Source organism: Setaria viridis, chromosome 2 (assembly GCF_005286985.2).
Source record: "Setaria viridis chromosome 2, Setaria_viridis_v4.0, whole genome shotgun sequence".
Lineage (NCBI taxonomy): Eukaryota > Viridiplantae > Streptophyta > Magnoliopsida > Poales > Poaceae > Setaria > Setaria viridis.
The window spans coordinates 34,237,743-34,291,270 of NC_048264.2; the positions used below are offsets into that span (position 1 = coordinate 34,237,743).

Below are 53,528 nucleotides of genomic sequence, written 5' to 3' on the forward strand. Positions count from 1 at the left end.
CTAAGCTGGTTATACCGGCTACGATGACGGCGACGCCCTCAGGCGTCGTTCCCCTCCTTGGAGGTGTTGTCTTTGTGTTTTGCTATAAACCATTCTCTGGCCAACGTCTGATAGGTTTTGCCAAGGTGGTGGACCATTGTCTCTCGAAGCTTTGGGTCCGCCTATGTGGTGCAACTGAGATTCCGGCGGTGGCAAGGTGGAGGTGAAGTTATTGGAGCAACTCGGTGGCACCATGTCACCCCCGGCAGCAAAGTAAATCCGGATCCTTGGCGTGGAGTCCAGCAGTGGAAGTGGCGAGGCTCCCGTTCGCTTTAAGGTGATGTGTTCCGAGGAGTAGTGTGCGGTGGTGGATGTGGCGAGGCCCCCATGCATTCGAGTTGCCTTGGAGAGGTAGGATCTGGTGCGGTGTTTTGGTCGTTTGGTGTGTAGAGTGCTGCAGCGGTGCTTTGACGTTGGGTCCTGCATAGTGGTGGCCTTTCAGTGTGGTGCAGTGTGCTCCTCTTTTAACTTCTCCCGATGCAAAGGCCGTGTTGGGAGATCGATCCTGTGTGCGTGACCTGAGGATGACGGCGGCATGGTGGAGGTGTCGTGGTAGTGATACGGCTTGCAACGGACTGCGGCAGCCAGTCCTGCGTGGCAGCGGCTGGTTCGGCATGGCGCTTGCGATGAGGGCTACTTGTCGGCTTTTCTTCTGGGTTGTGGTGGTGTGGCATGGTGGTTCAGTGCTCAGGCGTTAGCGTGTGGGTTGTATCGATATCTCAATCCGATCGACCACAGAGTTTGTTTTGTTTTGAGTTGAGTCGAGTTCAGCGTGATCTGTGGAAGGTTACTTTGTACGTTGTTGTACCCAATCTAGGTTTATTTTTTTAATATAATCAGAAGCTCTCTGCTGCCCTAGTTCGTTTTTTTAAGACAAAATAACGGTGTGCATAGAAAATTCTTCAACACACATACATGTACAGAAAATCAAGCCACCAAAATCCCTCAGTAGAACCGACCCTCACTACCACCAGCCCAATTCACTCTTTCAAATAGCGAAGAAATTTAAGTTTCCTTTGTTAGTAGTCATCATTTGCACCATGACATGTCATATGGCTTGTATTTTGCTTTTGAATCACATTGTAGCAAATCATGTGGATGTGAACCTTGTCCAATTGAAGAAGCTCGAGGGTGCTATATGGAGTTTAACAGTTTAATTTGCGCATGAAACTGTCTAAAGCTTCAAGCCTGGTAAAGATTCAGCAATCAGCGGTATAAATTTCTTCTTACAGGGACTTATTTAATTACTTGAACACTCTTTCTTTTTGGTGGCTCTACTATTTATTTTCTTCAAACAAGTTGTAACTTGTAAGCCCCCCTATGGATCTTGTTAGAAGAAAATGCTCTGATAAAAAGTCAGGTTGCCTTAAGAAATACTGTGACGGCAAGTGTCTATTTTATATTTATATGCTACATCCTGCCAATGTGCATTTTCATCATATGTTTGTACTGCTCATGATTATGGAAGCGTTTTTTAAGGGAGGGCCAATGTGCACCATCAGCACTTGCAACATGCAACACGATCAGAACTCAGAAGTGTGTGTCACTTGCTATCTGAATTTCTTCCTAATTTTTAGTTTTCCTTTACTTGTAACTTGTAAGCCCCCCTATGGATCTTGTTAGAAGAAAATGCGCTGATAAAAAGTCAGTTGGCCTCAAGAAATACTGTGACGGCAAGTGTCTATTATATGCTCTATCCTGTCAATTTGCATTTTCATCATGTGTTTGTACTGCTCATGATTATGGAAGCGTTTTTTAAGGGAGGGCCAGTGTGCACCATCAGCACTTGCAACATGCAACACGAACAGAAGTGTCTCTGTGTGTGTGTGTGGATTTTTTTCCTAATTTAGTTTTCTTTTATTTTGTCCGTAATCATCATTTCATTATGCCATTATGTTGCAACAGCTATATTATGTGTGTTTCCCTTATGGATTCGTACTAAATAATAGATGCCCATCAACACTGTAATTAGGTGGCACTAAGCATGGTGTCAACTTCAGCTATGATTTTGGTCACATGTGCGGCTCTCGCCCTCACTGCATGCTCAAGTCTCATCTGAAAAAGATGCACATTCAGAAAAAGCAAACCAACCACGCAGAGTAAGTCGACGACTTTTCTTTCTCGCTGTCAGAGTAAGGTGTTATGCAACAATCACCATCTACACCATAGATCTTTTTAGGTGGAAGAAGCTCTCATGGTGGAGCCGCACCTGCAAGATCGTGAAATGCCTCATAAATTTTGACTTGCATGAAAATCTTTTGCGCGAAAAGATTTTGACTTGAGTCATCCTATTCTCAACTAGGGCCTCATTCCATTGAAGAGCCTAGGTTTTTGTTGCAAACCGTAGTCGTCGTACACTTGTACACATATGTGAAGGGATCTGATTCTATGAATTATGTTTCTACATTTTGTGCTTTTAAGACTTAAAACCTCCACCTCATCAATAGAACCTCGACTTTGATAACCATAATTATTAGTCTGGTTTGTACGTACGTTCCCTTGAACTGATGTTGTTTGTATAGTTTCGTGCTTGTTGGCTCATTCGTTACATTTTATCAGAAATTCAGAAACTCACGGAAGGCATGGGGCATGTACTCCCTCTGTTCTGATTTACATGATGCTCAAATAAAAAAAGAACGGAGGGAGTACAATACAAGAGAACAAAAGGCACGAGAGAGCCGCATCCCGAGTGAAATTCTCGGCACGACACGTCCTATCGAGTCCGCCATCTTTTGTCATGTGCCAATTTACGCCGATTTTACGAGTGATCAAGCCCCTCGATCAGCCCGCACCATCGATATCCAAATCGGAATATGCCCGTCCCCGTTGCGTCCGCATGATCGGTGACTAATCATTTTTTCTTTTGCATTTGAATACTCGTTTGAATTGGACCGTCCCTGCTACTGTCCACACGTGTAGAGCCCCGCTTGTGCTTTCTCGCCTTGAGCTCCACGCCCAATGATCCCATCCTCCCTCTTCTTGTATTAAAAAATTGTTTGAGTATAGTACTACTAGTAAAGCAAACCGAATAACCGGTGCAAGAATCATTGTTATTAGCTCGTCCAACCACCAGCTGAAATGATCGTTTCAGCGATTTTTCATACGATTTTGTCAGTACCTGCATTGTTTTGTAACCCGCAGGTGATGAATTTGTCCTGCTCAAGTGAAAACTAAGTTGCTAGTCCAAGCCTTTGAGATTCGACGGCTTTGAACAAATCTACACCACTCTTGTCATGAGGTTTATCATCCAAGGGTTAGTCATATTTTCATCAAAACAGCGGATTTGACAAGTTTTTTTTTAGTAATTCTACAGGTATATTTCCAACACCCGATCATATCATTCAACTGATAATTAGCTGGTGGGAGGACGACTTGACTATAATAATCTTGGAATCTAGATTGTTATAATTCAGTTATAATCTGAGACCTTTTTGTTTCATATTACAGATTATAACCTAGATTAATTTAAGGTGAGGAAATAACATGGACTTTGTTTTGGATAAAACTGATGAGCTGATGGAAAGAAAGAAAGAAACGCCAAATCCATGCCGGAGGCAACAATAGAATTCTCGTCAGAGTGGCATTGTGGCAACGCCACTTGATTTGTTTTCTTTTGCAGGGGGGAGACGAGACAAGACAAGCGAACCAGTTAATCTGCCACCTTATGATGAGCCGGCCCCTACCCGCCTCCGTCCTCCCTCCCTTATATCGCCACGCCCTCGCCCTTGGCAACAAGCGCGACACGCCACGACACGACACGGCGCGAGAGAGCCCCCCCGTGCTCATGCCACTGACGACGACGCCACCCATGGAGATCGACCTGGACGCCGTGCGCGCGGCGCGCGTGCTGGGCCGCGGCGCCTTGGGCACGGTGTTCCTCGTCGGGGACGGGGACGGCGGCGGAGGGGAGGCCTACGCGCTCAAGGTCTTCGACAAGCGCTCCCCCGCGGCGCCGTCGAGGCCGGCCGCGGGCGCCGACGCCGCCCGGCGCGCGCGGTGGGAGGTGTCCGTTCTGTCGCGCCTGGCGCACCCGCACCTGCCGTCCCTGCTGGGCTGCGCCGAGACGCCCGGCCTACTGGCGTGGGCGCTGCCCTACTGCCCCGGCGGGGACCTCAACGAGCTCCGCCACGCGCAGCCCGACCGCGTGTTCTCGCCCGCCGCCATCCGGTTCTACGTCGCGGAGGTGGTCTCCGCGCTCGCCGAGCTCCACGCCGCCGGGATCGCGTACCGCGACCTCAAGCCCGAGAACGTTCTCCTCCGCGCCGACGGCCACGTCACGCTCACCGACTTCGACCTCTCGCGGCAGCTCCCGCCCAGGTCGCCCTCCGCGTCCACGTCCTCCTCGTCTTCGTGCTCCGCCTCCGCGACGTCCTCGCCGCCGCCTCAGATGCCGGGCCACGGACGGGGCCAGTACCGCCACCTGAAGCGCATCTTCAAGAGGAGCGAGTCTGCGGTGACCGCGTCGACGTCCGGACAGGAGGAAGAGCCGCGCAACCTCGCCTGGTACCTCAGCAGAAGCGTCGACGGCGCTGGCGGCGGCGATCAGGTCAAGAAGGCGAAGTCAGCGAGGGTGTCGCCGGCGGACCGCCGCAAGAAGCTCTCGGGCCTCTGCTCGGCCGCCGCCGCGGCGGGCGAGCGGTCCTTCTCGTTCGTGGGCACGGAGGAGTACGTGGCGCCGGAGGTGGTGCGCGGCGACGGGCACGAGTTCGCCGTCGACTGGTGGGCGCTCGGGGTGCTCGTCTACGAGATGTCACACGGGCGGACGCCGTTCAGGGGCCGGAACAGGAAGGAGACGTTCCGGAACGTGCTGCACCGGGAGCCGGAGTTCTCAGCGGAGGCGCGGCGGCGGTGGCCGGAGCTCACGGACCTCATATCGAGGCTTCTGGAGAAGGATCCAGCGCGGAGGCTGGGCTTCGCCGGCGGCGCCGACGAGGTCCGGGCGCACCCGTTCTTCGCCGGGGTGGCGTGGGAACTGCTCGGGGAGGTGTCCCGGCCGCCCTACATCCCCCCGCCGGCCGATGACATTGTCTCCTGCGAGGGATTCAGCGTGGCCGAATACTTCGATAAGCTTCACCAGCCTCCGCCGTCGCCGGCGGAGCACACGCCAGAGGAGGAGCTCTTGCCGGAGTTCTGACATCGGTTGTTTCCGCTCGAGCTTTGAGCTCCCTATTTTTTTCGTTTTGCACCCTAGAAGATCACTATATCATGTAACAGGGGATGTTAGTGATATGTGTACATAGAGAGCGGGTGACCTTGTAAGATCATGATAGTAGGAGCAATCCTTGGTGAAATTGAGGATGATGATGCAGTCGTCAAAGACTTGAGCTTTCGAGTTTTTCGTCAGTTTATACTACTGTAACTCAACTACGATTCTTATTACGAAAATTCGACAAGACTGGATTAATTACGCTGCAGCTCAATTACAGTTGGGGATAGAGAGAGAGAGAGAGAGCATCTTTGACGGGGTTGGTTGGTAACTTCTGTTGGACCATGAATTCACTCCCATCTCTGAAGGTTGGACCATGTACGTACGTATGTCAATTTCATCCTTGGTTTTGTACCACTACTCTACATTTGTGTACGTGCACGATTGATCAGCTGCCGGCTGGTTCCATGTGCAGGTTGATGCGCTTGTGCTCTTGAACGTAGACGAACATAATTGATGGCTGTTCCATCAGACATTCAGGCCTTCAGTAAGCCTCGCCAGCTCTTCATTTTCTCACAAATTCAACACAGCATTCGGTTAGTGGCTTAGTGCTATCGTAAAGAAGTTTTACTGTACTTCAACACATGTGTATGGCTCATCTGTTGAGCTGAGGAGGCGTTTATAGTCGTGAAAAAACAGAGGTATGACGAGAGCAAACTTGTAGCTGAATGACATGCATGGTTTCTGACAATTGATTCAGTCCACTGAGCGCGCGTGCAGAGCTTATCTGAACTGAAAAGAAATGCTTCTTTGCTAATAGTATACAGATTGCTCGCTTCAGACAATAGCAGGATAGATTAGGTGATCTACTTGCAGCCATTGACGAAGGTCTACTGATAAATTGCTTTGACTCTGGCGCCTAGCGACCGACCGGCACTTGAGAGAAGGGTTCTATTGTAATGGGTAGGCACTCGCAAAGTGACAGCAAAGCCGGCTTGTTATATCAGCCGGTTCGCCATCAGAGGCGACAAGACAAGTTAAACCTATGAAAACGTCATTGTTAGCCACGTAATCTGTACAAATCACGCGATGGGGAGGGTTTGATGGAGAGTGTTCGAGGATCAAGGAGACACTTCTGGCGCAGAGCTTACTTTCATGTCTGCCGAACTTGATGCGCAGTTTTATTTGCATACATATATTGTATTTTGTAAGAAACTTGGCTGGCTAGATAACTTTGTTTCACAGCATGCAGCGCAAGCAGACTGCTAACAACTAAAGCTTTAATTAGGATCAATCACGGTTCATGCGTTGCTTAGATGCTTTTCTATGATCATTATAGCTCCGAACCCTTGCTATTAAATAGTATAATCCTTTTCCATTTTCTTTAAGGTTGCGGATGTGGATGTACACCCAGACTACACCCAACTTCAAATCCTAGTCAAGATAAATTTGGGTGCCTAATTTCATTTTTCATGTTAAAACCACTTCTTTTTTCCAAACACATTGCAGACATAGATACCTCAACCAACGATCTCAGCGTGTTGGGACCGCTAGCCCCCACGTGGCCACGTTCACCCCTCTTCATTCCTTTTTTTCTCTTTATAAAAAAAATATATGTATGCAAAACAAAATGTAGCACATAATTTGTATAAATAATTTGTAGAAAAAACTTGAGAAACAAAGATTTCAAAAAAAATGGAAGAAAAATTTGGAACCAAATTTGAATGAAATAGAAATTATGAACAAAAGTTAGGAAAAAAGTCGTGTTCCTAACTTTAGGAAAGAAAGATCAGAGAGTAAAATCTGCAAAAAGCAAAAAATGTAAGCAAAAATTAGGAATAAAAGTTGTGTTTCCTTCCCCTGGATCCACCGCCGAACCCAGCCTCAATGCGCCACCATCCCTAGGTTCGCCGCCAGAGAGCTTCTTCCCCTGAGCCTGCCACCGCCTAGCGCCAGCCTTAGCACCCCCTCCTCGCGCACATCCATCCCCACCTGACCCACCCCAGCGGCGCACATCCTCGCGCACATTCTCGTGCTTCCAGTGAGGTCCGAGGCGGTGCGCGGCAGCGAACGGGAAGGGGAAGGGGGTCCTCGCTCTCGCGGGTGACCGTGCACTACTGCCAGCCCCGCGCGCCGCTATTTGTTGGTTGTCTGCGGTGGGCTCTCAGTTGTCGCTGTGTTGGGGAGAAAAAAAGAGGTGGAGAAGAAGAACATCGTGCGTTGTGGATGAGGTAGCCAAGAAAAAATGTGTGGGGCTCAGCACATGGGAAGGCAGAGCTGGTCGGATCGAGCGTTCCGTGTGTGTGATTGCCAAATTGGCTTTACCCGTATGCACATCCTACCCTTACGAGCACCGTTGAAAGACTCCGACGGATCTTGAGATTGATGAAGTTATTTCATGTGCTTGGTTACAGAAGAGCATGTCATATATCACTAGAAGAGTAGATCCGATAATTCCGAAATAAATCTGCTGAGTCGAAAGACCTGAAACCGGATTTCAGTTCGCTTATTAATTTCTTTTCTGTATGCATACATATACGGGCCTGAGACTACAATAGCCGCATGCGTCAGCCGACGCTTACTGACTAGTAGGCTTCTCTTTATTATGCACAAGCACAATCTGAATTGACTACGGGCCAGTTCAGATTTGCTCGCCGGAAATGACAAATAAAGTGAACCGTCGTGTGATATCTTTATATTGCAAGATATTTCTTACTCGGCTATCGACCTGAGGCCTTGAGGGAGGCCGCAGGGTAGAGTACGTCGTCGTAGATTTATAGATACCGCCACTACGGCACTACCACTACCATCCATGCATGCCCAGGCCAGGACGGACCGGCAGACAACGGTACTGGCAACCTTCACGTACGGAATACCTCGCGCACACGCCGGGCACGAGAGGTGCCGGGGCGCGGCGGACACGATAGCACCACCGGATGCGGTGCAAAACGCGCGCGGCCGGCCGCGCCTGGATGCATGCGAGATGCGCCCGCCGCATCGGCTACCTTGGCATGCACTAATGGGCCGATCGATCTATCGATCACCTCATCATCACGAGTTGTCACAACTCGCTCACATCTCTCTGATCTTACCCCAGATCGAAGAACACGACGGCGCGCGAGCACGTGCTTGTTGGGAGTTACTCCTAAAAGGGAGCACGTGTGCACGCGTGCGTGGAAAGCAACTCAGACTTTTGGATCGCTGCAACCAGGGCAACTGCTGATGAGTTCGATCAGTTACTGTTCATCGTGTGATTAATTACACGAGCTTATATATAGCCGTGTGATGATTTTTCTTAATTTTATTTCCTCACGAAAAGCCGCTGACGATCAACGACAGCAGGCAGGCAACAAAAGCACGTACTTAGAAAAGAAGGGTCGGACAATGACAGTGCGGCGAGAGATGCAGCCAGTTAGGTTGGCGTTGCATGGCATGCACGTTAACCAGTGAATTTTTGAGGGCAGACAGAGACAACAGTGCATTAACCGGCGGCCGGACAGAGACAGGTCACAGACGAGATCGATCACCTGTTCGTGCGCCCAGCATCATGGAGATGGAATTGAGAAACGGAAACCAAGAGGCCAGTATCATCGATCTGATAATGGGAGCACTGTGCGGTTTGACCGGCCGGGCGGCGTGTGCTTTAACTTGCGTAACAGCTGGAGGGAGTAGCTAGTTAGTGCATGCATGCAAGCATGCTAGCTGGAGAAAATCGTTTATGAATGAATTGGAAAGGTCAAATGTCTAATATATTCCTGATATATGACTTGTTTGTTACCATGAATTATATGTTTCCTTTCAGTTTATAATTTTATTTCATGTAAAATTAAAAAAAATAAATGAACATGATCACTCTCTCCGTTTTTATTTGTAAGGCGCACAACCCATATCAAGATTTAAACTTTACAATTTTTAACCAATAATTTAACTATTAATTTTTTATTTCTATAATGTAAATTTTATAAATATACTCTACAATGATCATAAGTTTATAACATAAACACATAAATGAATGGTCACCATGTCAAGTAATATCATGCCTTATAAACATAGATGGAGGAAATATTGATTAATGAATATAACTGCGGATTAACCGATCATTTTGCTTTTTTATTTTTTTCTCCTATCTTTCAGTTCCTTATATCCGTTCGTCCGTTCCTCTGGCTTCCTTATCCTTTTCTTCCTGCCGCCCCCAATCAGACAGGACCACACGACGCAAGCTGAGCTCCGCCGCGCTGTTGCTTGGGCGCTGCTGCTTCTCCCATAGTGCTGTTGCTGCCTCTGCTACTCGTCTGGCGTCCGCTGCCCGCGCCCGGCCAGATGCGCCACGCGCCGCCGGGCACTGCTTCGGCCCCAACGCAGCAACGGACCTCTAGCTCCGACGCGCGCGCCTCGCTGCCGACGTTGTGCCGCTCTCCTTTCTAGCCGCCGCTGCTCTCCCACCACCCCGCTGCACCCGACGATGCCGTTGCCTGGGGCATTTTGGTAAGCATAAGCGCGAGGACGGAGAGAAGCCGGAGGAGCCACTATTTTGGCTCCTCCCGGCTAGTACAAAACCGGCTCCGGTTTCGGCTCCGGCTCCGGCTCCGTGGGTGCTTCATGTAGAGCTGTTTCTTCCGTGCCGTTTGGCAGGGCTGCCAAACTCACCCTAAGTAACCATTAGGCACGTAATCAGTGCGCATGGCGCTATGGACAAACATGTCAGGTGGAGGAAGTAAAGTAGTACTAGTACAACAATGGTTTGCAATGCTGAGGGGGAAAGCCTGCAGGGAAGATCGGGCCGGGCCGGCGGAGGGGGTGCTGGCTAGGGCCAACCAAACAAATTGGCGTTTCGGGGAGGCTTTGATCCGTCTCACTGCGGAAAAAGGATACGCGGGCAAGCCCGCAGTTTCCACCATTGGGCTGTGCGACTTCTCCGCGTCAGCCCATTCGGCCGTCGGGGTCCCGCTCCGGGCCACAAGTTCGTTCTCTCCAAGCCCAAGGAACCGGTGAGTCGAGTGGAAGGAAACGACGGCCGGCTGGAATCGATCGTGGTCAGCTGAGGCTGATGTTGATCCATGGCCGGTGAAACGTCAGTAGCGTTCGGTCTCACCGTCAGTGACCTCGTCGGCTGGATCGGATGGGTTTGGTTCTCGCTGGCATCCCACCATGGCCAATCATAGACCACGACAAGGAAAGTGTGGGAGCAGCTCACGCACAAGTGGCACGCTGACCAAACGGTTTTGTCGGTGAAGAGAAAGAAATCCAATCGATATCGATCCATCACGCTCAAGGCACAAGGGCTGACACCTGACAGAATATTCCTTTTTCAAAAAAGGGGAATGGGAGGACGGCCAGAATAATGAAGGCTCAACGGCAACGCGTGCCAGTATGATGTTACTACTACTGCTTTCATCTCATTATCAAAATGAAGAAGAAGAAAAAGATACTGCTACTCTTATCATACTGCTACTATCAAACTTTCATGATCCCATCACATTCATAGACGCTGTAGCCTGTAGGATACAGATGTACTATATCATATAATGGAAAATAACTAAACATCTATCTATACTCGAATTTCAGGTATGCTACCCCAAAAAAGTAAAAAGAAAACAATGCACGGGCTCGCAGAGGAACGAATATACAAGAACAAATGAATAGTATCATGTCGTTGCTTTCCAGTTTCAGTCCTTTCTTCACGGCCGTCCCACTCCCACGGCCTGTTCCTGATCACCGCCGCTCCGACCACACTTCTCGCAGGAGCTCGTACCTGGCATTCGCCATGGAGGCTGCTCCTGCTCCTGCTCCTTGCCTGGCGCTGAAATGCGCGGCGCCGTTGCTGTAAGGTGAAGGTGGAGCGCTCCTGTCGTACAGGGATGCCAGGGGGCTGTCGAGGTCGTCCAGATCGTCGTCGCTGGTGTAACCTCTCCTCTGCGCCATTGAGCTCCTCCGGTCCAGCTCTGGGTTCCCGCAACCGGTGTCGGCCACTTTCTCCGCAACGTCCTCCAGAGAAGGGGGGCAGTACACCACCGGAGCGGCGGTGACCGGGAATGTGCTGATCACTTCTTTCTCCATGAACCGCTCCATCATGCCCTGAAGTACATTGGTTGCAGCATCAGTTGATTGACATTAGTATACAAGAATCTTCATTTTCGTATATTTTGTTGTGTTAAATATAAATGGAAGGCAATCCATTTTAGCAGACAGGAACTATACCTCAGAACTCAGCTCCTCCAGAACCATGCCAGGAACAGGATCAGGGCAGAACTCGTCAGGAGTGAAGTTGCACAGTATTCTTGTTACCAGTGGAAGGCCAATGGAAGGGCAGACCTAAAACAAAACAGGAAGATCAAAACTTCAGCTATTGTCTAAAAAAGACCAAATTGAAATAGGCACATATTAGGACTTGGGAATGAGAAAGGAACTATAAATGAAAACTTACCTCTTTCCTGATGGATTTCTCAAGCAGCATGTCCTTCGGGAGCATCAGAAGATCACTCAGCTCATTGAGTAGCTTAAAACAATTTGATTCGGCTGCATCTCTTCGCTCATCACCATTATGTTCTGCATCTTGACCATCCTTTTCAGATTCAGCATCATCCATGCCAAATGTGTCTGTCAACCATCTGGACCAATTCCCAACCTACAAGAGCATTTCATGACTTAGCAATCAGTGTTGTTTGCATAAGGACCTTTTTGTTTGTTTGGCATGCAATTGCAGGCATAATTCCAAAGTGATTTTAGTCTAGGGACATACAGAATTCTTAAGCTGAGCGCCTGATCCAAAGCTTAAGTCCCCAGCTGGAATCGGCAGAACTCTTGAGTCCACGATTGGGTCAGATATAGGATCAGATGGTATTTCATTCGCTGATTCACGAAGGATGGCGTTAAACATAGCAACATCTAAACGGGCTACACAATGCTCCATCACCTGATAATAACAGAACAATAAAGGAACAGAAATCACATAAAATTTCAATATTGTCAAACAAAAAAAAAGAACTGAAAGCATACCAATTTTGCCAATACTGGTAAACATCCACACTCATGTCCACTAGCACGAAGAGGACAGATTCTGCTGAAGGCATCACGAAATGCAGTTTTCCAGAGATCAATAGAAAAATTCCCATGTTGCTGATCACCCAAAGAAGGCCCTAACAACCTGCTGATCTTCGGAGTTGACAAATCTTCCACTGGGGTTTGCATGTGGGGTGTCATTGCCTGGGGAAACAAAAAACCTTCAGAAAATTGACAACACGAACAAATTGGCAATGGGTTTTCAGTTTTTCACTATCGCTGTCATACAGAAGCAAAACCATACTGAGCTATCTGGAAATGATAAGATGGGTAAATTTTTACCTGCCACCACACAGACTCAACAATCCGAGAAAAGATCCAAGATTCTATCTTCTCCAATGCTGACAAGAGAGTGCCACTTTCCCGCCAATCATCTGGCATCTGCATAATATTGGGTCTAGCATGCTTAGCATTGGAGCTACTTTTCCATCGCATTGGATTGAAATTCCCATCAAGCTTCTTTGCATTACCATTTGTGCTGAAAGACTTCATAACTGGACCTGATTGTCGTGAAGTACCAAAGGTTTGTGCAATAATTTCTCTTAGCACAACTATGTTTGATAGCCAGAATGTCAACCTACATCAAAATTTAATTCTTTCTACTTAAATCTTAACCTGAAGGAAACGATGCTGATCATAACGAGAAATAAAAGGTGGAATGAGATTCTAATTTACCTTGAAACATCATTGCCACAAGACTTTGCAACAAGCACAAGCCCAGAAACAGAATTTCTTGCAACTGAAGCTTTCTTATCTGAGGACCAAAATTTTGATGCATGAATATACAACCTAGACAGACGGCGAGCTGGTGTATGCAACTTATGTGATGAACAACCATGCTCTGGCACCACAGAATAGAGAGAAACCTCAAGGGCAGCAACTTCACGTAGCTCCTGCTCTAACTTCTCAATTTTTGAATCCAATTCCTCATTCCTTTCATAAGAAACTGAATGGCCATTATGAACTATGTTTTCTTCAGTTTCAGCGATTTCATCATCAGTACTAGTACTCTGATCACATTTTGGAGCTTCATCCAATATATCGATCTCTTTTGCCTCTCCAACAGCTTTACCATCAGTCTCTCTGCCCTCAATGGCATTATCATCAGTTACCTTGTCCTCAATGACCTTAGCATCCTTTCCATCCTCAATATCCATATCATTCTTCGTTCCATCCTCAACGGCCTTATCATCCTGCGTTCCATCCTCAATGCCTTTATCATCCTTCGTTCTGTCCTCAATGGCCTTATTATCCTCCGTCCCGTCGATGGCTTTATCATCCTTGTTTCTGCCCTCAACGACTTCATCTGTGGCTCTGCCTTCAACAGCTTTATCATCCTTGGCGCTGCCATCAACTGCTTTATCATCTGTGGGTCTATCCTCAATAACTTTTTCCTCTGTTTCCTCAGAGACATCAGATGAAGAACAAGAAGGAACTTTCACAGCCTCTGTCTTCTTCACCTCTACTGTTCTAGCACCATTAGCCACTTTGTTTGTTTTTGGAGATTTGTTCTGAGGATTGTTTGACGATATATATTGCAGCTTAGTGTGGATCTGACGACTGGAAATACTCCTTGCTGAGCGGGGACTGTTTTCTTTTGACTCTTTCTTTGCTAGCTTCTTTGGAACCCTTGAAACTCTCTTTGCTTTAGTATCTTCATTACTGGCAGCTTCACCTTGAGATGAAAGGGAATCTCTACTTGGCTCATAGTCTGATTCAGCTCCTTTCCCTTGTTTACCATCTCTTTCCACATCGGTTGAATGACCATCTCTCTCTTCCCCCTTCTCTTTGGCACCCATTTCAGTATCCCTTACAAAGTTCTGGAAATTCAATATCTGCACAGATCATCAACAAAAATTAGCAACACACCAAAGCTATATCAAATAGAGTACATGTTATGTCATCGCAAAACGCAAATTAAAAAACAAAAACTAGCACCGCAGGTTAAGAGCTGAAAGGTTAAACAGCCCTCTGTGCCCCAAGTTCAAAAAGAAAATGCAAAGTCTGGTAAGAAATCTACTGTAGAGCATAATGGTCAGTTGTCAGTTCCAGAATCCTGACGATCATACTAAGAAGCAGGTCCCCACATGGTAAGTAAAGAAATGTGGATTCCAATAAGACGTCCATTACAAAACATTGTAGCTCACAGATCAATCTTCTGCATTCAAAGTAAAAGAAAAGGTGCAGTTTACACTAAAACATTCCCTGTAGAGCATGATGGTAAGTTCCTAAATGTAGTCCTTTAGTCCTGACTAGCATACTTTGAAGCAGATGTTCACATCATAAAACAAGCGACAGGACAGCAACTCAAATAATGAACCAGACAGCTGAGCAAGATTTCCATCTTGCAAGCAAAATTGAAAATGCTGTAACAACCTAATAAGAGAACCTGGTACAAATAATATGTCCCCAGGACAAGCAAGTAATTCGCTTGGGCAGAGGTTTGTTGGGAGGCACATGCAGTGGGGCTCTAGTTGTTCTTGGACCACCGTGCCCCTGGATTGCATTCGAGAACGAGGTCCCAGGGGGACGAAAGAGCCCCAGACATAAAGCTGTACCATAACTGGAGTACAGGGAGATCTGACAAGCCCACTGATACGGCAAAGGTAATAACTATCCATGATGGATGAAAAACGCGGTGATACTGGGCAGTAACTTTTTTTTCGAACGACAGTACTTGGTTCCACACGAATCACTATGTCCTAGACCATTGCTCCAAATTACCAATCACGAGAGAAAGCTACTGAAGATGCAGGTGCATTACTTCGATTTCTATTTGTTCTAACAAATGGCCGCATCAGTTTTCAGCAGGGAAATGTTCAGGTTCAAGGAACAATAATTATTAGGCAGCAGACATAAAAGAAACAAAAGTTGGGAATCACAGGCTACCACCAATGGACCAAAAATTCAGTCTCAAGATGTCCGGTCCGCATGGAAATTAACAGACAACAGATATCGCAAGAAGATGCTCACATATCACAGGAGCAAGAGCAAGAACTGGAAAGGAACAGACTAGGCACCCCGCATCCCAAGAGGCCACCAGCACGGCTCATTCAGTCCGCGAATGCTGATCAGACGCTGCAACCATCAACCAATCTACAGACTAACCCAACAAACGCAGAGCTCGTCGGAAACCAGGATCCCCGGCTAGTTTCGGCAACCAAACGAAGGCTAGAGCCCAAGACGGCAACAGGAAACCAAACCGCCAAATCTCGAATCGAACGCCACGGCGCATGAATCTTCCCCCAATGTACAAGAACAGGACTGATTGGGAGGAACAGAAACGGCGAGGACGGAATCAGCGCAGGAGCCAGCGGTGCTCACCGGAGTTCCCGCGGTCGGTTGCCGCGCCGGTTCGGTTCCTCGCGATGCGGGCGGGCGGGCGCGGGAAGCGAAACCAGGAAGCGGTTGCTCTTCCTTTCCCTCCTCTTCTTTTCCTACTGGGCGGCGCGGGGTTTAACGCGGCGCGGGATCGGGCGCGCCGCGGTTCCCGAGGGGAATGTTGGTGCGGAGCGGCGCCGGGCGCGCGGTCGGTCGGTCGGCCGCGGGACGGGGACGAGGCGGCCACCGGCCGCTTGGCTGATCCGGCGGCCGCTTCTACTGGGGCTACGGCGAGGCAGGCGGGCGGGCGTCACTGGCAGTGCCTCCACCGCGTCCGCGTGGGGGCGTGGGCGTGGGCGTGGGCGTGGTGGCCGTTGCTGCTTGCTTATATCAACGTGTGTTTCGAGGCCGCCGATGCCGCTCACCGCGCGGTGAGCCTAGCAACGGCATCGAGGGGGAGGGCTCGTCCGGAACGTGGCCTAACAAATGTGCGAAGCCAAAGCGTTGACAATAAAATTCGTTGCCAAAATTGCGTTTGAATGTTTCGAAAAAATATGCGTTTGGAGAGTGTGTGTGTTATACTTGTACACGAGTGAGGGATTTGTGGTGGTTAAAATTTTTGCCACCATCAAACAAGTGTTTGAATTTTGGAAATTCTGGTTGTCTGTAATGCTAATCACATTTCGAGTATATACAAAGATTATTTCGAAGTTCTAACCTTCGCCACGTAACCGCCTTTTCGCCCTCCTTGCTCGGCCACGTTTCCTACGAATGAAACTGTCTTCCGCCCTCCTACTCAAGTGTCCTTGTATAGGTGGCAGACGCAGCATAGTTCGTGACACAGTTCATGATTTATCCTCAACGTGGCTCACGATTTTTTATCAGGTTCGATTGGACAAGTACCAGACATCATAAATCGACATTATGGCTCTGCCCTCTGCTTGGGAAGCTTATAACAGTTTCTGCATGCTCTAAAAAAAATCATCCAAAGTCCAAACAGTCCGAGTTTTCCTATAGTCTGCTCCTACCAAAAGCTGATTTTGGATGAATTAGGTGGCTGGAATTTCTATATATCTATGGACACTGCAGAGCAAGGCAGTAACACACAAATTTGAAGTCACCATTCCGAATAGAATCCATATCATCATGGAGAAGCAGCTTTTTCCAACAAAAGCTTCATTCCGATCGAAAGAGAGAGAGAATCTGTACACATCCTCCTTGTTTTCCCAAAAGAAGGAATTAACAGGCCGGAAAGCGCCTGCCCAGACTCCAGAAAAGGAGTGGTGAGCGCACTCGGGATCCGCAGCCCTCCCGCATCCTTGCGTGGCCGGGGGTGACCGGCAGAGGCTGTCGGTGGTGGCAGCGCCACCGCCGGCTCCGGGTAGCCGTCGCCGTCACAGAATCAGATTAGGCGGCTTAATCAGGGCCACGAAATCACCATACTGCCCTCACCAGCCGGTTTACTTCTCCAATCCCTCGCCGGAGCTGCCTCTCTGTCTCTGCCGTGGCCGTGTAAACGCAGAGCCCGCCAGGCCGGCAGGCAGCTGGGCCTGGGCCGGGCGGTGACGTGACCCTTTCACCTCGCCGTCACGTCCACGTCTCCGACGCCTACTGCTCCGCGGGCACGCACCGTACAGGTACGCGGCCGCCTAGGCGTACGGGCCCTGTACAGGACCACGCGGGATACAGCATCTGTATTTGCATCCGGCTACAGGCTACTTGCTGCAATGCTGCTAGAGGTACCATGCCATGTGTTGGTTCTGGACATTCCAGGGGATTTGGCAGGAAACTCTGGATCAATAAAAGAATCGTCACGATTCTCTTGTGAAGGCTAGAAAATTGCTCTGCACTTCTGCAGGAGGGTTTGGGTTTTATGATGGTCTCCTCTTGTTTATGCGGTGCCTATGATTCTCGGTGGATTAGAGTATACGGAGTTTGTTTGGATACCGCTAAAGTTTAGCACATGTCACATCGGATGTTTGGATGCTAATTAGGAGTATTAAATATATGCTAATTACAAAACTAATTGCGCACAATTGGAGTCTAATTCGCGAGACAAATCTATTAAGCCTAATTAGTCCATGATTTGATAATGTAGTGCTGCAGTAACCATTTGCTAATGATGAATTAATTAAGCTTAATAGATTCGTCTCGCGAATTAGCACAGGATTCTGCAATTAGTTTTATAATTAATTCATATTTAGTCCTCCTAATTAGCAGCCGAACATCCGATGTGACACTGTTAAAGTTTAGCACCGGTATCAAACACCCCCGCAATATGTGGCCACCTTTATTTCTGTATATATGTTTGTCATCTTGACTAACTTTTGTTTTGTATGGTTTCCTTGTGGTCTATATATCCACCAACCACCAAAATGTAGATCTGTATAATAGTCGTTGAATGAGGCTTGTGTCCAAATCATTGTAGGCTGTAGAGCATATGCGATTTGTGTCTTGTCTTCCCTTGGAATCCGAGAAGACTCTAACAATAAGTTAGACGAGTCGTATAACAAATATCTATACGCCTTGTGAAATCATGTGCCACCAGCCTTTCGGCCCCTGTGTTCATGTTATTTTTGGAAATTAGCACGGAATAATTGAGATCAGCACATCCCGGGCAGCAGCGTGAGCACCGAGCAGGAGCAGCAACTGTTTGTACGCGTACGGAACGCCACCGCCTGGCTCCTAGTACACTGTACATGGAGCCGTCGCACGTACGGTTAGCTACCTGCCGGTACAATACAAAGCGTCAAGGCATAATCTAGCTGTAACAAAGGGACAGCCACTAGAATCCATATCCATCCAGCAGCCTGGCCTCTAAGCACCGGACCCCACGTGTCAGCGAAGAGAAGGGAAGAGATCAGATGCGGAAGTGAGCTACAGGCTACTGGTGGAATGGAGGTGTTCTTGTTATCTTGTACCCCGAGAGATTAGCGCGGGTGGTCGTGAGCCGTGCATTGCGCAGCACAACTGAGCAAGCTTACGGACAAGAGGAGGATCTCGGCGGAAGGGCCTGAAGCGGTGAAGCCTTGGTGACGTGCACAGATGGCGACTCCTCTCAACGGGGACGTGCTACCGACACTGCCCGCGGTGGCGCGCGTCAATGATACGATGCCCCCTTCGTCCCAACAAATCACACCAAACCGTCCAGGAAACTTCACAAGCCCCCGTGGCATAATTTCGGGGCTTTTCTTCGAATGAAAAAGATAAAAACACTTCTCACATACGTTTCGGAGGAATTTCATGGCAAATATCGTACCCCAGCTCATGCCAGGCCCTGAAGGATTCGAAGCAAAATGTTTCCGAACATAGCCGGAAAAGGAATGATTGTGCATGCAGTTATTCTCGTCCAGAAAGAGATGGGAGATCGACACCAACATTTGCTGGCCATACACTACCTCCAGGGACCAGGGGTGGATCCGGTAGTAGGGCATGGCCAAGCAAAAGGAGAGGGACTGATCCTTCATCCTTGTCAGAGAATGGCAGGTGGTTAGCTAGCATTAGCATGCATTAACAGCCTTGCCAGCCGTCCCAGACCAGCACCGGACCACCACCACGTACGCAAGGTTACGGCGTCGTGTGACAAGAGTAGAGCCACAGGGAAGAGAGCAAGCAAGGCGCCGAGGCATGCCCCATGGCTACGACCCCATGCCTTTGCTATTGTGAAACTACGGCATCTCAGTCGCAGCAATCATAGCATAGTAGTATAATAGACCTACGGCAAGTGAAGCATCTCTAGCTTAGGTCTCCAGCCATGAGCCATCATCAGATGAGAATGAGAATGAGATGCTGGTGCTGAAAAAGAGAGAGCGTAGTAGTAGGAACAGCACTTGCTCAGACATGCCGTGCTGCTGAGTGATAGATTACTGACATGCCGAGCTTTAGAAGGCGATCGATGCGCATCGGTAAAGGCGGACATGGCGAGAGCGGAGGGAGGCCAGTGTAATGAATGGAAGCTCTGGTCAAAAGTGCAGGGAAAGCCATGCTGTAGCTTTGGATCTACGCAAAAGTGAACATCTGTACTCGTATGCAGGTTTACACTATGTGTTCATCCTTACCTGAAAAGAAAGGTCGTACATGGATGTGTGATGAACAAGCTCTATGAGTAGTGGTATCTTGGATTGTGTGTAGTCTACACACAGGGTAGGCTTAGAATCACCAGCAACAAGAAATACATGGCGGGATAGCAATATGCAGTTCAGAACTCAAATTTCAGAGAGTGCGGTTTGGTTGCAGGGCATGGCAGTTGAGCATGAAGTGAACACCACACTGCAGAGAATTTTGCTGCCAAGTTGATTTAATAGCCTATTTCACAGGCGATGCTTCAATGAGCGAAATTGGCGATAACGGACCAAACATGACAGGCAAGCGTCATTACTCTCGTCATACGGCCTGTCTGCATAAGTAGGTGGTTTTTCCTTTCTAGCCAGTTGGGCATCCAGCGATTGGACAAGGCAGCATGTGCATGTGACTGCAGAAAACTCGTGAAGGAGCACGCATGATCTAAGCAGTGCTCACGAGGACAACAATACGACAACGAATGATTCCTGGGATAAATGACAGTTTAGGCTACATCGCATACGTGTAACTCTCATCTCTTGTGCGCAGGCCGCAGACATCAAGGCCTCAACTGACCACCATGTGATACACTTTTCTGAAGCTATCTTGGATGAAACTCTGTTTGTCAAGAAAAATCTGAACCAGGCTATCATAGGACTGCAAGTACAAGCATATGTGTATAGAAGATGAGCTTTCGTTGCTTTATGCTCAACAATCATAAGATTAGCTGAAGCTTCAAGCCTAGTTTGTGCATCAGGGAACTACTATCTCCGTTCCAAATTGTAGGTCGTTTTGGCTTTTCTAGGTTCATAGATATTATTGACATAGATGCATAATAATATCTATGAACCTAGAAAAGCCAAAACAATCTACAATTTGGAATGGAGGGAGTAATAAAATTCATAGAACCATGTCCTATATACAAGAGTTGCTGTAAAACAATACAGGCTAGGAAACTAGGTATCCCTGCTAGATAACTTCCAACTGCAAGATCTTACCTCCAACAGCACGTTACTTATTAGTAGTAACAAACAGTCTGGATTCGGTCATCACTATCTGCTTGAGAATATTGGAAGCTTGAATCAAGCCAACGAGTCACCTTTGCATTGGCAGGGAAATCAGTTCATTTTCCCTACCAATCAAATCCCTACCCATCCAAACAAACCCTCACAGAAGTACAGAACCGCACCTATCATCTATGCAGAGAGTGAGCAGCCACAATTCGACGAAAGAACACAAAAAAGGTGAATATGCAGAAATTCTAAAATTCAAACAGAAAGCTCAAATACTATGCAATATTGACAAACGATTTTGACAATTTTGATCAGCAGCCATATTGTTGTGCAGACAACAGGAAACATGATCATAACTCATTAGAATTATTGTAGAAAAAAAAGCACAAAACTGAGCTAAAAGAAAGAGCAACACAGACATTATCCTCATTAGGACCGCAGACTTGCTCATCACACTAATAAGGCTGATCGGTCTAAAAAACCAGGTTGAGAGACGCTATAAGCTACAAGTCACTTTACCCTGAGAAGTTTCAGATCTCTTTGAATTTCTCCAGGAATGAGTTACTTAACCCAGAGCCTGTAGCTCAAGCTAGTGTCAATCATATATATATTATACAAACACCCTTAATGACAATGAAAATCAATCAGTTGCTGGTTTCAAACAAAGACAATCTGATTTTTCCTGTATTCCTTGTAGAATCATTCACTGGTTTTAAGGAAAAACAGAAACTATTTTTTCTGGCATTTTACAATACTGTTCAAGGTACATCAACCCCAGGGTTTTCAAGGTAGCTTCCCTGCCTATCAAGGCACGAAACTGTAAAGCACTCACCACATGGCCAGTGGCGGAGCTAGAACACAAATCAAGAGAGGGCCATTAGTACTAATCTGTCGCTTAATGTGCTCATTTTTTTAATTCCTAAGCATCAGTTTGTAGCTGGTTAATGGTTTTTGCAATTGGCAAGGAGGGGCCATGGTCCTCTTTGGCCTACATGTAGCTCCGCCAGTGCACATGCCGCTAAGGCGCTAACCATCAGGTACAAAATTGATTATTTTGCTATCATCCGCGAGCCACATCAATCACACGACCCAAGTTCTAGCATCAAGAACAGAAATTTGACTCATTAGAAACACTGATCTCTCTGTCTTCATGTATAGAATTGCTTGTAGATGAAGATGAAAAGATGACTAGGCATAACCACACCAATTTTTTCAGAAAATAAAAAAGGCTGCCTAAACATATGACTAGCAAGCGTGCTCGAAAAGCTGACCAAGTATAGTGGTACAGTAAATGACCCTTAAAGCCTTGAGTATACTTGTGATTGTGAAAGTAAACTTAAAAACAGTGATGATAATATGAGACATATTCACAGATGATAGTATAGTATCTATTGGTAGTGATAATGTGCACACATTTTAGAGATGTACTTGACAAAAGGATAGGACAATGAACACAATATACATCCAAGGAAATGTTAACAGTAGAAGTACCACCAGTAGTCCATGTACTGTGGCACAGAGCCTCTCTCAACTTAAAACATTATCTTATTTTAAGATACCTAAGCAATCCATGACCAGTTCTACCAGAAACCATCACATTCATTGTACAGCAATAGACAGATGATTTATCATTCATAGCATCATCAATTCAAGCGTACCACATGGCTATTTGAATCTAAGAGTTTGACCACAAGATTCATCGCAACAATGTTGAAGTAACATTCCACCTGGCTTGCACTGATTTGACTTGTATATCCTGTTTTATTAAATAATATAACAGGCTCAGCCACCATAGGAGCTAATAATTACACCTAACCTATATGACTATACCCACAGCCCAGCATATTTACGCATTATGGATTATCTTCTTCTCATGTTTGAAACTAATTTCCCTAAGTAGCATGCTTACCAAGCAACGCCCAAGGCTGTCATACACATAAGAATCATTTCACACAGAGTTATCAGCGGAAGAGAGAAGTACAACCCTAGCTGTGGTCATGTGGTATTAGTACACAAGGGATATGAAGGGGATAATAGAACCACAAAACATTTTAAAATGTTTAGGGCATTCGCCATCATCAGCAGGTAAATTTAAAAATGAAACAGAAATATTAGCCAAACTATCCACTAATGCGTTTATGGAATCTGGTGAAATTACAAGCTTGGATGCTTCTGCAGTAAAAATCTATCTACTATTTATTTTGGATCTTTTCTAAAATTCTTGATTGGTTCTCCTGAAATACATAAGTACAGTTTAGGAAGCAGCTTTTCATTATGTTAGCCTGCCACATGTATGAAGACAGTGCAAGTACAAACAAGACTATGAATAAAAATGGAACGATGGTGTAGTACTTCCGATCCTTGATTAGTGCCTTAGTCTTTCTATGCCGTGGTATTCTGATATGTTAATCAGTCATTTCTTGCTTAATTGTCTCTATTTTTTTCATCAGAGAAATCAAAGTTTCATCTAGAACACAATTTGTTCTTTTTGTTTCATCTTCCCCCACCCATTTCCCATTAAATTTACACAATTCCTTTGGGTGTGGGCAAACCTGTGCTTGCCCACACCCTCCCCAATGGCAGCTATGCTTAAAACTTATGTTAAGACATCTAAGCAATCCATTCACATTTTCACCAACAGGATCTATTGCAACAATGTCAAGGCAACATTCCATTTGGCATGGGGTGACAGTTTGAATCTACAATTTTATTAAATGACATAATGGGCTAGGTAACCAGCAACAATGTCAAGGCAACATTCCATTTGGCATGGGGTGACAGTTTGAATCTACAATTTTATTAAATGACATAATGGGCTAGGTAACCACAGAAGCTAAGACTCTGCACCCTATATAGCCATGTGGTAAATATTGTTCTGCATCTCCCATACAAACTGTAACTATGTTCGAACAAATTTACACGTTTACTTAAGTAACAAATTATGCATTTCCTTCTAATGTTTTAAAACTAATTTATGTACTCATTAGAAACGCCCAAGGCTCTCAAACAACATAAGAAACATTCCATAGCAGAGTTATCCGCTGGAGAGAGACAAGTACAGTCCTAACTGTGGTCATGTAGTAGAAGTACAACCAAAGGTGAAGAGGATAATACAACTGTGAAACAATTCAAAATGTTCAGGGCATTCGCCATCATCATCGGGAAAATTTCAAATGGAAACAGAAACAACATCATAGTGTTCAGCCCGTGTTCCATCCACACCAGAAGTTCGGGACCACACATCGCAACCATCTTATTGGAAGCAAATCAGAGGCAGCCTAGGGTTCGGGGTGACCTGAGACGCGCGGATCACTCGGCGTGGGCCTCGGCGGCGGCGAGCTCCTGCTGCTGGAGGCGCTCGAGCGCCTTCTGGTGCGCCCAGGTCTCGATGGTGAGGTCGGGCTTGGCGTTGAGCCCGACGCCGAGGATGACGACGGTGAGGAAGGAGGTGACGTAGCAGGGAAGCTCCCAGTCCTCCCACATGCGCGACTCCCCTGGCGGCGGCGGCGGCCGGTTGAAGAGGTACCCCTTGGGCTGCTCCTCGTGCCCCGGGGTCGTCCACCGCCCGGCCCCCTCGCCGCCGCCGCGGACGCGCGCCGCCCCGCGCAGCCGCGCCCGCAGCATCCCACCCGCCGCCGAGGAGATCGCCCGCATCGAGCCCGATTGGGTGCGCGTCGAGATCGGAGAGGGGAAGAGGTCGTCGATTTGGGTGCTTGGCTGGCTGGGAGGTTGCGCTGTGGAGACTGGCCCGGTGTGTGAGGTGTCCCGCTTTGGAAGTGTTGCAAATGGGCTGGGATTTGATCAAGGCTTGTTAACCTGGGCTTTGAGAGAGTAAATGGGCCGTGGTTTACTAAACTCATCAAGTGAGCACCCGCGTTTACTAAAATTTTCGGAACCAGCAAGGTTTTAACAAAAGAATAACCAGCTGCATATTATCGGAAAAAAGATCAAAATAACCAATAGCATTGTCGTTTTGAAATGTTCAAGCACCTTAAATGTACATTCCGACAAAAGTATGTAAGATGCAAAGAGAGAGTAACGGGTTAATTATCTATATACCTATGGTCCATTTCTAATTTTGACATTTCTGGCACCATCATCGAATGCATGAACAGCACCAGGGTGGAGCGAGATCCGCAGAAATTTTAATATTTTGCATCTTTGTCAAGTGTGTAGAAGGCACTTATCATGCGGTCTCAAGTATACACCATGAATATCAGGCACTGACACTGATCTCACACGGATAAGACTCTTGCAGATCGAGCAGTCTTCTCTGCCAATTAGGCAGCAAGAATCAGCATAGTTAGTTACTTATATTAACCCATTTTCCTTTCTCACCAGCTCAACTCGACGTGCAGCTTCTCTCTCTGCTGTCTGTACAAAAAATTCAGCCCTATACAGCAACATTGGACGATACACTTGCTTCCGCGGTCTCGATTATCAGTTTGGCAATCGAAGTGAATCCTAGGGCTGAAAGCACACGTATGGCATTGGCAAGCCGGGAAATATGATTCCTCGTTTCCAGGGGGGTGAAATTATCAGGTTCAGCTCCCATCAACTGGGCAGTTTCATCCATCGCAGCATGCTCACCTACCCAGATGAATCTATTGCGATCTAAATTAAATTGATGGATACGTGCCGGGTACCCTCACAAAAGAGGCTAAGACAACCAGGCACCAAAAGATCAAAGGTCCAAAACAGCTAGAAGTATATGCTGAGGCGGCCCAAGAGATACCGCGGCCCACCTCCCGACCTCCTCTGGTCAGGGGCTGAGGGCCACAGCCACCAGTCCGACCAAATCGAGGACGGAGGCCGCAAGGGACCTACAGCGCTACAACTGATTGATCAAATGTTTCAATTCAGACAATATTAATCAAACAAACAATTGCTACATTGTTATAGTAGAATCATTATAAAGTCACATGTAAACTCAGCTGAATCATTTTGATGCATGTAAAAAAATTTAAACAAATCCATTTAACTGGTTATAGCAAACCAAACTACCAGTCTGGCAGTCCCGATGGCTAAAACTTAAAAAAAAAACAATCAAGTCTATTGTATAATCTTTCAGTATATACAACTCGAAGCCAGCATAACAAGGCATCTCCATAATGAGACGTCAATATTTCAGTAGTCCGTTTCAATAGGTAAAATTGCCTTACACAGCCCCCTCGTACAATAAAAGTCCACCGCTCAATTCAGTATCACAACAGCAAACTCTATTTTGTGACAAATCAGTCAGTCCTAAAGGCAAATTCCCCAATCAAATTCCGATGTTGTCACAGCAAAACAAAGACACCTGTGGAGACACACAATACAGCAGCGAGTACCTTGCCCGGAGCGTCCGCACATAGACTAGCTTATCGACCCACTCCGTCACCCCACAGAGAGTTGCCACCACCTTCCCATTCTGATCCGACGTCGAACGTTCCCTGCATGCACTCCCCTCAGTTCATATGAATGGAGAAACGGAGAGAGAAATGGGATGGGAAAGGGTGGGTAACCTGAGGATCTTGTCATCGTGGTTGACGGGAATGGTGTCTGTGATGATGGTGACAGCAGCGGTTAACACTGTGGTGGGGGTGAGCACCTGGAGCTTGTGGAGTGCTGCCTCGAAGCGGACCCTCTGGGTCTGGTTCAATGGGAGGTGGGATCTTTCATGGCGAGTACGCTGGCTTGGCGAATGCAAGTCTGTAACAGCCAAATAGGTGGAGGAGTTACCACAAAATATTTAGTTCTAAACGTGCAAAATTCAGTAGCATGACTTCCCTGCAAATCGTGTGCTATAGAATTTAGCGGAGTGGTCCCGGAAAAGCTATATGAACTATAGTGCAGCTATAGCGGCAGCTATGACATTTAGCGTTATGCAAAAAAAATCAACAAAATTTAGACCTAAACATGAGTAATTTCACAAATTTCAGCTCATATTTCATAAGTACATATCCAGGCGTAAGTGCAAATATTAAAAAAAAGTCACAACTCACAAGATAACTCATAAGTCATCACTCACAGCTCATAAACGACAAGTATATAAGTTCATAACTCAGTCATAGCAGAGTTAGCGGCGCTAGACTATTGAATTTAGTGGTGCTATTTCATACAATAGCGGAGTTAGCGGCATTAGTGGTAATCTTTGCAATATCGTCGCAGCACCTGTCTAAAAAAAGCTATAGCGACACTATAGCGGGCTATTTATAACAGTGCTTCCATGTGAAGCATAGTCAAGAAAATTAGAACATTTGGTTATCTGATAAAAGCATATGCTACCACTTACATACGTGCATGGGTCACACTCACCCAATACATTGTGCAATATTTAAATTTAATCAATAAATATGGCATGTATAAACATAAGTCCATGACACATGAGAATTTCGAGTTAAACATTCCACCGTGTAATTTGCCTTTCCACCACACAAGGTGAAGCGACGGGCAGAAGATTCAGTACTCAGTGTCACCACATCCTGAATAGCAGCAATACATACTTAAATGCAGTTCATACAACACATATTCATACAGATTTCTGAAAGATTGATTCTATATATGTGAAAAAACGACCCATAATCCCTTCCAGCAGTAACCTCTCCGCTGCCTCACTGAACAAATAGCTATAGGTTTCAGATTTAACAGAATGATCATTGTAACCTAACTAGTCCCATCTGTACAGAATTCTAATTTTCTTCCATTATTATTGGACATGACTCGGTTGTTAAGTCCTCTATTTCGTTCAAACATTGAACACTGTTCTGACCAAACTAGAGCAGCATCCTTCACAATTCAAAGCAGTTATTCTATGTTCCCCATTCTATCATCTTTATTTATATCTAGCATTAAGCCCTCCAAATTAACATAACAAAGTTACTGTTGTCATCGACAACAGAACTTGGGCAGAACCCTTCCCACTAGCAAATCCCCAAACCTTTGGCCCAAACAAGTGCTCTATCGAAAGCTTACATCGAACTCTACAGTATCTGTGATTACCAAGTCAGGAAAACGTTCATATACCATGTAATCTCAAGTACAACCAGCACATCCGTGCTGACCTGAACTCCCGATCGTTGGCAATAATCGGCCAAAGTGATTTCAGCACAGGAATAACACGGAGTTCTTAGGGTTCGTTACCTCTAGAGCCTGTCGGCCGCGGCGGTTGGAGAAACAGAGCTGTCTTTTGATCCTAACACCAGGCAATGGCAAGGGAGTGCGGCAGGATGGTTGGGGATTGGGGTTGCGGGGCGAGAGCGGCGGCCAGGGAGGGCAGAGGGCCTCACCGCCGTTTGGGCAAGGTCGTGTGGGCGAATCGGAGCCTGACGGAGCCGAGGAAGGAGGGCAATGGAGAAACTTGCAAAACCCCTTCACGTTTTACAACGTTTTACACGGCCACGGGCGGCAGGCCGGTGGTAGTCCAGAACTGGCACGGTGGAACGTCAGATGGGTTGGACTGTTTATTGAATTGGGCTGATTCAGGCCCAATAGGCATACTAAAAAGTTGGCTGGAAGCAGCGGCGGGCCGGTCCGGGATTGGGGCATGGCCCATCCCTTGACCTAAATGGCTATTTTCTTTCTTCTTTTTTATTTGAATTTTTATATGTGGGTTTTTTTAGAGGTGCCAGTATTCATAGAAAAATTGTGTAAGAATGCCATTCCAAATTAAATTAACATGTTCTTAATATTTGAGCGGTCATCTGGTTCTTCAACTCCAGGGGTTTTATCAAGCGTGCAGCTGCTGCACTGAACTTAGATGGCATATCCTAAAACCTATATCAACAGGAACACAACTACTGCACGCTTCAAATGAGAACAGAGATAAGGCATGATTCAACAATCACCTCCTTAAACGTATGTATTAAACAATCACAACACAACTACATCATGAATTCTCTTTGCAGAAGCATAAAAGCTGCTGGGATCTCTTATTAACACGTTTAACAAAAGAATCACCCCTTATTCATCGTGATACATACACACAAACACGTCGTACAATTACCCTTATGTCGGTCAAATTCACAGAACATCCACTGACTGCCAGTCATGGAACGACAGCTTGTCGATGGTTGATGGCCGGAAAAGGAGAGGATTGACATCCCAGCCTTTCAGGTTTCCTCTCGCCCATCTCATCCTCACGTTGTCAATCTCCAGGCCGGAGATGTGCTCCAGCATCATGCCACCGGTCTTGTGCTTCACCATCTCCTGGCACCCAGGCCTGTAATCATACAGCCCTCCTGTGTAGTTTGTCCATCGCTTGTATGTCAGATCGACATTCTTGAATTTCAGGTTGCGGAGTAGCCCGTGCTTTGATCCAGCCAGGAAAACTCCATTTTCTGATACCGATGAGATGTTGATGAATCTTATGTCTGAAATGGTGCCCTCTTTGGAGTCTGGGTGCCTTGGGCAGGTTGTGATGTAGATCGGTTCAGCTCTTCCCCACCATAGAGGATGGTAGTATCTGGTGCTCATTTTGATGTTTGAAAACACCACATCGCTCACATTCCCTGCAGAAGTTATGCAAGTCTATATAAAGGGAAGCTGAAAGCAACTCCATAAGCAGCAGTTCAGCATATGAGTTTGATGGTGCTAAAACAGTTTATAGTATGTCCAGGCACCATATAGTAGTAAATGCGAGGTTCAGGTTGCCTAAAAAAACTGTCCTCCGGAACTTCTTAAAACACTATTGCTGTTTAGAAGGCTTAGAAGTTGAGAAAGAAACAGTAAGGATTATTCAGTATATAATACCTAATTGTATCAACATACAGAGACAATTGCAAGTATACATAGGTCATTTACCTCCGTCCCGGATCTGCATGCCAACTCCTCGATGTGAATCAACTATCGTAATGTTGTCGAAGAGCAACCTCTTGAAGCTGAAGGAGCTCTGACTTCCAAATTTGATAGCACAAGATTTAGTCCGGATCCAACAGTTTGCTGCCGTCAAGTTGTAAACAGGGCCAGCGGATGACTTCGAGCATATTGCATCATCTCCGGTGTCAATGTGGCAATTGGTTATGACAGTGTTGTTCGAATACTCAATGTCAATGCCATCATTGTTGGGAGTGTTAAAATCCCCAAATATGGACACATTGTGGATCACTGTGTTGTCACATCTGACAAGGTGAAGGCTGCAAGCAATGCAAGTGCAGAGCCTGTTAATTTTGCCCAAATGCACTGACGAATACCATTTATTTCTGCTCAACCCATGTCCACGTCCTAACTAGGAAAACGTATCAGGATAAGTTATTTCCCACAATCACAAGAAAAACAGGCGCAGCAGATCAAAATTTGTTTAATTATACGTACTAGCATCTTTGGAATGGAAGAATCAGACAAGCTTGCTGTCTCTACCAGTTGAAATTAGCAGCCATGAACCATCAGTATGGTCCATGAATTGATCGATGGAATTGGGGGGATAAAGGAATGCTCACCACCAGTAGGCAGGCTGGTTGAGTGTGATGTCATGGATCCTGACATCCTTGGAGTCGATGAAGCCGACCAGCCGCGGCCGGCACTCGTCGCCCAGCTGGCAGTCGCCGGTGGTGTTCCAGCTCACCATGACGTTCTTCACCTCGCTGGGCGTGACCACGAACGCCCCACCCTGGCCGTTGATCTCGCCGCCGCCGGTGACGCCGGCGCCCGTGGTGTTCTCGGCCAGGACGACATACCACCGGCGAGATTCGGGTGGGTAGTCCGCCTGCCGGGTCCCGCCCAGCAGACGCGCGCCGGGGGCCACCTCCAGCACCACCCGTGACCGGAGGTGGACCGTCGCGGTCAGGTAGTTGCCCGGCGCCGGGAGGAGAACGCGCCCCCCGCCCGCCGCCGCGCAGGCGTCCACGGCGGCCTGGATCGCCGCCGTGTCGTAGCGGGACCCGTCGCCCGCCGCGCCGTAGTCAACCACGGAGAAGACGCGGCTGGACCTCGCGGCCCGGATTACTACTACCAGTAGTAGCAGCAGCAAGGGCGCGGCCGAGAGCTGAAGCGGAGGAGACGCCATTGCGACGTCTGGCTCCAAGAAATCAATAATTACTCTCTTCTTCTCTACTGGGCGCTATCAAGTTGGAATCTTTGCGGCTTGGAGAACCATGCGCGGCGGTAGTGTAGAATTATCGCACGGAACTTGGTCGAAGATGCTTAATTTTTTCAGTTGGATTGGATCGGGGTTCATGTCGCCGTCGCGAAGATGTCCTGGAACAGAAAGGGTTTGTTCCGAACGATAACGGCAGTATACCCGTATAGATTGTTGTCCCTAAATTTTTTAGACTATAACAAGAGGTATTTAGATCTTTAGTCCGGACTAAAATTCATGTCACCCCAAATATTCGGAGGCTAGGAGGATTAAACAAGAGCTAATTATAAAACTAATTACATGTAGGCTAATTTATGAGACGAATTTATTAAGCCTAATTAATCCATCATTAGCACATATTTACTGTAGCATCATATTGTCAAAATCATGGACTAATTAGGCTTCATACATTCGTCTCACAAATTAACCTTCATCTGTGCATTTGGTTTTATAATTAATCTATATTTAATACTTCTAATTAGTATCTAATAGGAATTTTAGCACCTCTAAATTTCTCCCTCCTCAAATATACCAACTCTACGATGTGCTTCCACTGGCCACGTCAGCCAACTGCTTCCCGCGTGAGATTTCAGCGCAGCCAAAGAAAGATGAGACGAGACGGACGGTCAGAGGACGCAGCGGGACTACCAGGGGAAGCCCGCCCCCGCTAGCAAACATATATTCTCGGTGCGCATATTCGAGATTTTAGAATCTCTTTCCGACCAGGCCAGGCCGAATCGGGCCACCACTTGGGATGGGAATGGCTCAGCGGTTGCGGGACGGGTAGCTCGACGGTGGTAGGTGCTAGGTGCTGGTCGCGGGGGAAAGCCCAGTCACGTGGTCGTGGTGCTCCGACTGAAAAGAGGGGAGGTGGTAGGAACAGTCTAAGGGGCTCGCCGCGTCGCCGTTGCTGCGCTGCTTACTCCACCGCATCCAGCCACCGAACCTCGCTGCCGCCATGCCACCGGCCGCCCTCACCATCTCCGTGCTCGATTTGCCCATGCCGGACCTCGCCCAATCCTCCCCGTACCAGCCCAGGCGAGCTCGAGGCGCGTCCGATGCGGGTGACTGCGCCGTCTCTGACCGTCGGGCCTCTTCGGATGCGAGTGTCCGCGCCGCCTCCGGATGTCGGGCCTCATCAGCCGACTGTCATGAACTGACGAAGGCGGACAGAAGACGGGAGTTAGAAAATACGCTTTTGTTCTGATGTTTACGTTTTGTGTAACGCTGTCATGTGGGACCGGTCGGTCAGTGTCTGTAACCGGAAGGAGTCGGGCTTATACTGTACCCGATCCAAAAACTGTTGTTCATCTTCTGAAACAAAGAATAGAACACTCGTTCAAGGGGATCAGGGTCCTCTGCCCTCCCCACCGATATCCACCGTGTCTCTGCTCACGTCGACGGCGGTCCGCCGGCGGCCACGGGTGTTACAGTGGTATCAGATTCCGTTCGTCCTCGGCGTGCTGCTGCTGTGCCTCCATTATCCCGGCGATTGACCTCGCACAACGACTGGTAGGGTGAGATCGGGTTTTGTGCCGCGCAGCACCGGCCACTACCCTGATTTCCTCGTAATTCCCGAGCACGCGGGTCGATTTACGGAGGTGGTTCGCCTCGGCACGTCCGATTCTACCGGGTCCCTTGCTCATTTGGTCCGCGACATATTCTCCTACCGGAATTTTGTGGATCTGGTTTTCTTCCTCATCTGTCTGGAGGCGCGGGTGTTGGGTTCGTTGGCGGAATTTCTCTTGAGAGGTGGCGTGTGGTGGCGGTAGAACGGAGCAATTCACTGTCCTGGGCGTCGCGTCGATCTTCTCCGACGCGTGTTTGCAGGAGCTGCTAGTCGACTGCTATCATCCACGGCTTGCGCAGTTGCAGCGCGTGTCTCTGACCAGAGCTAACACCAGCACGCCGTGCATCTTGTTGAGCTTTGGGTGCAGTCACAACGGCTCCTCCTAAGCCCTCAGTACAGACCACCTTGCTGTTAGCAAAGATGGAGGAACAGGCAACTAAAGATGATGCAAGATGGGAACAAATTACTGAAAGTCTGGATCTCTTGTTTGCCAAGGTGGGTGAGATTGATGTAAGTCAGCAGAAATTGGACACTCGCTTTGATATGTCTACAAAGGTCCTTTAGCAGCTATTAAAAGATCAACAGGTCTTGGCCAAGCAAATGGAAAATACAGGCCAGGCAGTGGCACAACTCACATTGGCACAGATGGCAGCAAGGAGAGACCCCCCAAGTCCTACAGCATCAGAGGTGTCCATGGAGCAGCCATTCTATCAGAACACGACAAGGGCTGAAAGGGGCAGTGCTACTCCAAGGTTTGGTTTTCACTCTGACAGGCCAAGAAAGGAAGATACGTTCCGTCCCAAGGTGGTTTTGCCTAAAATGAATTTTCCCCAATTTACAGGACAACATCCTTGCATTTGGAAAGACAAATGTCAAGATTATTTCAAAATCTTTGACATACCCAGGAGCATGTGGGCTACTTATGCTTCACTCAACATGGATGACAATGCAGCTAAGTGGCTACGGATGTATAAGAAAAAGTATGGCTTAGAAGATTGGGACATTTTTATACAAGCTGTGGAGGCCAAGTTTGGAGATAATGATTACAGGACGACTTTGACACACCTGTTGGAATTGCAACAGCAAGAATCCCTGGAAACTTATATACACACCTTTGAAGACCTGCAATACCATGTGACAATGCACAACAGTGAATTGGGTGAGCTATTTTTTGTGACACAGTTCATCAAGGGTCTTAAGTTGGACATTGGCTGTGTAGTGCAATCACAAGTCCCTGACACACTGGAAAGAGCTATCTTACTGGCACGAATACAACAACAGGTCTTGGATAGAGGGAAAGCAAGGTGGCAGAGAGCTTCTAGCACTGCCAGACAGCTCACTCAGTTACCAAAAGGAGACATCAAAACCACTACCCAAACTTCTCCTCTGTGGAGAGAGAGACAAACAAGGGATTACAGACGAGCAAATGGATTGTGTTATTTATGTGCTGAACCATATGATGCCAATCACAAAGCTGTCTGTACAAAAAGACCTCAACCTCCAGCTCAAGCTAATGCTTTAGTGCTGAATGACTTGGATGTGGTATTGACTAGTGAAGTGTTGAACCAGCTGGCAATAGAGGATGCTTTGGCTGCAGATTTCTGCCAATTATCTCTGAATGCAATTGCTGGTACCGAAGTGGGAGAAGCTATGAAGATTCGGGCATTAGTCAACAACAAAGTCATGCTAATTCTGCTAGATAGTGGTAGCTCCCACAGTTTTGTGAGCAGCTCTTTTCTATCAACTGTGGGGATTTCTGCTATACCAACCACACCAAAACAGGTCAGATTGGCAAATGGTGACACAATACTTACTGATCACTGGGTTCCTCAGCTATCATGGTGGGCCAATGGTCATACACTACAGACTGATATGCGAGTACTACCTTTGGGGGCTTATGATGCTATCCTAGGGTATGATTGGCTAAAACCTCACAGTCCCATGTGTTGTCATTGGGAAGATAGGACTATACAATTTGTGGATAAAGGGAAGGAAATTGTACTCAAAGGAGTACCACCACCATCACAAAAGCTGCAGGAAGTACCTACCCATCAAGTGGTGAAATGGTCAAAAGGGAATGATGTTTGGGCTCTGGCAGTGGTGGAAGCAGTCCAAGAGGTGCAGGATGCAACAGGCAATGACAGTATTCAGTAATTGCTCCATAACTTTCAAGATGTCTTTCACCCACCAAATAATTTACCACCTTCCAGGTTCTATGACCATCAGATTCCATTGATCCCCAATGCTATTGCTGTTAATTCAAAGCCATATAAATATTCTCCTCAGCATAAGGATGAGATTGAGAAACAGGTCAAAGAGCTATTAGCTGCAGGTCTCATTACTCACAGTACTAGCCCTTTTGCCAGCCTAGTGTTATTGGTGTTAAAAAAAGATGGAACTTGGCGTTTCTGTGTGGATTATAGGAAATTGAACTCTCTAACAGTGAAAAACAGATTTCCAATACCTTTAATTGATGAGATTCTGGATGAATTGGCTGGTACTAGGTATTTCATAAAATTAGATATGAGAGCTGGCTATCACCAAATCAGAATGAAAGAGGAAGATGAGTACAAAATAGCCTTTAAGACACATCAAGGGCACTACCAGTTCAAGGTAATGCCTTTTGGCCTGACTAATGCACCTGCTACTTTTCAATGCATAATGAATGAGATTTTAGCTCCTTTCCTTAGAAAATTTGTTATGGTCTTCTTGGATGATATTTTGGTATATAGTCCATCTCTGGAGACACATATTCAGCATCTGGCTCTAGTCCTTCAACAGCTAAGAGAGCACAAGTTGTACATGAAAGCAAGTAAATGTTCCTTTGCACAACCACAACTAGAATATTTAGGCCATATTATCTCGGCTGAAGGAGTGGCAACAGATCCAAACAAAACTCAAGACATGCTCAATTGGCCACCACCTACTTCAGTTACTGAATTGAGGGAATTTCTAGGTCTCACTGGTTATTATAGAAAATTTGTTAAGCATTATGGTTGGATTGCAAAGCCACTAACTAACCTCTTAAGGAAGAATCAGTTTAGTTGGAATCCTCAAGCTCAGCAAGCTTTTGATGCTCTCAAACAAGCCATGTCCAGCACACCTGTACTAGCCTTACCAGATTTCAACCAACCTTTTATTGTGGAAACTGATGCCTGTAATGGAGGTGTTGGAGCTGTCTTAATGCAAAAAGGCCAACCGGTAGCATTTCTAAGCAAAGCATTGTCCAACCAACATAAACATTTATCCATTTATGAAAAGGAGTTTCTGGCCCTTATTATGGTAGTTGAAAAATGGAGGCAGTACCTGCAGAACCAAGAGTTCATCATCAGGACTGATCACAAAAGTCTGCAATACTTGACTGAGCAAAATCTGCATTCTGACATGCAAAAGAAAGCCATGGCTAGGTTGATGGGAATGCAATTTAAAGTGGAATACAGGAAAGGCAAGGAAAATGTGGCAGCGGATGCTTTATCAAGGACACCTCATTTATTTGCTATTCAGGCTGTTTCATCTGCCCAACCAGATTGGATACAAGAATTGCTTAACTCTTATACCACAGATCAGACAGCTCAACAATACTTAGCACAGCTTGCTATTACTAATCATGATGCTCAAGGATTTAGTCTAGACAGAGGTCTCATCAGATACAAAGGGAAATTGTGGGTCGCCCAGAATTCCGCTCTCAGAACAAAGCTTATACATGCTTTACATTCCAGTGCTATTGGGGGTCATTCAGGCATTCAAGCCACTTTTCACAGACTCAACAAGCTTTTCTATTGGAAAGGTCTCAAGCAAGATGTGGAGGATTTTGTGAAGCAATGCTCCATTTGTCAACAAGCTAAGCACTCTAATACTTTACCTTCTGGTCTCCTACAGCCTCTTCCAATTCCAGCAGGAGCATGGCAGGATATCTCCATGGATTTCATAGAAGGCTTACCTAAGTCAGAAGGGTACAATGTCATCTTGGTGATTGTTGATAGATTTACCAAATATAGCCATTTCATCCCACTTAAACATCCTTTCACAGCCAAGACCATTGCTAGAGCAGTTTTTGATAATGTGGTCAAACTCCATAGAGTACCTAAATCCATTGTCTCTGACAGAGACAAGATATTCACTAGTGTCTTTTGGAAGGAGTTGTTTCAGTTATTAGGAACTCACTTACTTATGAGCACAGCCTACCATCCGCAAACTGATGGACAGACTGAACGAGTCAATCAGTGTTTGGAGATGTACCTGAGGTGTGCAGTACATGAGGAAACCAAGCGGTGGAAAACATGGTTGTCTCAAGCTGAATTTTGGTATAACACATCCTACCACACTTCTTTGGGATGCTCTCCTTTCAAAGCCCTCTATGGACACGAGCCTAATATTGGAGTTGTTCCTACAGTCTCTCCACCTACAGCTTCTTCAGGGGCAGAGATGGTTCAAGAACTGCAGGCCCAAGCTTCTGTTCTTAAGGAACACTTATACCGAGCTCAAAACAAAATGAAGACTCAGGCTGATCGTAAAAGACGGCCACAAGAATATCAAATAGGTGAACATGTGCTCCTCAAACTGCAACCTTATGCACAAAGCTCATTGGTGAACAGACCTTACCCCAAGCTGGCTTTCAAGTATTTCGGGCCCTATCAGGTTCTGGACAGAATTGGAGGAGCAGCCTATCAACTGGATTTACCGGAGGACTCACAAATCCATCCGGTCTTCCATGTGTCCCAACTCAAACCATTTTTACCTTATTACACACCAGTTTTCTTTGATCTTCCTAAAGTTGCAGCTCTTGATGGCAAAGACGTTGTGCCTGAACAAGTCTTGCAGCGGCGCTTGGTCAAGAAAGGTGGCAAAGCAGTCCCTCAAGCTCTCATCAAATGGACTCATCTACCGGCGGATGCGGCGACATGGGAGGACTGGTACGTCGTGCAGAAGCGTTTTCCTAAGCAACTTGCTGGAGGACCAGCAAGCTCTGAAGGGGGGGGAGATGTCATGAACTGACGAAGGCGGACAGAAGACGGGAGTTAGAAAATACGCTTTTGTTCTGATGTTTACGTTTTGTGTAACGCTGTCATGTGGGACCGGTCGGTCAGTGTCTGTAACCGGAAGGAGTCGGGCTTATACTGTACCCGATCCAAAAACTGTTGTTCATCTTCTGAAACAAAGAATAGAACACTCGTTCAAGGGGATCAGGGTCCTCTGCCCTCCCCACCGATATCCACCGTGTCTCTGCTCACGTCGACGGCGGTCCGCCGGCGGCCACGGGTGTTACACCGACCTCGCCGGAACCTTCGCCGCACAACCTCCCATCTTGAGTGGAGCTCGAGAGAAGAGGAGGATGGCTGGAGTGGTTGACCCGCCTCCATGGCCGCCATGATTGGAGCTCGAGAGGAGGCGAAGCTCGCTACACGGGCCCGTCGCCGATTCATCATCCACCCGCTCCAGCCCCACACTCCCTTGATCCCCTCCTTCCCGAGCTCCGGCGACCACTCGCTGAAGGGGAGGAGATGAGTCAAGTTTATAGATTGGCCCCTGAAAAAAAATCATTCGCAGATTAGTCCTTGAAAGAATTATAGGTCACCAGTTTAGATATGCTATTGGAGAGGCAATTTTGAAGTACCTAAGTTTTTCTCTCTCCTAAAGGAATTTTAGGTATTCAGTTTTACCGAAGCTGTTCTTAGGTTCATGAATGGGAGGAAAGTGGACAGGTTGTTCGGATCGACTGAAGCTTTGACTCGTCCATTTAGCTAACAGCCAACAGTATTGCAAGAGAAAGATATTGCAAAAATTCATCCGATTTGAAGCTCTTTAAAGCAGGACACGTCCATACTATATATATTCATGAGTAAATTACATCTACCGTACAACAACTTGGATGGATGTATCGTTTTGGTCCAATAAGTTACAAAACGTGCAAATTGATACATAAACTTCTGAAACTTGTGCATGTACGGTCACATGTACTCCGTGGAGCGTATTTTTATGCAAGGCCATTCACATAATTAATAATTTCTCACTAAATTCTGCACTTTTACGTTGCTCAAGGTTACACATAACACATGTATATTGTATATATAGCACTAGTATACTGTGTAGATTAGTTGGTTTCGATCACGACCGACTACGTTAGGCTTAACTTGATTGGAAGTTGGAACAGCCAGCATACTCTGTCGTGTTTCTCGAGAATACGCAGGAGAGCTGCGTATCTTTGTATTAAGAACGAGAAAAAATGTTTGAAACGTTACAATACGGACCAACCGGGCACACGCACACGGTTTGTCACAAAATGCTGAGTTACACCTGAGTACGAACAACACAAACTAAAAATAGAAACAGCTTAGGAGCTACAGGTGTTCAAGCAATCCTACTGACGCCGGCCAAGCTAGGGTGGCGAGGAATTTGGCGCCAGCAGCACACCAAAGATGAGCTTCTTCTAAAATTTCGTGAACCAACCGTCCAGGGGGCTTCTCCGGTGATTTGTTGAATACCCAGTCATTGTGTTCTTTCTAAATTTTCCACGAAATGAGCATGAAGGCGGAGTCCAGGCCTTTTCTTTTCGCTGCGTTCATTCTGTTTCCCTTGTGGAGCCACCAGTCAATCAGCGATGTCTCATACGTTGGCGTTAGATTCTGAATGTTCAGAGCTGCGCTGATATCGTGCCAGACCTGCTGGGTATAAGAGCATTTTGCAAAAAGATGTTCAGAGGTCTCCAACTCCTGTTCGCACAGCGCGCAAGCCGCTTGATCCTGCAATCCGCGGCGGTGCCTCCTCTCCGCTGTCCATAATCTGTCCTTGATCGCCAGCCCATAAAAAACTTGACTTTGAGCGGTGCCCACGCTCGTCCGATGGGTTTCAATTCGCTGCTGCAAATTTGGTGGCGCCTTGGAAGAAAGCTTTGTAGGCTGATCTAGCAGAGTAATTACCTGAGATATCCCATCTCCAGGAGACCTTGTCCTCGACTCCATCAGTTAACTGAATCCCTGCCACCGCATACCAGAGCTGTACATGCTGTGTAGCCCGTCCGACAACGTCGCGGATCCGCTGCTTGTGCTCTGTCATGACATTTCATTCCTTGATACTCCACGTGAACCAGTAACTGAATTAAGAAAATGTTTTTCCAGGAGGCTATAGGGATACAACGTTCCAGCACTTTATCGTGCAATGCATGTTGATACATGTCACCGAATTCTTTTTAGAGCCCTGATATCTCTCAGGGTTGATCCATCTGAAGTCTATGTTCAACAAATTTACATTTCTTCCCTCCATCTTCTTAAAATTAATATTTGTGACTTATTGTAACAAATTTACATTGTAAAATACGCTTGGTGGCGTGTATATGACCGTACACGCACAAGTTTGATATGTTCGTGTATCCATTTGCATGTTTTACAACTTGGTAGACCAAACTGATACAACCATACAAGTTATTTTGTATGATGGGTGTAATTTACTCTATATTCATTTATTAACCAGTATATTCAATCATTCTACTAATAGACCAGAAACGTCACACTACATTTGTTAACTCTTTTATCTTTAAGTAAAATTTGTTGGCAAAAGTGACTTCAGAAAATACCAAATAACACTCCCCACCACTAGTTCGAAGCGGGTAATGCGAGAACAGTTTACAAACATCAAGATGAGATATGAGTTACATACAATGCTAGGACACAATAAGATCTGAGTTTTCTCGCAATTACTCTTGAAATTTGTCAAAAAGTATTACTGGAGGGAGATGCACATTATCCAACCTACTCCATTTTTTTAAGGAAAAACTACAGTCAAAACATACCCATATGGCTACATGGCTGAAAATGTGAGATACTCTAGGTGGGGAATAATACAACCAGGGAAACCATGGCTCAATGAGGCCTATCAAGCGGCAACCTTCTAACTAGGAGGCCTGAGGGCCCAATACAGCAGCAAAATTGCCAGCCCGTCCTAGACCAAGCAACGGTTTCCGCTAGTTCCTCGTCTTCATCGGCTCGTCGTCATCCTTGTGCATTCGTGAGGGAACCAACGAATCCGGAGTTCCCCTCGTCCCTGCAGTCCAAGCCTGCGGTGCGCGAACCAGCGCCCCGACGAGTTTCCTAGTTCCTGCGCGAGAACCAGAAGCCGCTTACATCTGCAAATATCCTCTCATCTTCTTCTCCGGAGCTCCAACACCAAAGACCTTCCACTTTCGGGTCTCCTTGCAGCTTAAATTTCTCCGTTCGATTTGGTGAATCGGAAGACCAAAGGTATAAATCGATTCTCTCTAGCTGTTGCGATTAATTTCCGCTATATCTTTAATCCTATGCTCCGTGAAAGGAATGTCTGTGTTTCCTCGTTGTTAAGGGTTAAATTAAAGCATAGATTCATCTCCTGTTTGGATGCTTCCATTTCAACCTTAGGGTTTAGGGGTTTATGTGTAGTAGGATATCTATACGGCATTTTCAGTTAGCTGGTTAGCTGATGGTGTGCCTTTGTGGCGAGTCTTGGTTTGGGCCATTGTCTACGAGTTTGATTGAAGGGTCAGGAAGTTGCTGTATTGCTTGATATGTTTGGGATTTGGGTAGACTGTTTTCGTTTTAGCACATTCTGACTCCTGAGAAGTTCAAAAGGTAGCATGGATTGAATCCTCTAAGTAAGCATAAGAGCGAAAGAAAAATGTTAAGAGTTTGCACTTATTTTTAGCAAAGTCTTCATGAACTTGTTAGAACTAGTAATTCATTATAGTAACATAGAGAGCTTCGATTTTGTTGTTTCTTCCAAATTAAGTGGTAAATTGCTAAATTTTGGTGTCATTGGCAGCCGAGTCCTTGGTGCTTGCTATATCTTGTGTATTTATTTGTTTTCTTAGCCAATACATATATGTTTCCTCGAAGTCATCTAAAGCTGCACTGAAGTTTTATTTTTAACCTTCTTCAATTGTCGCTACTGATAATTGTCACTGAAGCTGCACTGAAATTTAATTTTAACCTTCTTCAATTGTCCCTGAAGCATGTCACACGCCTGCCTTGTTATCTATATTTCTATTCGACCCGGCGTCTTATTGTATCTGTAGAAATGATCTCATGTTCCACTAATAATTAATATGGATTCCCCATTTATGCATTCTTTCAGTTGCACTTGGTACTACCTGAAGGGAATGCTTCTCAACACACTTAGTATTTCCTGGCGATGCTGTACTTTGTGGAACATGTATTCTGAGTCTAGCCAGTTACCAGGAAGGTTGACTCAAAGAGTGGATTTATGGAATACTTCATGCTCACAAGCCTTGAGGCATCATGCCAGGATAGGTTCAGTTAAGAAGAACATAAATTCATCTCATCTGCAAACTACAGCTTGTTTTGACAGTTTAGGGCGACAGTCGCAGTGCAGACAACCAACAAGAAGCCATATACTAAATGTAAAGTCTGATATACTATCCCATCACAAGTTTGCTACTATAAGTTGGCGTTTGGGAAGTATGCCACGAAAAATAGGAGGTATAGCCTCTGGACAAGGTTTTGCAGTGTCTGGGATGGCTAGTGCTGAGGGTCCTGTGGATAACGAGGTTGATAGCACCCAGCCTGCTGAATCATCAGCAAATTTATCTCATGGGAAAAAAGTTTACACAGATTATTCTGTAACAGGTGAGAGTGCAAAACGATTCCTTTCTTTTAAAAATAAAAAATACAATGTGCCAATGATCAAAGTGGAATATCAAATAGTCATTCATAGTTGAACCACATGACCCGCAGGCATTCCTGGGGATGGAAGATGTCTGTTCCGTTCTGTGGCCCATGGTGCATGCATTAGATCAGGGAAACCCATACCTAGTGAGGATCTTCAGAGAAAGCTAGCCGATGAGTTGAGAACAATGGTATGCATACAATATTCTGCTACCAGGTTCATGCATTTGATTGCGAAAGTTTGTAACTTGTAAGCTTTCTGTTGATTGGTCCCATCATCTGAATCCTGTGTGTAAACTTTTCTTCTGCTAGGTTGCTGATGAGTTTATCAAGAGACGAGCAGAGACTGAATGGTTATTTTTCTTTATTTCATAACCATGCAGTTTGTTTTCCATCTAAATAGATGGTGTTGTGCTTATCCTTGATTTCGACATTTTTTACAGGTTCGTTGAAGGGGACTTTGATACATATGTCTCTCAGATTAGGAAGCCACATGTGTGGGGAGGTGAGCCAGAGTTGTTCATGGCTTCGCATGTTCTTCAGTGAGTGTTAGCCATGGTCTTTTGAAGATTTTCTTACTATTTGCTACTTAGCTAAAGGTTTGTGGGATAAGTTAGTTTCAGCCATACTTTGCAGTCCTAATGATTCTTTAGCATCATGTTCAACTCCTGCAAGTATAATTCAGTTCTTGGGTAAAACTGATCCACTATAGTTCAAGCAATATATTTGACATTTTGATCGCAGGTGCTTCTTTAATATGGTCGTTTGGCATAACAATGGTGCTGCATTTATTTGCAGGATGCCAATCACGGTTTACATGCATGATAAAGAAGCAGGTGGTTTAATAGCAATAGCTGAATATGGCCAAGAGTACGGGACAGAAGCTCCCATCCAAGTTCTTTATCATGGTTGCGGCCATTATGAAGCTCTGCAGATACCAGGAAAGGGTGGTCCAAGGTCAAGACTGTAACATTTGTAGCTCAGCTTTCAAATGGTAAGTTTTGTGCCCGATACGTTGGTCCTTTCTTCCTTTAAAACATGTCCAAAATTCATCAGAGTTTGAATTTGCACTGACGATAGAAGGTGTTGCCTGCTGGTTCTTCCATTGCTTGTGTAGACTTACTGAGCTTGGTAGAGGCAGTTGAGATGCTCACACTGCCGCACTTTTGTCGCGAAGAACAGATGGCCAGAATTTGGCACAGGCCTGGAGCTGGCAAAGGAACGGAGATCTGCACCCGCTTTCCTAAAACATTCCAACTGTTGAGCCCCGCGCACTGCCCGTTATCATCGTTGCAAGGTCGGAAGCAGAAGAATAGGAGATTACCGTTGATGCCTTTATTGGATCGAAGTCAAAAGTCGCATAGAGCTGATATACATAGTTCTTGTTAAAATACTGCCGGCAACTATCTTGATGGTGTCGTGTACGAACTCTTGTGTTCATTCACACTTCTATATATAGTTCGACACGAGAAGCTTTTTCGTGTTCGCAAAAGGTAACTTTTTATTTCAGACCAGATTTTAGGTCAGTACTTACAAGATTGGACGTTCTTGTTAAGTGGAGCTGATTTTGGAATTATGAAATGTGAAGAAACCCTGCTCCGCCGTCGCATCTTCCGGCTGTTCCGGCAAAACCGTCGCATCTTCGCAGAAGGATGTTTTTTTTTCTTAGCGCATACTTGTGTCTAATGTCTTGGCGTGAGCTATAGTTGTCCATTCAGGCCGCCCGGCTCGGATCCGGCAGGGCCATTATTTTTCGTGCTGGGCCTGGCCCGTCACGATGGCCACATCGTGCCGGGCCAGCCCACGGGCTGCACTGGCGGCCCAAGCACAGCCCGTAAGACCTTTTTCGTGCTGGCCCGGCCCGTAAAGCACGGCCAGCTTCGGGCCCCTGCGAGGCACGGCGGGCCCTCACAGCCTGCTCCCTGTGCTATGCGCCACTACAGGCTGCAGCTGAGCCGTCGTCTCCTCCTACACCGCCACCGTCGTCCCCCCTCCCCGCCGCCGCTTCCCGCAGCCAACCCCCCACGCCGCTGCCAGGCCTCTTGCCGCCGACGGCCCCCCGCGCCGCCGCTGCGGCTGCTCTCCGCTCCCTGCGGCCAGCCCACGCCGCCACGGAGGAGAAGGCCATGGCAGCGAGCGGTGGGGGTAGAGGGCAACGAGGCCGGGGAGGTGGCTGTCGGAGGCTGGAGGGGAGGGGGAGGTTGGAGGAAGGGGAGCGGACGGGGTATTTGAGCGGAAGGGGAGGATGTCAGGGAGCCTGGCAAAGAGCGGATAGTGGGTGAGATGGTGTATTGGTGTGGATAAGGTTGTCGGTACCCTAAAATCATGACGGGTCGGGCCAGCACGGGCCTGAAAAACTTCGTGCCGGGTCGGACTAGGTTCGGGCAAAAAAGAGGCTCCGTGCCAGGCTAACAGGCCGCGGGCGGACATCTATAGCGTGAGCTTCATGCTCCATGTTGTAACAAATGTTCTTGATTGTTCTTCTTAATACAATGATGGGAGGGGGGGAAAAACCCGGCGAGCCGCAATCCCTGAATCCCTGGTCAGAAAACTTAACACACCGCAACCCATCGTAAGACAGTTGAGATCGCGCTCGCTATCGACACCAACTCACAGCGAAGATGCATCACCGCGCCGCCGGTGACAGAGTCCGAGCAGAGAGTTTCTTTAAACCCATCACCTGCCGGTTGCCGGCGACACTCTGGTAACGCGCTCACATGCCGCTGCCGGCACGGGCAGGAGCAGGGGGCCTCTCGATCTGATCTCGCCGTGCCCCGCCCGGCCGGTGTCCCATGCTGCCACTCCTCGCGCCTGTACGGTAGCATGGGCGCCACCACCTCGTCGTCGTGCGCCGCATCTGTGCGGGTACGGTGGTCAGCAGAGTGGCCGAATGGGCACACCACCTCGTGCATTCAAGACCTTGCCGTCCGCTACCGTGCGTTCAATTCGTTCCTGATCGAACAGGAATGTCTGTTTATTTGGCCGTGTTTCGGGAGTCCGGCCGGACTAGGGAGCGCGTCGATTTTCGCATGAACTCTATGTGCGTTCGTCTAATTGATCTGTTTTGTTTTGCTGGTAAAGCATGGGTATAGCAGTCCAGTCAGTGACAATGATGGGGTTTGGGAACAAATGCAGAGAGGCAGCCTAAGATAGCCATGCTCCAGGAACGAGTTGAATGATGATACAAGTGCTTACAGAGAGCGTCGCTAATTAGCTAACCCGAACGTCATATATATTTTAAAACGTATAAAATGATAAGAAAATACATTATAACTAAGAAATTAGCTTATTATATAAGTAAAAAAAGACAAGTATCATCTTTTTCTCTATTGCTTTTCGAAGACAAGCATTTCTTTTTACGGAGCAGATTTTGAGGGCGAGTACACACTTTTAGTACCATTTAACTAGTGTTTTCAGACATATTCTTATATTAACCCGCTACGTTGGCACCTGAAATAACCACATATTCGCATATGTGTTGTGTTTTGGACCATATTGTAAAATCACAAGAAAGACGACATAATTGAAGGGTTTCTCTAAAGTTGGAATTGTGTCCGGATTTTGGATATTGGAAGACTCAAACACAAACATTCAACTGCTAGCCCGCAGGAGGAGCTGAAACTTGCACGGGTCATATCTTCCTTATCCGAATTCCGATTGGGGCGAATTTATTGCTAAAATTGCATGGCTCGATGAGATCTACAACTTTCATATGAAATGCTCAGGAATTGGAGGCCAATAGAGGGTGTGCCGATCGGCCTAGATGGGTTCATGTCAATCGGCATGGCTCGTTTCTAGCGCCGATCATTGTGCCCTTTCACTGGGAGGAAGTCCACGACGTTCCTAGAGTTATTTTTCAGAAACTTAGCTTCCTAGGCACCCAACCGGCGCCGCCTACTATAAATACCCAAGACATCCAACAAGGAGGAGAATCCCGATGAGTTTAGACCTAGCCGCCGCCGCCACAAGAGAAAAAAATAGGGATTAGATCTGATTAGGAGCTTCGTCATCGAAGGGGACTTCCAGTGGAGGGAGGAAACCCCTAGGCCGATCGGCCTAGGGTGGCTCAGGCTGATCGTGCCTCCCCTCATCTTCATCTTCGGTTAGGGTGTTCTCCAGGTGCTCCATACCCCCTTTTTCATCAACATGTGTAAGATCATGGGGTAAAGTCTCTGTTCTTAACTGCTACATATTCTTTATGCTCATTAATGCATCATAGTCTGTGTCGTTGTAATGCTTCGTTTACATATGTGAGATCTCTATCATGTACAACATATGTTCTTAGTAGAGTTTCTTGTAATCGTGGTGATTAGCTTAACTCTACGGATGCTTCGATATAGTGTGTGTGAGCGAGGTGGTTGATTATCCCTGCGTAGTGACAGTATGCGGTGGGGAAAAGGCCGAGCGAGCACGTAACCGTTGTGATAGCTAGTGAGGGCAGGACTCATCTTTGTAGTAGATGCATATTCTTGTGAACCTAGATCCTAGGAAGGGAACGCTTATATCTATCTCTATCTCCTATCTTGTGTTAACCTTTGCTATATTATCTGAATCACTGTTATTAGTTTAGTTTGTCTCTCCACACAATACATACACTCAGTTTCATTAGCAAGATTGGTATAAAGTGAGAACCAGCAATCCACTTGTTCCACATATTGATAAACTTTGGGGGAATACTCTAAGGGAAAAGCTACAACTGATCCGTGCGCTTGCGGTTTACGAATTGGGGCGCTAACTGCCATCAACAAGAGCTTTTCTAGTGCCGTTGCGGGGAACAACTCAGTTTGCTGTGTTTGATCTTTGTATTGATTTTACTAACCCACTAGTACTTAAATTTTGTGTAGATTTTTTTGTTTTTATTTTTCTTTTCGGTGCCTAGATGGATCTATTTGTCACACCATTGGACAATGAAGAAATGTCGCTAAGGGAATTAACAATGCCTTTGAGATGCAAAAATCAGATTTGAAGCTTGCTACAACCCTCTATGAATTGAATTATGGAATCATCAAGTTCGTTGCGCTTTCAAAGGATTGGAGGATGACAAGCCATATAGATACATTGAACAATTCACGATGATATGCAACATGGTGCAACAAGAAGTTCTGGCTGCTTGGTTCAAGTGGAATCTTTTTCCACACGCTTTGCAACCCATTGGTATTAATCTGTCGATGGCATTATACTTGGCGAATTTCTTCAATTCATTGCGACCTTCGTATCCATACGCGCATGCATCGCGTGGCCGTTCTCCTTGAACCTTGATCAAAGATACCTTATGCTGTTATGCCATCGAGAAATCCTTATCACGATAACTATGACATCTTATGCACACAACACTCAGTGAGGGATGGGGGCCCTTGATTTTACGGCGTTGGATTCTCGAGGAATAGCATCCCCGGATATGGTTCATTAGTCGTCACTTTAACCCGTGGCACACGATTCTTGATGTGCATATTATCGAGAAAAGATCCATCACATGTTCTATGCTACTACCGATACATATGTACCTAAATCATGTAATAAGACAATAACTTAGTGGTCTCATTGCACTAAAGAAATCACTATAAATATAAATTTATAAGAAATTAATTAGACCGAGTGATGAAAATTTGAAATTCCTTTTTAGTAACATATAGTTATGTATATCAATTAATATGTTCCTAACCTTTAAAATACACAGAGCAAAATTGATCCCCACCACCGCACGAAGGAGCTAGTGGGGAACCATTCCCTCAAATGTCCAGTATGATGAAGATGACCGGCTGTTGCTCCTAATCTTCTCCTTCAGCATTCCAATTGATGCTGGATCCTCAAATTCGCCATGACCTCCCCATGGGTTTTGTTTGCCCATGGAGTTTTGTCATGCCATAGCTTCCCAAGTCGGTGTGCAACAGAGGTGATGATGGATATGATAATCTGCAGTGAGATTCACTAAACTCCCAGGTCTTTCGGAGGTTGATGCGCTCCTTCTGTTTGTCAATGGAGGGTCATCTCCATTTGGAGCTTTGGTTCTAGGTCAATTGCACATTGTGTTACAAAATTATCTAAATTGGATATTTTTTAGGAGGTTGATGTTCAACCAGCGGGGCAAATGTCAATGCTCCATCATGGAGTTAGCTAGATACGGTCCAGAGGGACTTCGAATATGGTTTTCACCTTAGCAATGTGAAGGGTAGTGGAGTTGGCCAAATATGAGAACAAAATGGGAAGCGCCAGCAAATGAAGTCACCGGTGTCAGTTCCTTTAAAGACCGATGTCAGCCCATGCATGAGTCATATATAACAGTGATTTGCTGCTGGTTTTCAAGAAAACCATCGGTAGCTGACACCGATGGGTTAGGCCTAGCTCCGCCCGTGCTATGATTCATCTTTAATACAATCCCCTTCTCTTCCTCTTTGAGGAGGAAAAAACAGTTCATTTGTTATTACCGAAACTAATAACAACGTGAATAACCTACTTCGAAAGAGAGAAAAAAATAGGCACAAATATCCTATTCTTTTCTCACACCCAAATTGCAAGGTCAAACTGTTGATGGAACCTGTGGCCGCCGCTATACCAGCCAGCCGTTGTCAAACCCAACCGTATCACCTTCTATTCCCACACTGTTTATAGAACTTTATGCCCTTAACTCCAAAGATTTGCATGCCCTTGTTCTCTTGTCTCTTGCTGGATCAGCACCAAAAGGTGATCACACCACACCACACCACACCAGCTTTTCTGCTTCCTCTTCCTGGCTGGCCTTTTCGTGCCTCACTGCTGCCATGGATAAAGGATCGGTGATGGAACAGTGAAGCGCAAGCTTAGCACAAAATGATGTCGGGGAAGCATCAGGCATTTTACTTAAAAAAAAAAGCATCAGACATTGGAGGAGAGGATCCGGCGTGGATGTGGAGCCATCGGGTTCACAGGGTCACATGTGCCCCACGAAAATGATGGGGCTTTCATCTGATTCCTTGCTTCTAATGGAATCAAACTGCAAGGGCTTGATCTGTGCTATAGCATCGAGGAAGATGATGACAGTACGGGTGGCAGACTGGTTCTTGACTTCCGGTTGATTACTTGATTCTGCTTGTCATTATGATAAAGTGGTTTAGCCATGATCCAACCAGAACCAGCACTCCTTTCGATCACAAATAGTAATTGACGTGTAGTTCGATGAATGAATCTCTTTGTGTGTACTTTAGAGCGACATTTTTATTAACATATTCATAAACCCCAGTAATATGAAAATCAAAGTATTTTCCAAAGCGAATATGTAGATATGATTTTGTTTTTTTCCAAATAAAATCTTATAAAATATAACTAAAAGAGTGAGCTGCATGGTTCAAAAGTTAAGCAAAAAATTCGCGAATTTTGAATTTCCTGATCTTGAGCGTTTTTTTTATGGATGATATAACTACTTATCGAAAAACACAAAACTATGTGGAAACAACTATCAGGCTTTTGTGAATTCTGATGTGATCATTGCCTCACTGATAGCAGAAAAAATTACTCCATCAGTCCCAAATTATAGGTCGTTTTGGATTTTCTAGGTACGTATCTTTTATTATACATCTAGACGTAATATATACCTAGGTGCATACCAAAATTTATAAATTTAGAAAAGTCAAAATAATCTATAAAATTTTCAAGTACTAAATGGATCCAGTTAACCGATCTGTCGCGTGCTCGCGTAAACAGCAGTAAATAAACAACTCGAGATGTGCAGATGGCCTCTCTGCAGCGTTGCACGATCTTCGGTTGCCCTATCTTTCAGCCGCCGCGTTACCTGCTCGCATTGGTCAAGTTCGTCTGCTCAAACTTCCCAGCAACTCTGTCTTATCAACATTGGCAACTCAAACCCAGTTATTAAACACCGGGTGGACAGCTTATCACTGCGCCAATGACTTCAATATAGTTTAACATTACGCATCACATAAAAAACATTTTAGCAGCAGCATATCTTTTTTCAGGTGTCAGTCAACAGAGGGACCTGATAGGCTGCGCCCGGATGCTCCACGAGGGCAGATCGCGCGCCCTCGCTCGCACGCATGTGCGTGCCCTCGTGAACAGAGATTTTTTTTCTTCTTTTCAATTTCTTTTTCTAATAGTCTCCGTGGGGCCCACGGCGCCTTGTGGCCGCGGAGGGTCCACGTCGTCGTGTGGAGCGGGCTGGGCCGCAGGATGTCCGCTTGGGCCTTGGGGTAGCGTTGGACCTCAATACCTCTTCCCCACTACAGAATTGTTTTTGCCAAAAAAAAGGGAAAAAAACTCAAAGAAGAATTTCAACAAAAGGTCCAAAATTTGGTTAAATTACTCCCCGAAAGCATCTTCACTACATTTTGATGAAATATAGTCGTTTCGGTGGCCCCAGCGAGAAAAAGAAATCTCAAACCGAAAAGATTTCCATTATCGCCACGACTGCTTAGCTTATCTGCAGATGGAAGTTTAGACAGACAGATCCGCAGTAAGCACTGAAATTAATAAGCCCTCGCAGCTGAGGGAAAGGAGCACTGAGAGAGAAATTAATAAAGAGCAGTGCGCGGCGGTGGCCATGGCAGCGTCGCAAAAGGTACCCCTCCCCGCATGGCCGCGTCGACGACGACGAGTGCCCCGGCCACGAGGGCGCGCCTCGCTTTCTTCCGGTAACTTCCCCGCCGTTATAAATAGCGCCGAGCTCTCACTCCCACAGTCCCACATGTTAAACTGCTACACCCACACGCCTCCCCAGTCAAACAGCTCAGCTCGGCTAGCTAACTCCTCTTATCTACACCGTCCACGACGCGCGCCCCGATCCCTGCTTCCCTTCCCCCCTTCTTCCTTCTCCCGCCCGATCGGTTTCACCATTCACCCTCCGCCGCAGTGAGTACGATTGCGTCGTGCTCCTCCGAGTTACGCGGATTGTACTGGTGGAGAGACAGAGGCGAAGGAGGTGGGATTAATTGCAATTGGGGAGGCGGGGTGGGTGATGTACGGCTCGCCGGTGCCCAAGGACCTCAACCTGCCAGCAGCCCAGCCGCAGCCGACCAGGACGCCGCCACCGCCGCAGATGAGCTCCCCGGGCCTGCTGCGGTACAGGTCGGCGCCGAGCACGCTGCTCGGCGAGGTGATGTGCGGGGATCAGGAGTTCCCCGGCGCGGCAGGGCACGGCCCGGACCACGCGGCCGCGGACAGCGTCCTCGCCCGCTTTCTTGCCGGGCACCACCCCGAGATCCCGGACTGCAAGCCTCCCCGCCCCGTCGCGGCCGCCCACTTCATGGAGGACGCCGCGTCCATGGCCGCCTCCCAGCAGCAGCAGCAGCTCATGTACCAGTCGCAGCAGCAGATGGCCGCTATGGAGGGGCTCTATCGCAGCGTCAGCTCCGGCTGCACGGAGCCCGGCGCCACCGTGGGCGCCGGCAACAGCCTGCTCCGCCAGAGCAGCTCCCCCGCCGGCTTCCTGAACCATCTCAACATGGACAACGGTAATTGGTGCTTCTGCAGTTCTGCTTCTTCCCGTACATTTTCTTGGTCTCTCCAGAAGTAGTAGCATTCCAATCATGAGCTAGGCGCCTAGCTTTCCGTTTCCGGAACTGATCGTGAGCAATCAATGCGCCGCCGCGGCGCGCAGGGTACGGGAACATGCTCCGGGCGGGCATGGCCGGCGCCGGCGGGTTCAGGAACGGCGTCAGCGACGCGCGGCTCAAGGGGCAGCTGAGCTTCTCGTCCCGGCAGGGGTCGGTGATGTCGCAGATCTCCGAGGTGGGCAGCGAGGAGCTCGACGGCGGCAGCAGCCCCGAGGCTGCCGGCAGCAACGGCGCGCCGCGCAGCTACAGCGGCATCCCAGGCGGGTACCCGATGGGCGCCTGGCCGGACGAGTCGTCGCCGACGTCGTCCGGCGCCAAGCGCCCCCGCGACTCCGGCGGCCCCGCGCCGCAGAACGGGCAGCGGCAGCCGCTGGCGCCGCAGCTCAGCGTGCCCGGCGGCAGCAACGGCACCGGGAAGCCGGCGTCGGCGGAGATGGCGGCGATCGAGAAGTTCCTGCAGTTCCAGGACGCCGTCCCCTGCAAGATCCGCGCCAAGCGCGGGTGCGCCACCCACCCCCGCAGCATCGCCGAGAGGGTGCGTGCCCTGCGGCAGCCCAGCTGCATTCCAGCTGGCTCCGCAACTCTTTGAGTTCTCGCTTGGTTTTCCCAAAAAACAAAGAAAAGCTTGGAAAGAGATTCATGTCGTTGTCGTTGTCAGGTGAGGAGGACGAAGATCAGCGAGCGGATACGGAAGCTGCAGGAGCTCGTGCCCAACATGGAAAAGGTAACCAAACCGAACCCAAAGTCCCAAACCCCAAGAAAGATCGATGGAATAGTGAACGTGACTTTTTGCCTACAAACAACAGTGCTAGATGAATTGACGACCAGTTATTATGCATTTGGTTCTTTGTTCATGATGAATGCAGCAAACCAACACTGCCGACATGTTGGATCTGGCCGTGGACTACATCAAGGATCTTCAGAAGCAGGTCAAGGTATATGCCAGAAACCGTTCTTGTCAAACCAAGATTGTTGATAGTAACTTGAATGCACGCTTGGATCACTGGGTCGCCCTGAGCCATCAGGGTGCTTCAATCAAGCAGATTTGCCCTCTGGTCGACGGCAGGGGTAACTTAGATAAGGCTTATCCAACTACATGCGTACTCCTAGTCTCCTAGATGAATCACGATCAATCGAAGCCGTGTTCCTATCGGCATGGACATTCTTAGTTAGCTTAATTAAGCTCAAATTTCGATTTGCTCATGGTGATCTCTCGTTCATTTCAGGTGCTGAACGACGGCCGCATCAGCTGCACCTGCTCCGCCGGCAAGCTGCTGCAGAACCAGTTCGCCAGCTGAAAAGAGACACCGGCCTTTCAGGATTCAGTGTGGGATGCAGCGGCCGCAAAGGCCTGGCCGGAGGAGAAGCCTCTGCACCGGCAGCTCGCTCATCCTCTTCCTTTCGGTCCTACAGGTGTAGACTGTACTTGTCAGCATGTATGAAGAGGTGAAGCCGTAAAAAATTGACAAGGGAAGTGAGATTAGTGTGTACATGCAAGGTCATTAACAGGCAGGGCCCCCACATGTTAGAGATAGTAGCTGCAGGCCCATCAGTTAGTTGGTTCTTGCTATAAAGGTGGTGAAATGGGAAATGTACAGGCACTTGTCTCGTCTTCTTCGTTTGTCTCTGTTATTACGCTGCACGTACATGATGCATGCACCCAACCAAGATGCAGCGCATGAGTGCAACTATGCAAGCGTCCGCCCGCCTGCCCGCCTGGCAGCGAGTGTCGTCCAATGCATTTCCCGTTATGGCAACGCCTGCCTGCGGCGTTATTTAACAGCAACCTACTCGAGTGCTGACCAACGTCCTCAGTCTCTCTCTCTCGCGGCCAAAATTGAATTTCCAAGGGACCAGAAACATCTCCTGTTCCTTTCGATGTGGCCAAGTTGTTCGTAACTCTTTTTTGTTTTACAATTTTCGGGACAAGTAGAAAAAAAAAGGGGGGGCTGTTCCGAGTTTTCCCGAGTCGAATGGACCTGCAGGACAGGTTCAGTGTTACAATATGCAGCTGACTCGTACGATCTGCCCCGTCTCTGCTGTCACTAGCTAGCTTGTCCCCGTCGCGCCTCTTG

The 53,528-nt window shown here is 47.1% G+C and overlaps 6 protein-coding genes across 10 annotated transcripts; 3 read left to right on the top strand and 3 right to left on the bottom strand.

The window, feature by feature from the left end:
* The first annotated feature begins 3,706 nt into the window (after nt 1–3,706).
* LOC117843317 (serine/threonine-protein kinase UCNL) lies at nt 3,707–5,446 on the top strand. The gene has a single exon (XM_034723888.2). It carries the CDS (start codon nt 3,707–3,709, stop codon nt 5,171–5,173), a length of 1,467 nt encoding a protein of 488 aa, XP_034579779.2. The 3' UTR covers nt 5,174–5,446.
* Nucleotides 5,447–10,601: 5,155 nt separating this feature from the next.
* On the bottom strand, nt 10,602–15,918 carry LOC117844743 (uncharacterized). Its single transcript, XM_034725515.2, has 8 exons — nt 15,569–15,918; nt 12,920–14,079; nt 12,527–12,821; nt 12,182–12,388; nt 11,925–12,098; nt 11,610–11,810; nt 11,384–11,497; nt 10,602–11,260 (listed from the first exon to the last, which is right to left on the bottom strand). The coding sequence occupies exons 2-8, from the start codon at nt 14,041–14,043 to the stop codon at nt 10,898–10,900; spliced, it is 2,478 nt and encodes an 825-aa protein (XP_034581406.1). The 5' UTR covers nt 14,044–14,079; nt 15,569–15,918; the 3' UTR covers nt 10,602–10,897.
* Nucleotides 15,919–23,637: 7,719 nt separating this feature from the next.
* Nucleotides 23,638–24,381, bottom strand: LOC117841967 (uncharacterized). Its single transcript, XM_034722296.2, has one exon. The coding sequence runs from the start codon at nt 24,289–24,291 to the stop codon at nt 23,947–23,949; it is 345 nt and encodes a 114-aa protein (XP_034578187.1). The 5' UTR covers nt 24,292–24,381; the 3' UTR covers nt 23,638–23,946.
* A 4,067-nt stretch (nt 24,382–28,448) lies between these two features.
* On the bottom strand, nt 28,449–30,817 carry LOC117841945 (probable polygalacturonase). The gene is made up of 3 exons (XM_034722269.2): nt 30,054–30,817; nt 29,419–29,750; nt 28,449–29,126 (listed from the first exon to the last, which is right to left on the bottom strand). The coding sequence occupies exons 1-3, from the start codon at nt 30,617–30,619 to the stop codon at nt 28,639–28,641; spliced, it is 1,386 nt and encodes a 461-aa protein (XP_034578160.1). The 5' UTR covers nt 30,620–30,817; the 3' UTR covers nt 28,449–28,638.
* Nucleotides 30,818–40,162: 9,345 nt separating this feature from the next.
* LOC117842037 (OVARIAN TUMOR DOMAIN-containing deubiquitinating enzyme 4) lies at nt 40,163–43,420 on the top strand. 3 transcript variants are annotated; one of them, XM_034722374.2, is made up of 7 exons: nt 40,166–40,495; nt 41,361–41,872; nt 41,981–42,102; nt 42,224–42,264; nt 42,355–42,453; nt 42,710–42,905; nt 43,094–43,420. In XM_034722374.2, the coding sequence occupies exons 2-6, from the start codon at nt 41,386–41,388 to the stop codon at nt 42,879–42,881; spliced, it is 921 nt and encodes a 306-aa protein (XP_034578265.1). In that variant the 5' UTR covers nt 40,166–40,495; nt 41,361–41,385; the 3' UTR covers nt 42,882–42,905; nt 43,094–43,420. The 3 variants fall into 3 exon arrangements, with proteins under 3 accessions (XP_034578266.1, XP_034578265.1, XP_034578264.1); XM_034722373.2 differs by having other exon boundaries at nt 40,167–40,495; nt 43,029–43,420; XM_034722375.2 differs by lacking the exon at nt 43,094–43,420 and having other exon boundaries at nt 40,163–40,495; nt 42,355–42,416; nt 42,710–42,899.
* A 7,015-nt stretch (nt 43,421–50,435) lies between these two features.
* Nucleotides 50,436–53,067, top strand: LOC117846557 (transcription factor bHLH130). Of its 3 annotated transcripts, XM_034727766.2 has the most exons (5): nt 50,446–51,351; nt 51,498–51,988; nt 52,112–52,177; nt 52,320–52,388; nt 52,680–52,945. In XM_034727766.2, the coding sequence occupies exons 1-5, from the start codon at nt 50,856–50,858 to the stop codon at nt 52,749–52,751; spliced, it is 1,194 nt and encodes a 397-aa protein (XP_034583657.1). In that variant the 5' UTR covers nt 50,446–50,855; the 3' UTR covers nt 52,752–52,945. The 3 variants fall into 3 exon arrangements, with proteins under 3 accessions (XP_034583658.1, XP_034583657.1, XP_034583656.1); XM_034727767.2 differs by lacking the exon at nt 52,680–52,945 and having other exon boundaries at nt 50,436–51,351; nt 52,260–52,390; XM_034727765.2 differs by having other exon boundaries at nt 50,448–51,351; nt 52,112–52,388; nt 52,680–53,067.
* The last annotated feature ends 461 nt before the right edge of the window (nt 53,068–53,528 follow it).

Excerpts from the sequence above, each read along its gene's own strand:
- LOC117843317 (XM_034723888.2), top strand. The coding sequence starts at position 3,707 with ATGAGCCGGCCCCTACCCGCCTCCGTCCTCCCTCCCTTATATCGCCAC.
- LOC117844743 (XM_034725515.2), bottom strand. The coding sequence starts at position 14,043 with ATGGGTGCCAAAGAGAAGGGGGAAGAGAGAGATGGTCATTCAACCGAT. Across the intron at positions 12,099-12,181 it reads TACCAGTATTGGCAAAATTG|GTGATGGAGCATTGTGTAGC; the intron begins GTATGCTTTCAG and ends TGTTATTATCAG. Across the intron at positions 11,261-11,383 it reads TGGAGGAGCTGAGTTCTGAG|GGCATGATGGAGCGGTTCAT; the intron begins GTATAGTTCCTG and ends AATGTACTTCAG.
- LOC117841967 (XM_034722296.2), bottom strand. The coding sequence starts at position 24,291 with ATGCGGGCGATCTCCTCGGCGGCGGGTGGGATGCTGCGGGCGCGGCTG.
- LOC117841945 (XM_034722269.2), bottom strand. The coding sequence starts at position 30,619 with ATGGCGTCTCCTCCGCTTCAGCTCTCGGCCGCGCCCTTGCTGCTGCTA. Across the intron at positions 29,751-30,053 it reads AACCAGCCTGCCTACTGGTG|CCTTCACCTTGTCAGATGTG; the intron begins GTGAGCATTCCT and ends CATTGCTTGCAG. Across the intron at positions 29,127-29,418 it reads CATGCAGATCCGGGACGGAG|GGAATGTGAGCGATGTGGTG; the intron begins GTAAATGACCTA and ends TAACTTCTGCAG.
- LOC117842037 (XM_034722374.2), top strand. The coding sequence starts at position 41,386 with ATGCTTCTCAACACACTTAGTATTTCCTGGCGATGCTGTACTTTGTGG. Across the intron at positions 41,873-41,980 it reads CACAGATTATTCTGTAACAG|GCATTCCTGGGGATGGAAGA; the intron begins GTGAGAGTGCAA and ends CATGACCCGCAG. Across the intron at positions 42,103-42,223 it reads CCGATGAGTTGAGAACAATG|GTTGCTGATGAGTTTATCAA; the intron begins GTATGCATACAA and ends TTCTTCTGCTAG.
- LOC117846557 (XM_034727765.2), top strand. The coding sequence starts at position 50,856 with ATGTACGGCTCGCCGGTGCCCAAGGACCTCAACCTGCCAGCAGCCCAG. Across the intron at positions 51,352-51,497 it reads CCATCTCAACATGGACAACG|GGTACGGGAACATGCTCCGG; the intron begins GTAATTGGTGCT and ends CGCGGCGCGCAG. Across the intron at positions 51,989-52,111 it reads CCCGCAGCATCGCCGAGAGG|GTGAGGAGGACGAAGATCAG; the intron begins GTGCGTGCCCTG and ends TGTCGTTGTCAG.